At 39.1% G+C, this 59,393-nt stretch overlaps 8 protein-coding genes across 13 annotated transcripts; 6 read left to right on the top strand and 2 right to left on the bottom strand.

Moving 5' to 3' along the window:
- The first annotated feature begins 2,865 nt into the window (after positions 1-2,865).
- LOC136676123 (vitamin K-dependent protein C-like) lies at positions 2,866-8,276 on the top strand. Of its 2 annotated transcripts, XM_066652985.1 has the most exons (10): positions 3,938-3,956; positions 4,175-4,209; positions 4,440-4,522; positions 5,002-5,159; positions 5,232-5,256; positions 5,341-5,451; positions 5,990-6,130; positions 6,303-6,424; positions 6,561-6,678; positions 6,879-8,276. In XM_066652985.1, exons 3-10 carry the CDS (start codon positions 4,450-4,452, stop codon positions 7,436-7,438), a joined length of 1,308 nt encoding a protein of 435 aa, XP_066509082.1. In that variant the 5' UTR covers positions 3,938-3,956; positions 4,175-4,209; positions 4,440-4,449; the 3' UTR covers positions 7,439-8,276. The 2 variants fall into 2 exon arrangements, with proteins under 2 accessions (XP_066509083.1, XP_066509082.1); XM_066652986.1 differs by lacking the exons at positions 3,938-3,956; positions 4,175-4,209 and adding an exon at positions 2,866-3,200.
- A 1,312-nt stretch (positions 8,277-9,588) lies between these two features.
- LOC136676120 (vitamin K-dependent protein C-like) lies at positions 9,589-14,633 on the top strand. Of its 2 annotated transcripts, XM_066652982.1 has the most exons (9): positions 9,590-9,789; positions 10,020-10,102; positions 10,582-10,739; positions 10,812-10,836; positions 10,921-11,031; positions 11,570-11,710; positions 11,888-12,009; positions 13,756-13,873; positions 14,074-14,633. In XM_066652982.1, exons 2-9 carry the CDS (start codon positions 10,030-10,032, stop codon positions 14,631-14,633), a joined length of 1,308 nt encoding a protein of 435 aa, XP_066509079.1. In that variant the 5' UTR covers positions 9,590-9,789; positions 10,020-10,029. The 2 variants fall into 2 exon arrangements, with proteins under 2 accessions (XP_066509078.1, XP_066509079.1); XM_066652981.1 differs by having other exon boundaries at positions 9,589-10,102.
- Positions 14,634-16,210: 1,577 nt separating this feature from the next.
- LOC136676121 (vitamin K-dependent protein C-like) lies at positions 16,211-21,449 on the top strand. Of its 2 annotated transcripts, none has more exons than XM_066652984.1 (9): positions 16,211-16,345; positions 17,592-17,674; positions 18,155-18,312; positions 18,385-18,409; positions 18,494-18,604; positions 19,143-19,283; positions 19,456-19,577; positions 19,714-19,831; positions 20,032-21,449. In XM_066652984.1, the coding sequence occupies exons 2-9, from the start codon at positions 17,602-17,604 to the stop codon at positions 20,589-20,591; spliced, it is 1,308 nt and encodes a 435-aa protein (XP_066509081.1). In that variant the 5' UTR covers positions 16,211-16,345; positions 17,592-17,601; the 3' UTR covers positions 20,592-21,449. The 2 variants fall into 2 exon arrangements, with proteins under 2 accessions (XP_066509081.1, XP_066509080.1); XM_066652983.1 differs by lacking the exon at positions 16,211-16,345 and adding an exon at positions 16,377-17,361.
- Positions 21,450-22,523: 1,074 nt separating this feature from the next.
- On the top strand, positions 22,524-26,191 carry LOC136675695 (vitamin K-dependent protein C-like). Its single transcript, XM_066652402.1, has 8 exons — positions 22,524-22,664; positions 23,116-23,201; positions 23,501-23,658; positions 23,756-23,780; positions 24,089-24,226; positions 24,420-24,541; positions 24,784-24,901; positions 25,229-26,191. Exons 2-8 carry the CDS (start codon positions 23,129-23,131, stop codon positions 25,786-25,788), a joined length of 1,194 nt encoding a protein of 397 aa, XP_066508499.1. The 5' UTR covers positions 22,524-22,664; positions 23,116-23,128; the 3' UTR covers positions 25,789-26,191.
- Positions 26,192-26,251: 60 nt separating this feature from the next.
- Positions 26,252-28,555, bottom strand: LOC136675696 (dual specificity phosphatase 28-like). The gene is made up of 3 exons (XM_066652403.1): positions 28,028-28,555; positions 27,647-27,735; positions 26,252-27,098 (listed from the first exon to the last, which is right to left on the bottom strand). Exons 1-3 carry the CDS (start codon positions 28,370-28,372, stop codon positions 27,026-27,028), a joined length of 507 nt encoding a protein of 168 aa, XP_066508500.1. The 5' UTR covers positions 28,373-28,555; the 3' UTR covers positions 26,252-27,025.
- A 1,334-nt stretch (positions 28,556-29,889) lies between these two features.
- On the top strand, positions 29,890-51,611 carry LOC136675421 (pre-mRNA 3' end processing protein WDR33-like). Of its 2 annotated transcripts, XM_066651963.1 has the most exons (23): positions 29,890-30,059; positions 36,047-36,269; positions 36,354-36,422; positions 36,521-36,625; positions 37,156-37,251; positions 37,349-37,500; positions 39,243-39,340; positions 42,560-42,686; positions 42,875-43,029; positions 43,464-43,542; positions 43,656-43,766; positions 45,292-45,386; positions 45,470-45,556; positions 45,962-46,101; positions 46,272-46,421; positions 46,502-47,233; positions 47,615-47,678; positions 48,154-48,424; positions 48,550-48,615; positions 48,841-48,995; positions 49,089-49,190; positions 49,555-49,749; positions 50,094-51,611. In XM_066651963.1, the coding sequence occupies exons 2-23, from the start codon at positions 36,066-36,068 to the stop codon at positions 50,255-50,257; spliced, it is 3,417 nt and encodes a 1,138-aa protein (XP_066508060.1). In that variant the 5' UTR covers positions 29,890-30,059; positions 36,047-36,065; the 3' UTR covers positions 50,258-51,611. The 2 variants fall into 2 exon arrangements, with proteins under 2 accessions (XP_066508060.1, XP_066508059.1); XM_066651962.1 differs by lacking the exon at positions 49,089-49,190.
- Positions 51,612-51,688: 77 nt separating this feature from the next.
- On the bottom strand, positions 51,689-53,600 carry LOC136675423 (vesicle transport protein SFT2C-like). Its single transcript, XM_066651967.1, has one exon. The coding sequence runs from the start codon at positions 53,598-53,600 to the stop codon at positions 52,938-52,940; it is 663 nt and encodes a 220-aa protein (XP_066508064.1). The 3' UTR covers positions 51,689-52,937.
- On the top strand, positions 53,559-55,770 carry LOC136675422 (dual specificity protein phosphatase 18-like). 2 transcript variants are annotated; one of them, XM_066651964.1, is made up of 3 exons: positions 53,559-53,649; positions 54,558-54,660; positions 55,040-55,770. In XM_066651964.1, the coding sequence occupies exons 2-3, from the start codon at positions 54,575-54,577 to the stop codon at positions 55,626-55,628; spliced, it is 675 nt and encodes a 224-aa protein (XP_066508061.1). In that variant the 5' UTR covers positions 53,559-53,649; positions 54,558-54,574; the 3' UTR covers positions 55,629-55,770. The 2 variants fall into 2 exon arrangements, with proteins under 2 accessions (XP_066508061.1, XP_066508062.1); XM_066651965.1 differs by lacking the exon at positions 53,559-53,649 and adding an exon at positions 53,799-53,852.
- The last annotated feature ends 3,623 nt before the right edge of the window (positions 55,771-59,393 follow it).

Below are 59,393 nucleotides of genomic sequence, written 5' to 3' on the forward strand. Positions count from 1 at the left end.
TGAGAATATTAGACAACAAACTCTAGCCACAGGATCAAATCCATCCTGGCTGCCACCTGATGTGAATGAAATAAAACATAATATAACTGTAAAAGAAAGACTTGAAACCTTTTGCCCACTCCCACAATTAGAACTAGAGAAGATTATCACCTCCGCAAACTGTACAACTTGCACACTTGATACAATTCCCACAAAGTTGCTCAAAGAAGTACTACCAGCTATTATTGATCCTCTTTTAACTATAGTAAACTCATCCCTTAGTCTGGGCCATGTACCCAAAGCTTTTAAACTAGCAGTTATTAAACCTATGATCAAGAAACCAAATCTTGATGCTAGTACACTGTCTAATTACAGGCCTATTTCTAATTTGCCATTTCTGTCTAAGATCTTAGAAAAAGCTGTGGCCCAACAACTTAGTTCATATCTACATAAGAATCATATATATGAAAAATACCAATCTGGATTCAGGCAACATCATAGTACAGAGACAGCTCTAGTCAAGATAACAAATGATCTTCTTCTTGCCTCTGATCAAGGCCACGTATCCCTGTTGGTGCTTCTTGACCTAAGCGCAGCCTTCGATACAATAGACCACAATATTCTCATAGAAAGGTTAGAAAACATGGTTGGAATCACAGGGACAGCCCTATTATGGTTTAAATCTTACTTAACGGAACGTTATCAATTCGTAAAAGTAAACAATCTAAATTCAAATTATTCTAAAGTAAGATTTGGAATTCCACAAGGCTCTATTTTAGGACCATTATTATTTACATTATACATGTTACCGCTAGGCACAGTTATAAGAAACCATGACATTAACTTTCACTGTTACGCAGACGACACACAATTGTATATTTCAGCCAAGCCCGATGACAAACACAGATTAAAGAAAATAGAGGACTGTGTAAAAGACGTGAAAGGCTGGATGTTGCGTAATTTCCTCCTCCTAAACAGCAACAAAACAGAGGTCCTGCTTTTGGGTCCAAAAGTGACAAGAAATAAATTATCAGACTTAATTTTAAATCTAGCTAACTTTCCAGTTAAACCTGGTTCAGCAGCAAAAAATCTTGGTGTCATAATTGACCCGGATTTATCATTTGATCAACACATAGGTAGTATCACTAGGACAGCTTTTTTACATCTTCGCAATATTGCTAAGATTAGAAATGCCTTATCCCTTCAGGACGCAGAAACATTAGTACATGCCTTTATTACTTCAAGGCTTGACTACTGTAACGCACTACTGTCAGGATGCACCAGCAGCAATTTAAGAAAACTTCAACTAGTTCAAAATGCTGCAGCTAGGGTCCTCACTAAAACTAGAAAATTTGAACATATCAGCCCAGTTTTATCATCACTTCATTGGCTGCCTGTTAAATTCCGCATTGACTACAAAATTTTGTTATTAACATATAAAGCTCTACATGGGCTTGCTCCTGAATATCTTCAAGATACAATTTCCTATTATGAGCCTCCACGTTCACTCAGATCACAGAATACTGGATTTTTAAATGTTCCCAGAATTCAGAAGGCCTCAGCTGGGGGAAGAGCCTTTTCTTATAAAGCCCCCCAACTCTGGAATGATCTTCCAGAAAATGTTCGGGACTCAGACACAGTCGCAATCTTCAAATGTAGGCTAAAAACTCATTTGTTTAGTTTATCATTTGGTAGCTAATGCTCCCCCATAGATAAAGGCGGCAGATCCGGGGGGTCCATGGACACAGGGAATTATAGTAAACTGAGACGCTGGTGCTGTCGTCCCGCCGCTTCTCGCGATCACTCAGGTTTGTTGACGGTGGAGCGGAGGGATGCCAGTGTTTCAGGATGCTCCCGTGTCTGTGTGTCCTCCTGGTTCTCTCCTTTTAGTTAATGCTGTAATAGTCAGATCTGCCGGAGTCATTAGCCACACTCTGGAAATTTTCATATTTTCTACTTTACAAACACAAAACAGTTCAAAACTAATTCCATCCCTTTACATCTTTCCGAGTAAACGACTGCCCACCTGTCTGTCTGGACACTGATGGATGACTGTCGAGATCCTCCTCCATGCTTCAGACCAGCTGCCCACGCTCCAGCAACCACCAAGTGCCTTGAAGCTGTCCCTACACTGAAGTTCTCATGGACTACTAACTATCATCACCAGTAGATTGACCAGAGGAGGATGGGTCACCCCTTGTGAGCCTTGGTTCCTCCCAAGGTTTCTTCCTCAGCTGGGGGAGTTTTTCCTTGCCACTGTCGCCCCTGGCTTGCTCACTTGAGGGTTTTACATTTGTCTTTACATTTCATGTCAAATCTTGTCTTACTGGAATTCTGTGAAGCTGCTTTGTGACAACATCAGTTGTGAAAAGCGCTATATAAATAAATTTGATTTGATTTGATGTGTGAGAGTGACTGGGTGAGTGTGTGAGATTCTCCACAGATGTGTGAGAGTGACTGGGTGAGTGTGTGAGATTGTCCACAATGTAAGTGTGTGAGACTGGGTGAGTCTGTAATAACCTGTGATGGACTGGCAGTCCAGCATGATTTCCTGCCTTGCACCCAATGATTCAGAGTAGATTTCGGACCCACTTGGACCATGAATAAATAATTAATATGACGAACAAAACTAAATTCTACTCAAGATGTCAATCATTCAAGGCCTTTTATGAGAGAGGAAATCCGTCTTTAGAAATGTTGTATGTACATCTATAGAATCATAATGAATACTGTGATTAAAAAAACAAAGAAGAGCTTAAGGAGAAAATATCTTATTTCTGCGGAGTTAAACAGCCCAACAGAGGTGTCCATTTCACTCAGACACATTGTGTTACAGAATGTAAACATTACCCTTTACTTTGACTATGAACCCTACTATCACTAAGTCTAACCCTAGTGAAGAACGCAGATAGGAGCTCAGGCAAGTTTTGGGAAATATATATGAAACATAAAATTTGTCAAGGTAAATATCAGAGTTAACCCATTTAATCCCAAATGTTTTCCAGACATATAAATAACCAATTTATATGTGATTATTAACCTTAGGGCGGCATGCTGGCTCAGCAGGTAGTGTCGCTGTCACACAGCTCCAGGAACCTGGGGTTGGTGGTTTGAGTCCCGCTCCGGGTGACTGTCTGTGAGGAGTGTGGTGTGTTCTCCCTGTGTCTGCATGGGATTCCTCCAGGTGCTCGTTTCCTCCCACAGTCCAAAAACACATGTTGGTAGGTGGATTGGCGACTTAAAAGTGTTCATAGGTGTAAGTGTGTGAGTGTGTGTTGTCCTGTGAAGGACTGGCATCCCCTTCTTGGTGTGTTCCCACCTTGCACCCATTGATTCTGGATAGGCTCAGGACCCACCGCGACCCTGAACTGGATAAGCGGTTTCAAAAACAGTTGTCCCCTATTTATGTTAAAATACTCTATTAACCTATTTGTTTTTTTGTTTGTTTTTTTGAGGGCTTCGATGCAGTCATCCTCTTCTTGTGGTGCAACAGTTCTGGTCATGTGACAGTTTACTCTGAACATGTGACATGGCACATATTTCACTGAGATACTTTCTTATTTATATATCTGTGCTGGAATATTAAGAAAATATAGAAAATATATCGAATGAATGAACATATTTTTCAGGAACATATTTAGAGCTACAAAAAATAATAATAATAAAATTTACGGTCACTGTTGTGACAGATGGGATTTCATTCCCTTGATCTGTATGTGTGTTCTAAAGAGCATATTCTATCTAAAGCAGTTTGTATTGTTTTAGACCAGGCATTATATTTTTAGAGAGAAATGTTCTGATCTTGAAGTCTGGCTGTTTTTGGTTATTTGCATTTGTCCATTAATTTGGGCTGACCAGAGGTTGGAGGCTTGGAACAGACTGTGGACTGTCAGTAAACAGATGATAGTTAGTCATTAACACAATTTAAACACCACATCAAGCATTCCTGCTCCCTCTATATTTTTCAGCATACGTAAGTAAGTAAAATGGTTATTTGGTTTTGGATCATATTAATTTAGCAGTTCTGTGTATTCTCTAACCAGTGTATGGTTTTGTGAATGAAAAAGTTCAGATCTTGTTAAGGTTACTTCTGTAGTGTTGACGACTGGGGATTAAAGACAAGACAGGACTACACTTAGTCAACTTACTTAAGTGATGGTGATGCCTGTGTTTCTTTATGTATCTATAATCTAAGGAGGAATCAGACTGTATTAATCTGTTCTTTATCTGGTAAGAGGAATCTGCCTTTACTTTTTAAAACTAGATGCAGTAATTAATTTATAGAGCGTTGTGTGATTGTTGTTTCATACATGTTCTACTATGGACAATATATGCGTATAGTATGGGATTAAATTGCAGTAATTTACTATGATAGTAATAATGTTGTTTAGGTTAACTGTTACACTATGTAACCACTATATCTTTGGTAACATAAGGATTTCGATCTCGTTCTGTCTAAGGTTTGTGACAATGGCGAGGAGATACTTCCTCTGCTTTATTTTGCTGAATGTCCTCTGGGATTCTACAGCTCTCAGCACATCAAGTAGGCTGGCAAATTTTGATATTTCATATTAAATCAATGGCATATTTAATGAGTTCAATCCTTGGTTAATCTAACTGAAATAAATGTGTGGCAAAATTGTTCAAGACTAACCAAGAAACTATTGATCTGTTTGTTGGAAGGTGAAAAAAGATTCTCATGACTCTCTACATTTGTCAGAATAAGTGATATTTAAAACAAATAGTAAATCAATCTGATTATTAATTATTTTACTAAATAAATAAATATTTAACATTAATATATAAACATGGACTAATAACAAATGAAAAATAAAAAATAAGAATTTAAACAAATAAATGAATAAACAGAGGAATTGCTTTGTGGACTGTTTTATTATAAATAGAGGATATTAAACAATGTTAGTTCAGACTTAAAAGTGCTTTTGAACAAACATTTGCATGTATAGCCCTTTGTTGAATTCTCTCACTCTCTCTTTTTGTCCTGTCTCTTTTATGTATTAGTTTTCTACAGTAGCCCAAATGCTCATATGCTCCTGCGCACCAAAAGAGCTAACAGTTTCCTGGAAGAACTCAAGCCTCCGTCACTGGAGCGAGAGTGTGTGGAGGAGCGCTGTGATTTCGAGGAGGCCAGAGAGATCTTCCAGACCAGAGAGACCACGGTCAGTCACTGATATCACTTGAACATCTTATGCTAATGGTCAAATACCTGACTCTGTTTGTTTTCATTACAGCTGGAGTTCTGGACTCAGTATGTAGGTGAGTATGTATCTTCTCTCTGTTTTTAAAGCTATACTGTGGCACCATACTCAAAACACTACAGTCTAGTGTTATGTATGTCAGATGGCAACCAGTGCATCCCAAACCCCTGCCAGAATGGGCCTTGTGTGGATCAGTACCAGTCCTATGTTTGCAACTGCAACCCTGGCTTTGAAGGAAAACACTGTCAAATACGTGAGTCCACATTTACAGTTTCATCAGAGACTATAAGAGATGTGAAAGGCAAATGTCATTTCAGGTCAAGGTGAGTGGTCTTTATAGTCATTCCCCAGTATGTTAAAAACATGTAAACAAGCCTGGTGCTAGAAATGGAGTTACAGTGTGTTCAGATATGTGGAAAAGCAAATTTAGTTACAACCCAGATATCATTGTCAGATGGTGAAATGACACTGACAGAATGATTTTGGGTGGAAAGGTTTTATCAGAAAAAACTACAAGCCATATAAGTGCACTTTGCAGGTTTGTCATTAAGAACTGTATCTCATCTGTAGCATCACATGCATCATTGGAAAGGGACAACTCTAACCCCCCCACACTGGCCTGTTATTATTTAGATAGTGGGCCATTCCCAGCACAGTTGTGACACTGACGTTTTAATGGCAGAGTAGTGTGTAGTCCACTGGTACTTTTCCAAAGTGTTAAAAGTGTGTGAAGGTGGATTACAGTGAAAGCTGGATGGCATTCTGAGAGTCATGTGTTGCCTGTCCCACAGAAATCACAGCCTTTAACTGCTCAGTTAACAATGGGGACTGTGACCATAACTGCCACGAGAGGAAGGAAAAAAATGGACGTTTCTGCAGCTGCGTCCAAGGATACCAACTCCACGAAAACTACAAAGAGTGTACTCCAAAAAGTGAGGATATGTGCTCATACCTTCTCTCATTTTAGCTGAATATAAATGAACAACTGAGTGCTAATATGAGTGTGAATGCCGAATCATTTCAAAATCACAGAAGGCTTTATGTGAATACAGATTAAATATAACTTCTGTATTCAATGATTCATGGTTTCTCTCTGCATTCCAGATCAAGATTCCTGTGGGCAGATTTTGATCGCCAAGTCAGTTTACAGTACGAAGTCCAAGTCAGTTATAACACCATGGCTCATGGGTGGTGAGGTTGGCAGAAAGGGAGACAGTCCCTGGCAGGTAGAGTAATTGTATAGACTAGTGCATCATTACATGATTAGGACATGCATGATAATGACCTGTATTGTGAGAAAAAAAACTGCATTTGTAACATTAGGTCATTATGGTACCACTGATCTGTGTATGTGCTCTCTAGGCTCTTATATTGAATGCCAAAGGAAAGTTTCACTGTGGGGGTGTCTTGATTGATGAAAGCTGGGTCCTCACTGCTGCCCACTGTCTTGAGACAAGTCTTCGGTTCAGTGTCAGACTAGGTTTGTTCTTCTTTTGTTCTAAATCAGATGGTTTTTAATGTTGCCGTTACATGATATTGAAGGGTGACCACTCACAGGTGCAAATAGCTGTTCAGGCTAATATTGTGCCCCTGTGAAACAGACACTGAATACACCAAACCTGAACTGTCACCCTCTAGTGCCTGACATAGACATTGATGTTAACATTTCTGTCTCTTTAGGTGACTATTTGCGATTTGTGAATGAAGGAAGTGAAGTGACCATCCCTGTGTCCAAGATTATCCCTCATCCAAAGTACAACCCTTTGACAGTAGACAACGACATAGCTCTCCTTCGTCTAGCCACTCCAGTGAAATTCAACCAATACATCCTGCCTGCGTGCCTACCAAGCCGCAGCCTTGCAGAGCGTGTGCTTCACCTCAACGGGACCCAAACGGTGGTGACCGGCTGGGGCAAACAAAACGAGACAGCGTCCCACTACAGCCGGGCTCTTGGCTACATCACCGTTCCCTTGGTGGATCATGCAGAGTGTGCCCGCCACATGGTCAATAACTTGACCCAGAATGTGCTTTGCGCTGGAATTATAGGCAAGGTTAGGGATGCCTGTGAGGGAGACAGTGGTGGTCCCATGATGACCCTGTACCACAACACATGGTTCCTCATAGGCCTAGTGTCCTGGGGCGAAGGATGTGGCCGTACGGACAAACTGGGCATCTACACCAAAGTCGCCAACTATCTGGAATGGATTGACAACACCCGGAAAGATGTGACAGTCCCTTGATCAATTACTGGGATTACAACTCTACTGTGCACTCACCATGTTCACTTGTTGGGCTTCTTGTTTACTATGTCAGGGTGGTAACACGGCTGCACAACACTGTGTATGTTAATCATTTTTCAGCCTTAGCAATACTGAAATCACAGAAGGATGCAATATGTATACATTCCCTCCAGCGCATCACAATTTTTTTTTACTGTGTGCTATTGCAAATCATTGTCCCAGATGAGTGTCTGTGTTCAGTGGGAATCAAGCTATTCTTGCAATGCAGTCCTACAAATGTAGGTTATTACATTAATTCATGTAATTCAGTATACACTGAATCACTAAATATTGCAATTGTGACTGAGGAAACACTCAGTCACTGAGGAAAGTGTGAGAGTGACTGGGTGAGTGTGTGAGATTCTCCACAGACGTGTGAGAGTGACTGGGTGAGTGTGTGAGATTCTCCACAGACATGTGAGAGTGACTGGGTGAGTGTGTGAGATTCTCCACAGATGTGTGAGAGTGACTTGGTGAGTGTGTGAGATTCTCCACAGACATGTGAGAGTGACTGGGTGAGTGTGTGACATTCTCCACAGACGTGTGAGAGTGACTGGGTGAGTGTGTGAGATTGTTCACAATGTAAGTGTGTGAGACTGGGTGAGTCTGTAATGCCCTGTGATGAACTGGCAGTCCAACATGTTTTCCTGCCTTGCACACAATGATTCAGAGTAGGTTTCGGACCCACTTGGACCCTGACCATAATGAAAGCCTTACAGAAGATGAATATATGAATAAATAATTAATATGACGAACAAAACTAAATTCTACTCAAGATGTCAATCATTCAAGGCCTTTTATGAGAGAGGAAATCTCTCTTTAGAAATGTTGTATGTACATCTATAGAATCATAATGAATACTGTGATTAAAAAAACAAAGAAGAGCTTAAGGAGAAATTATCTTATTTCTGCGGAGTTAAACAGCCCAACAGAGGTGTCCATTTCACTCAGACACATTGTGTTGCAGAATGTAAACATTACCCTTTACTTTTGACTATGAACCTATCACTATCACTAAGTCTAACCCTAGTGAAGAACGCAGATAGGAGCTCAGGCAAGTTTTGGGAAATATATATGAAACATAAAATTTGTCAAGGTAAATATCAGAGTTAACCCATTTAATCCCAAATGTTTTCCAGACATATAAATAACCAATTTATATGTGATTATTAACCTTAGGGCGGCATGCTGGCTCAGCAGGTAGTGTCGCTGTCACACAGCTCCAGGAACCTGGGGTTGGTGGTTTGAGTCCCGCTCCGGGTGACTGTCTGTGAGGAGTGTGGTGTGTTCTCCCTGTGTCTGCATGGGATTCCTCCAGGTGCTCGTTTCCTCCCACAGTCCAAAAACACATGTTGGTAGGTGGATTGGCGACTTAAAAGTGTTCATAGGTGTAAGTGTGTGAGTGTGTGTTGTCCTGTGAAGGACTGGCATCCCCTTCTTGGTGTGTTCCCACCTTGCACCCATTGATTCTGGATAGGCTCAGGACCCACCGCGACCCTGAACTGGATAAGCGGTTTCAAAAACAGTTGTCCCCTATTTATGTTAAAATACTCTATTAACCTATTTGTTTTTTTGTTTGTTTTTTTGAGGGCTTCGATGCAGTCATCCTCTTCTTGTGGTGCAACAGTTCTGGTCATGTGACAGTTTACTCTGAACATGTGACATGGCACATATTTCACTGAGATACTTTCTTATTTATATATCTGTGCTGGAATATTAAGAAAATATAGAAAATATATCGAATGAATGAACATATTTTTCAGGAACATATTTAGAGCTACAAAAAATAATAATAATAAAATTTACGGTCACTGTTGTGACAGATGGGATTTCATTCCCTTGATCTGTATGTGTGTTCTAAAGAGCATATTCTATCTAAAGCAGTTTGTATTGTTTTAGACCAGGCATTATATTTTTAGAGAGAAATGTTCTGATCTTGAAGTCTGGCTGTTTTTGGTTATTTGCATTTGTCCATTAATTTGGGCTGACCAGAGGTTGGAGGCTTGGAACAGACTGTGGACTGTCAGTAAACAGATGATAGTTAGTCATTAACACAATTTAAACACCACATCAAGCATTCCTGCTCCCTCTATATTTTTCAGCATACGTAAGTAAGTAAAATGGTTATTTGGTTTTGTGAATGAAAAAGTTCAGATCTTGTTAAGGTTACTTCTGTAGTGTTGACGACTGGGGATTAAAGACAAGACAGGACTACACTTAGTCAACTTACTTAAGTGATGGTGATGCCTGTGTTTCTTTATGTATCTATAATCTAAGGAGGAATCAGACTGTATTAATCTGTTCTTTATCTGGTAAGAGGAATCTGCCTTTACTTTTTAAAACTAGATGCAGTAATTAATTTATAGAGCGTTGTGTGATTGTTGTTTCATACATGTTCTACTATGGACAATATATGCGTATAGTATGGGATTAAATTGCAGTAATTTACTATGATAGTAATAATGTTGTTTAGGTTAACTGTTACACTATGTAACCACTATATCTTTGGTAACATAAGGATTTCGATCTCGTTCTGTCTAAGGTTTGTGACAATGGCGAGGAGATACTTCCTCTGCTTTATTTTGCTGAGTGTCCTCTGGGATTCTACAGCTCTCAGCACATCAAGTAGGCTGGCAAATTTTGATATTTCATATTAAATCAATGGCATATTTAATGAGTTCAATCCTTGGTTAATCTAACTGAAATAAATGTGTGGCAAAATTGTTCAAGACTAACCAAGAAACTATTGATCTGTTTGTTGGAAGGTGAAAAAAGATTCTCATGACTCTCTACATTTGTCAGAATAAGTGATATTTAAAACAAATAGTAAATCAATCTGATTATTAATTATTTTACTAAATAAATAAATATTTAACATTAATATATAAACATGGACTAATAACAAATGAAAAAAAAAAAATAAGAATTTAAACAAATAAATGAATAAACAGAGGAATTGCTTTGTGGACTGTTTTATTATAAATAGAGGATATTAAACAATGTTAGTTCAGACTTAAAAGTGCTTTTGAACAAACATTTGCATGTATAGCCCTTTGTTGAATTCTCTCTCTCTCTCTTTTTGTCCTGTCTCTTTTATGTATTAGTTTTCTACAGTAGCCCAAATGCTCATATGCTCCTGCGCACCAAAAGAGCTAACAGTTTCCTGGAAGAACTCAAGCCTCCGTCACTGGAGCGAGAGTGTGTGGAGGAGCGCTGTGATTTCGAGGAGGCCAGAGAGATCTTCCAGACCAGAGAGACCACGGTCAGTCACTGATATCACTTGAACATCTTATGCTAATGGTCAAATACCTGACTCTGTTTGTTTTCATTACAGCTGGAGTTCTGGACTCAGTATGTAGGTGAGTATGTATCTTCTCTCTGTTTTTAAAGCTATACTGTGGCACCATACTCAAAACACTACAGTCTAGTGTTATGTATGTCAGATGGCAACCAGTGCATCCCAAACCCCTGCCAGAATGGGCCTTGTGTGGATCAGTACCAGTCCTATGTTTGCAACTGCAACCCTGGCTTTGAAGGAAAACACTGTCAAATACGTGAGTCCACATTTACAGTTTCATCAGAGACTATAAGGGATGTGAAAGGCAAATGTCATTTCAGGTCAAGGTGAGTGGTCTTTATAGTCATTCCCCAGTATGTTAAAAACATGTAAACAAGCCTGGTGCTAGAAATGGAGTTACAGTGTGTTCAGATATGTGGAAAAGCAAATTTAGTTACAACCCAGATATCATTGTCAGATGGTGAAATGACACTGACAGAATGATTTTGGGTGGAAAGGTTTTATCAGAAAAAACTACAAGCCATATAAGTGCACTTTGCAGGTTTGTCATTAAGAACTGTATCTCATCTGTAGCATCACATGCATCATTGAAAAGGGACAACTCTAACCCCCCCACACTGGCCTGTTATTATTTAGATAGTGGGCCATTCCCAGCACAGTTGTGACACTGACGTTTTAATGGCAGAGTAGTGTGTAGTCCACTGGTACTTTTCCAAAGTGTTAAAAGTGTGTGAAGGTGGATTACAGTGAAAGCTGGATGGCATTCTGAGAGTCATGTGTTGCCTGTCCCACAGAAATCACATCCTTTAACTGCTCAGTTAACAATGGGGACTGTGACCATAACTGCCACGAGAGGAAGGAAAAAAATGGACGTTTCTGCAGCTGCGTCCAAGGATACCAACTCCACGAAAACTACAAAGAGTGTACTCCAAAAAGTGAGGATATGTGCTCATACCTTCTCTCATTTTAGCTGAATATAAATGAACAACTGAGTGCTAGTATGAGTGTGAATGTCAAATCATTTCAAAATCACAGAAGGCTTTCCTTTATGTGAATACAGAATATACACAACTTCTGTATTCAATGATTCATGGTTTCTCTCTGCATTCCAGATCAAGATTCCTGTGGGCAGATTTTGATCGCCAAGTCAATTTACAGTACGAAGCCCAAGTCAGTTATAACACCATGGCTCATGGTTGGTAAGGTTGGCAGAAAGGGAAACAGTCCCTGGCAGGTAGAGTAATTGTATAGACTAGTGCATCATTACATGATTAGGACATGCATGATAATGACCTGTATTGTGAGAAAAAAAACTGCATTTGTAATATTAGGTCATGATGGTACAATCCGGATTCCAAAAAAGTTGGGACACTAAACAAATTGTGAATAAAAACTGAATGCAATGATGTGGAGGTGCCAACATCTAATATTATATTCACAAATCACAGATCAAAAGTTTTAACTGAGAGAATGTATCATTTTAATATGATAATATGTATACATATTAAATATGTTGTTTCAAAATTTCATGGCATCAATAAATCCCAAAAAAGTTGGGACAAGGCCATTTTTTACCACTGTGTGGCATCCCCCCTTCTTCTTTCAACACTCAACAGACGTCTGGGAACAGAGGAGACCATTTTCTCAAGTTTAGAAATAGGAATGCTCTCCCATTCATGTCTAATACAGGCCTCTAACTGTTCAATCGTCTTGGGCCTTCTTTGTTGCACTTTCCTCTTTATGATGCGCCAAATGTTCTCTATAGGTGACAGATCTGGACTGCAGGCTGCCATTTCAGTCCCTGGATCCTTCTCCTACGTAGCCATGATGTTGTGATTGTTCCAGAATGTGGTCTGGCATTATCTTGTTGAAAAATGCAGGGTGTTCCCTGAAAGAGATGACGTCTAGATGGGAGCATATGTTGTTCTAGAACCTGAACATAGTTCTCTGCATTAATGGTGCCTTTCCAAACATGCAAGCTGCCCATGCCACAAGCACTCATGCAACCCCACACCATCAGTGATGGAGGCTTCTGAACGGAGCGTTGATAACAACTTGGGTTATCCTTGTCCTCTCTGGTCCGGATGACATGGCGTGCCAGTGTTCCATAAAGAACTTCAAATGGTGACTCATCTGACCACAGAACAGTCTTCCATTTTGTCACACTCCATTTTAAAAGATGCCTGGTTCAGTGCAAATGTCTAAGCTTGTGGAGCTTGCTTAGAAATGGCTTCCTCTTTGCCCTGTAAAGTTACAGCTGGCAACGGCGGACGGCACAGTGGATTGTGTTCACTGACAATGCTTTCTGGAAGTATTCCTGAACCCATTCTGTTATTTCCTTGACAGTGGCATTCCTGTTTGAGGTGCAGTGACGTTTAACGGCTGGAGATCACGAGCATCCAGTAGAGTTTTACGGCCTTGACCCTTACGCACAGCAATTGTTCCAGATTCTCTGAATCTTTTGATGATGTTATGCACGGTTGATGATGATAACTTAAAAGTCTTTGCTATTTTACGCTGGGTAACACCATTCTGGTATTGCTGCACTTTCTTTCTTTCTTTCTGCGCAACAATGGTGGAATTGGTGATCCTCTTACCATCTTGGCTTCAGAGAGACACTGACACTGTAAGAAGCTCTTTTTATACCCAATCATGTTGTCAATTGACCTAATTAGTGTTAACTGGCCTTCCAGCTGTTCATTATATGCTCAATTTCCTTTTTCCAGCCACTTATTTCTACTTGTCCCAACTTTTTGGGATTTGTTGACACTGTGAAATTTTGAATCAACATATTTTTCCTTTAAAATGTTACATTTACTCAGATTAAACTTTTGATCTGTCATCTATGTTCTATTAGGAATAAAATATTGACATTTGCCATCTCCACATCATTGCATTCAGTTTTTATTCACAATTTGTTTAGTGTCCCAACTTTTTAGGAATCCGGTTTGTACCACTGATCTGTGTATGTGCTCTCTAGGCTCTTATATTGAATGCCAAAGGAAAGTTTCACTGTGGGGGCGTCTTGATTGATGAAAGCTGGGTCCTCACTGCTGCCCACTGTCTTGAGACAAGTCTTCGGTTCAGTGTCAGACTAGGTTTGTTCTTCTTTTGTTCTAAATCAGATGGTCTTTAATGTTGCCGTTACATGATATTGAAGGGTGACCACTCAAAGGTGCAAATAGCTGTCCAGGCTAATATTGTGCCCCTACGAAACAGACACTGAATACACCAAACCTGAACTGTCACCCTCTAGTGCCTGACATAGACATTGATGTTAACATTTCTGTCTCTTTAGGTGACTATTTGCGATTTGTGAATGAAGGAAGTGAAGTGACCATCCCTGTGTCCAAGATTATCCCTCATCCAAAGTACAACCCTTTGACAGTAGACAACGACATAGCTCTCCTTCGTCTAGCCACTCCAGTGAAATTCAACCAATACATCCTGCCTGCGTGCCTACCAAGCCGCAGCCTTGCAGAGCGTGTGCTTCACCTCAACGGGACCCAAACGGTGGTGACCGGCTGGGGAAAACAAGACGAGACAGCGCTCCACTACAGCTCGGCTCTTGGCTACATGAACATTCCCTTGGTGGATCATGCAGAGTGTGCCCGCCACATGGTCAATAATTTGACCCAGAATGTGCTTTGCGCTGGAATTATAGGGAGGGTCAGGGATGCCTGTGAGGGAGACAGTGGTGGTCCCATGATGACCCTGTACCACAACACATGGTTCCTCATAGGCCTAGTGTCCTGGGGCGAAGGATGTGGCCGTACGGACAAACTGGGCATCTACACCAAAGTCGCCAACTATCTGGAATGGATTGACAACACCCGGAAAGATGTGACAGTCCCTTGATCAATTACTGGGATTACAGCTCTACTGTGTGCTCACCATGTTCACTTGTTGGGCTTCTTGTTTACTATGTTAGGGTGGTAACAGGGCTGCACAACACTGTGTATGTTAATCATTTTTCAGCCTTAGCAATACTGAAATCACAGAAGGATGCAGTATGTATACATTCCCTCCAGCGCATCACAATTATTTTTTACTGTGTGCTATTGCCCCAGATTGTCCCAGATGAGTGTCTGTGTTCAGTGGGAATCAAGCTATTCTTGCAATGCAGTCCTACAAATGTAGGTTATTATACTAATTCATATAATTCAGTATACACTGAATCACTTAATATTGCAATTGTGACTGAGGAAACACTCAGTCACTGAGGAAAGCGTGAGAGTGACTGGGTGAGTGCGTGAGATTCTCCACAGATGTGTGAGAGTGACTGGGTGAGTGTGTGAGATTCTCCACAGATGTGTGAGGGTGACTGGGTGAATGTGTGAGAATCTCCACAGATGTGTGAGAGTGACTGGGTGAGTGTGTGAGATTCTCCACAGACGTGTGAGAGTGACTGGTGAGTGTGTGAGATTCTCCACAGATGTGTGAGAGTGACTGGGTGAGTGTGTGAGATTCTCCACAGATGTGTGAGAGTGACAGGGTGAGTGTGTGAGATTGTCCACAGATGTGTGAGAGTGACAGAGTGAGTGTGTGAGATTCTCCACAGACGTGTGAGAGTGACAGGGTGAGTGTGTGAGATTGTCCACAGATGTGTGAGAGTGACAGAGTGAGTGTGTGAGATTCTCCACAGACGTGTGAGAGTGACTGGGTGAGTGTGTGAGATTGTCCACAGATGTGTGAGAGTGACAGAGTGAGTGTGTGAGATTCTCCACAGACGTGTGAGAGTGACTGGGTGAGTGTGTGACACTCTCCACAGACGTGTGAGAGTGACTGGGTGAGTGTGTGAGATTGTCCACAATGTAAGTGTGTGAGACTGGGTGAGTCTGTAATGCCCTGTGATGAACTGGCAGTCCAACATGTTTTCCTGCCTTGCACACAATGATTCAGAGTAGGTTTCGGACCCACTTGGACCCTGACCATAATGAAAGCCTTACAGAAGATGAATATATGAATAAATAATTAATATGACGAACAAAGCTAAATTCTACTCAAGATGTCAATCATTCAAGGCCTTTTATGAGAGAGGAAATCTCTCTTTAGAAATGTTGTATGTACATCTATAGAATCATAATGAATACTGTGATTAAAAAAACAAAGAAGAGCTTAAGGAGAAAATATCTTATTTCTGCGGAGTTAAACAGCCCAACAGAGGTGTCCATTTCACTCAGACACATTGTGTTACAGAATGTAAACATTACCCTTTACTTTTGACTATGAACCCTACTATCACTAAGTCTAACCCTAGTGAAGAACGCAGATAGGAGCTCAGGCAAGTTTTGGGAAATATATATGAAACATAAAATTTGTCAAGGTAAATATCAGAGTTAACCCATTTAATCCCAAATGTTTTCCAGACATATAAATAACCAATTTATATGTGATTATTAACCTTAGGGCGGCATGCTGGCTCAGCAGGTAGTGTCACTGTCACACAGCTCCAGGAACCTGGGGTTGGTGGTTTGAGTCCCGCTCCGGGTGACTGTCTCCTTCTCCCTGTGTCTGCATGGGATTCCTCCAGGTGCTCGTTTCCTCCCACAGTCCAAAAACACATGTTGGTAGGTGGATTGGCGACTTAAAAGTGTTCATAGGTGTAAGTGTGTGAGTGTGTGTGTTGTCCTGTGAAGGACTGGCATCCCCTTCTTGGTGTGTTCCCACCTTGCACCCATTGATTCTGGATAGGCTCAGGACCCACCGCGACCCTGAACTGGATAAGCGGTTTCAAAAACAGTTGTCCTCTATTTACGTTAAAATACTCTATTAACCTATTTGTTTTTTTGTTGTTGTTGTTTTTTTGAGGGCTTCGATGCAGTCATCCTCTTCTTGTGGTGCAACAGTTCTGGTCATGTGACAGTTTACTCTGAACATGTGACATGGCACATATTTCACTGAGATACTTTCTTATTTATATATCTGTGCTGGAATATTAAGAAAATATAGAAAATATATCGAATGAATGAACATATTTTTCAGGAACATATTTAGAGCTACAAAAAATAATAATAATAAAATTTACGGTCACTGTTGTGACAGATGGGATTTCATTCCCTTGATCTGTATGTGTGTTCTAAAGAGCATATTCTATCTAAAGCAGTTTGTATTGTTTTAGACCAGGCATTATATTTTTAGAGAGAAATGTTCTGATCTTGAAGTCTGGCTGTTTTTGGTTATTTGCATTTGTCCATTAATTTGGGCTGACCAGAGGTTGGAGGCTTGGAACAGACTGTGGACTGTCAGTAAACAGATGATAGTTAGTCATTAACACAATTTAAACACCACATCAAGCATTCCTGCTCCCTTTATATTTTTCAGCATACGTAAGTAAGTAAAATGGTTATTTGGTTTTGGATCATATTAATTTAGCAGTTCTGTGTATTCTCTAACCAGTGTATGGTTTTGTGAATGAAAAAGTTCAGATCTTGTTAAGGTTACTTCTGTAGTGTTGACGACTGGGGATTAAAGACAAGACAGGACTACACTTAGTCAACTTACTTAAGTGATGGTGATGCCTGTGTTTCTTTATGTATCTATAATCTAAGGAGGAATCAGACTGTATTAATCTGTTCTTTATCTGGTAAGAGGAATCTGCCTTTACTTTTTAAAACTAGATGCAGTAATTAATTTATAGAGCGTTGTGTGATTGTTGTTTCATACATGTTCTACTATGGACAATATATGCGTATAGTATGGGATTAAATTGCAGTAATTTACTATGATAGTAATAATGTTGTTTAGGTTAACTGTTACACTATGTAACCACTATATCTTTGGTAACATAAGGATTTCGATCTCGTTCTGTCTAAGGTTTGTGACAATGGCGAGGAGATACTTCCTCTGCTTTATTTTGCTGAATGTCCTCTGGGATTCTACAGCTCTCAGCACATCAAGTAGGCTGGCAAATTTTGATATTTCATATTAAATCAATGGCATATTTAATGAGTTCAATCCTTGGTTAATCTAACTGAAATAAATGTGTGGCAAAATTGTTCAAGACTAACCAAGAAACTATTGATCTGTTTGTTGGAAGGTGAAAAAAGATTCTCATGACTCTCTACATTTGTCAGAATAAGTGATATTTAAAACAAATAGTAAATCAATCTGATTATTAAATTATTTTACTAAATAAATAAATATTTAACATTAATATATAAACATGGACTAATAACAAATGAAAAATAAAAAATAAGAATTTAAACAAATAAATGAATAAACAGAGGAATTGCTTTGTGGACTGTTTTATTATAAATAGAGGATATTAAACAATGTTAGTTCAGACTTAAAAGTGCTTTTGAACAAACATTTGCATGTATAGCCCTTTGTTGAATTCTCTCTCTCTCTCTTTTTGTCCTGTCTCTTTTATGTATTAGTTTTCTACAGTAGCCCAAATGCTCATATGCTCCTGCGCACCAAAAGAGCTAACAGTTTCCTGGAAGAACTCAAGCCTCCGTCACTGGAGCGAGAGTGTGTGGAGGAGCGCTGTGATTTCGAGGAGGCCAGAGAGATCTTCCAGACCAGAGAGACCACGGTCAGTCACTGATATCACTTGAACATCTTATGCTAATGGTCAAATACCTGACTCTGTTTGTTTTCATTACAGCTGGAGTTCTGGACTCAGTATGTAGGTGAGTATGTATCTTCTCTCTGTTTTTAAAGCTATACTGTGGCACCATACTCAAAACACTACAGTCTAGTGTTATGTATGTCAGATGGCAACCAGTGCATCCCAAACCCCTGCCAGAATGGGCCTTGTGTGGATCAGTACCAGTCCTATGTTTGCAACTGCAACCCTGGCTTTGAAGGAAAACACTGTCAAATACGTGAGTCCACATTTACAGTTTCATCAGAGACTATAAGAGATGTGAAAGGCAAATGTCATTTCAGGTCAAGGTGAGTGGTCTTTATAGTCATTCCCCAGTATGTTAAAAATATGTAAACAAGCCTGGTGCTAGAAATGGAGTTACAGTGTGTTCAGATATGTGGAAAAGCAAATTTAGTTACAACCCAGATATCATTGTCAGATGGTGAAATGACACTGACAGAATGATTTTGGGTGGAAAGGTTTTATCAGAAAAAACTACAAGCCATTTAAGTGCACTTTGCAGGTTTGTCATTAAGAACTGTATCTCATCTGTAGCATCACATGCATCATTGAAAAGGGACAACTCTAACCCCCCCACACTGGCCTGTTATTATTTAGATAGTGGGCCATTCCCAGCACAGTTGTGACGCTGACGTTTTAATGGCAGAGTAGTGTGTAGTCCACTGGTACTTTTCCAAAGTGTTAAAAGTGTGTGAAGGTGGATTACAGTGAAAGCTGGATGGCATTCTGAGAGTCATGTGTTGCCTGTCCCACAGAAATCACAGCCTTTAACTGCTCAGTTAACAATGGGGACTGTGACCATAGCTGCCATGAGAGAAAGGAAAAAAACGGACGTTTCTGCAGCTGCGTCCAAGGATACCAACTCCACGAAAACTACAAAGAGTGTACTCCAAAAAGTGAGGATATGTGCTCATACCTTCTCTCATTTTAGCTGAATATAAATGAACAACTGAGTGCTAATATGAGTGTGAATGCCGAATCATTTCAAAATCACAGAAGGCTTTATGTGAATACAGATTAAATATAACTTCTGTATTCAATGATTCATGGTTTCTCTCTGCATTCCAGATCAAGATTCCTGTGGGCAGATTTTGATCGCCAAGTCAGTTTACAGTACGAAGTCCAAGTCAGTTATAACACCATGGCTCATGGGTGGTGAGGTTGGCAGAAAGGGAGACAGTCCCTGGCAGGTAGAGTAATTGTATAGACTAGTGCATCATTACATGATTAGGACATGCATGATAATGACCTGTATTGTGAGAAAAAAAACTGCATTTGTAACATTAGGTCATTATGGTACCACTGATCTGTGTATGTGCTCTCTAGGCTCTTATATTGAATGCCAAAGGAAAGTTTCACTGTGGGGGTGTCTTGATTGATGAAAGCTGGGTCCTCACTGCTGCCCACTGTCTTGAGACAAGTCTTCGGTTCAGTGTCAGACTAGGTTTGTTCTTCTTTTGTTCTAAATCAGATGGTTTTTAATGTTGCCGTTACATGATATTGAAGGGTGACCACTCACAGGTGCAAATAGCTGTTCAGGCTAATATTGTGCCCCTGTGAAACAGACACTGAATACACCAAACCTGAACTGTCACCCTCTAGTGCCTGACGTAGACATTGATGTTAACATTTCTGTCTCTTTAGGTGACTATTTGCGATTTGTGAATGAAGGAAGTGAAGTGACCATCCCTGTGTCCAAGATTATCCCTCATCCAAAGTACAACCCTTTGACAGTAGACAACGACATAGCTCTCCTTCGTCTAGCCACTCCAGTGAAATTCAACCAATACATCCTGCCTGCGTGCCTACCAAGCCGCAGCCTTGCAGAGCGTGTGCTTCACCTCAACGGGACCCAAACGGTGGTGACCGGCTGGGGCAAACAAAACGAGACAGCGTCCCACTACAGCCGGGCTCTTGGCTACATCACCGTTCCCTTGGTGGATCATGCAGAGTGTGCCCGCCACATGGTCAATAACTTGACCCAGAATGTGCTTTGCGCTGGAATTATAGGCAAGGTTAGGGATGCCTGTGAGGGAGACAGTGGTGGTCCCATGATGACCCTGTACCACAACACATGGTTCCTCATAGGCCTAGTGTCCTGGGGCGAAGGATGTGGCCGTACGGACAAACTGGGCATCTACACCAAAGTCGCCAACTATCTGGAATGGATTGACAACACCCGGAAAGATGTGACAGTCCCTTGATCAATTACTGGGATTACACCTCTACTGTGCACTCACCATGTTCACTTGTTGGGCTTCTTGTTTACTATGTCAGGGTGGTAACACGGCTGCACAACACTGTGTATGTTAATCATTTTTCAGCCTTAGCAATACTGAAATCACAGAAGGATGCAATATGTATACATTCCCTCCAGCGCATCACAATTATTTTTTACTCTGTGCTATTGCAAATCATTGTCCCAGATGAGTGTCTGTGTTCAGTGGGAATCAAGCTATTCTTGCAATGCAGTCCTACAAATGTAGGTTATTATACTAATTCATGTAATTGTGTGTTCACTGAATCACTAAATATTGCAATTGTGACTGAGGAAACACTCTTTGTAATGTACTCTTCTGGAGGAACAGGGCAGTGTATGCAGCAAGGGGATGACTTGGAACTTGAGGTGCCCTCACATAATGGCAAAGCCATTTTTTTTAGGAGTTAATAAATGCTTCCTTATGTTTAATCAAGTGTGCTGTGGATTTAATGAATACATACGATTAAGGAGAACATCTGGAAACAAACTTTGATCTTCATACTTAACACATCTGCTACTTTTCAGAAATAAAAAGGAACTTTTTTTGTATATATTATATATCCACATTTTAAAACTATACAAAACAGACATATATCACCACTGATCCCCCCCTTCCACCTTGTGACATAATAAACAATTTGCTTAGGTACCTTATTTCTAAAGGGACTGTTCTTTTAATTAAATTAAGTTTGCAAACTTTAAAATCAAATCTCTTTACCTGATGGGGTATAGCATTGTTGATCACAATTCCTGAATAAAACCTTTTTTAAATGCCCTTCTGTTTGTATTGCACTTTGCTTATTTGTAAAAAATATGGCTTAACAGCATCATGTATTTAATTACTCAGCATTTTTAAGAATGAGACAGTGTGAAAATTCAGTTATATTTTGCATTCATGAACATGCTTATAAATATGCTACAACTTAAACATTAAAAATATTTAATGATTCAATAACCACATAAATCATGTTGGCCATGGATTTCTCCTTCTCAAGCTGAATCATAAATAAAACATGAGGACATTGGAACATGTAATATAGTGTAGTATGCGTTAAACTTTAGTTGTTTTTAGTGATTTGCACTGTGGGGCTATTTTGCACTGACCAGATGGTATCAACAGACTGTGGACTATCAGTAAACAGATATTAGTTAGTCATTAACACAATTTAAACACCACATTAACCATTACTGCTCTTTTTTAGATTCAAAGACCCTCATGGAACTGGCTTGTAATACACTCACTCACACATGTATATATACTCACTCATTTTTAAAAGCTGCACCACAAAGGGGCGCTATTTTTCATATACTCACTCGCTTTTAGGGACTGTTCTACAACAAGGTGCTGCTGTGCTTTGCACCAGCGACACATTTTGTCCTGGAACATCTTTTGTTACTTTGTTTAAATTTGAATGATTACTTTGTATCTTACTTTTTTTTCCACTCTATAGCTAGGTTTTCTTTTACCACAATGTGTGATAAAGCTCGGATGGTGAAAGCTAGCACAAGTTGTAAGTAGCACCTCCTATTGAGGTGAAGTTCCACCTCATCTTTGATAACTGTACCTAACACATCATTAATATACAGTTCAACATGCTTGGACTAGAACTTTAAAATATAATAAATATATAGAAACATAGATGGGAAAAAAAACACAGTAAAATCTATGACCTTCTATTTTCTAAATATTTTGCCTTAAATTATAAATACTTTTATTAACAACTTAAATATCACTGCACTATTAAAATCAAAACCCAAAGATTGCTGGTGAAACTGCCCCCCCCCACACACCCACACACACACACCCACACACACACACATACATACATACACACACACATATTTGATTTGGACAGCAGTGTTGGTCAGAGCTTGGTCTAACTGCTAAGGCTTACTCTTGCAATGTTTATCATAGGGATTCAGGACAAAACAGAGAGAGCTAGGCATTAATGCCTTTTTCCATAAAATTCTCACTTTAAGAAGGAATCACAGCAAACTTGTCAGATCTGCTAATCTGGTAAGATATGTCTGTTTTTACATAGTAAAATGGGACAGAGGTGAGATATAGATTTAGAGAACATACCAGAATAAATCAATGAGAAATTAGAACAACTGAAGTGCCTTGTGTTTTTATACACATTCTAAATAATACATGAATTGTATCATTGACAGCACAAGACATAAAGATATTTCTGTACAGAAGGTGTTTAAAAACACAAATGTTAGAACACAGTCAAATAAACAAAATATAATTTGAGTAATTAGTTAATGTCCAGTATTAAGTTTACCTACTCCGTTTTTCATCCTTCATCGTGAGAAGTCAAACCAAATCTGTGTTCTTATAAACTACACATTGATCACTCTACTGAGCAACTCCTTCCTGTTGTTTTTTTAATGCAATTTTTTAATTAAATATAAAACCCTCTATGTTTATCAAATCTATGTTTATCATACTTATATTTCAACAGTGTGTATGAGACCATGGCAAGAACACCCTTCCTCTTCTGCCTTTTTTTGATTTTCCTCTGTATTTCCATGGTTCTCACTATGTCAGGTAAGATGCCCATATTTAATAAAGAAAAATAAATCTAAAGTGAATTAAAACCTTAATTTCACTTCAATATAACAGAAATAAAAATGTTTTAATGCATGGTTTGGGAATTGTTGACAAACAAACAAAGTAACCAAGTAAGTATTTTTTGGGAACATTACAGAATTCCAGTGTCTTTGAATATTTGATCATGACAAACTCCAAACAAATCCTGGACTATTGATGTTAACTAAATGAGATACATAAGGTGGAGCTTTAAGTTAAGTATCCGTCTCTTTTTAGCCCTGTCTTTTATGTATCAGTTTTCTACAGCAGCACAAAGGCTAACATGCTCCTGCGCACCAGAAGAGCTAACAGCCTCCTGGAAGAACTCAAGCCTGCGTCAATGGAGCGAGAGTGTGTGGAGGAACTGTGTAACTTTGAGGAGGCCAGAGAGATCTTTGAAAACAGAGAGGCAACGGTCAGTCATAAATATGTGTAACTATAAAGTGTAAACTAAAACTGACCAAATGTGCCTGGAAATATATGAACTAATAATCAGTTCTTTTCTCTTACAGTTGGAGTTTTGGGAGCAGTACGTAGGTATGATTTGTTTTTGCTAGAAGGTACAACAGACCTAAAGTCCACCTTGAACCCAGCTAGCCCATGTTTAATGGGCTTCACACAGACAAAATATGTTAAATAATTTATTGCTTTTTTTAGTTAATTTCATATTTATTTATAACTGTAACTTTTTTCCTGATTTGAACGAGTGAAGAAGTAGTTATATTCTTTTGTCTGGAGTTGGTCAGTGATTCTGCTCACTGTTGGTTGAAAGTGATAGTAGAACAGCAAGAAACAAAGGGTTGGTAGTACTGTCTTCTAATGGTCATGTGTGACCTGGCCCTCAGAAAGCATCACCTTTAACTGCTCAATGAAAAATGGTGACTGTGACCATAACTGCCATGACAGGAAGGCCAAAGACGGACGTTTCTGCAGCTGTGTCGAAGGTTACCAGCTCCAGCAAAACAAGAAGTGTATCCCCACGGGTGAATATTCCTTCTGACTGTAATAGACTACAAGAATTAAAATAACAGTAGATATGGATAAATATTAGATTTCTGGAGACAACCCATGTAGTATTTATTCCTGTTTGGTAACAAATTAGTTAAAATAGCTGGATATGAGTGATATGAATGCCAAATGTAATAAAAAAGCATAGTAATTATTTCTAATTTCCAGATGAAAACTCATGTGGCCAGATTTTGATCGCCAAGTCTTCTCACAGTACTAAGCCAAAGGAAATTATAATGCCATGGCTTGTCGGTGGTGAAGTTGGCCAAAAAGGAGAAAGTCCCTGGCAGGTATTAATTTAATATTTTAAACATAGAAGGAACATCAAGATCAAGAATCATGATTTTGAAATTGATTTCCAATAATTACTTTGCTGGTCAAAAAATACCCCAAACGTAATATTAGATATCAGACTTTACTTTGCATTTGCTCCTGTTAACAATCCACTTCAAGCCTTTGGATATTTATTCCCACATTCAAGATACTTGAGGAGTCTTTTCTGATATTTCAGAATATATTTTGTGCTCTCTAGGCACTTCTATTGAATGCCAGACGGACTTTTCACTGCGGTGGAGTTTTGATTGATGAAAACTGGGTCCTCACTGCTGCCCATTGTCTCCAGGCAAGCATACGCTTCAGTGTCAGACTAGGTATGTCTTCCTTTTCCCGCTAAATCAGGCAGATAGCAAACACACGATGAAGCATTATTGTGTATGCAACTTTTTTTCTTATTTGGGAACATTTATTTTATATTTTAGAATGAACAGATAGGTTACAGGGAATGTGATAATGAGTAATACGTCTCATAAATACAGGTAGAATTTAACCAGTTAGGCTTTCTGTAATGTTGTTAGCTGTTCCAGTAGCTGTTGTAGTCAAATTTACAAGGAGTGTCAAAATGCAGCTTTTGACAAAAGAAACCACTAGCTTTGATGATCCAGGACCTGTAAGTGACACTTCATTTTGCATTTCTTTAGGTGAATATTTGAGGTTTATGAAAGAGGACAGTGAAGTGACCATCCGTGTATCAAACATCATCCCCCACCCAGAGTACAACTCAGTAACGTATGACAACGACATAGGCCTTCTGCGTTTAGCCACTCCAGTGAAATTCACCCAATACATCCTTCCGGCGTGCCTTCCAAGCCGCAGGCTTGCAGAGCATGTGCTTCACCTCAATGGAACAGAAATGGTGGTGACCGGCTGGGGCAAACAAAACGAGACAGATACTCAATACAGCTCTGAACTCGGCTACATCAAGGTCCCTTTGGTTGATCGCGAAGTGTGTGCCCGACATACTGTTAAAAACCTGACTGAAAACATGCTTTGCGCTGGGATAATAGGGGATGTCAAAGATGCCTGCCAGGGTGACAGTGGTGGTCCCATGATGACCCTGTACCACAACACATGGTTCCTCACAGGCATAGTGTCCTGGGGCGAGGGCTGTGGCCGCACAGACAAACTGGGCATCTACACCAAAGTCTCCAATTATCTGGAGTGGATAGACAACACCCGGAAGGAAGTGACAGGCCCTTGATTTATCACCAGAATTTCAATTCTTTTTGACACGACCAACAGATAAACAGTGGCCACTTTTCTTCATTTCAGATCTGAAAAAATCCACAGGTGTTTGTGCCTATCCGTCCACTGCGAGAAGATAACTGAGTGTGATGGGTCTGAAAGTAAGTTAACTCTTAAGGACCTTATTTTGGAAGTAGGGAAATATATTCCTGCAGATATATTTGGAAAAAAGAATTGAGGTCTCCTAAAAATGGAATCTATAATTAAGGCAAATATGGATACAGTAAAAATCTGTGCTTTATTATAGACACTGTTTACTGTGATTACCTCACAAAACCAATTTTGCTAACTGCCTATTTGTTTGCATTTTGTCATTGGTTAGAAAACATGGCATGGAGGAATCATATATTTAATAAAGCTGGTTAAAAAAAATATTACAGAATGTGATAAACAGTGTATTTATTGATCCAGATAATAACAAACAGGCACACAACAGTGTTATCGGGCTACAGTATATGGCTATTTTAAATCTGGATTGCATACATTAAGCCCTGTTATGAGAAAGCTTTGTTATATCATAAATATGCAGTAGCTCTGAAATTTGTCTTTGCAGTTATGAAACAAAACAAGTATTGACCTTAAAAATCAATTCAATAAGTTAAAAGAGGTACAGCATATCTGCTAACAAGACAAAAGCCCTTTCAGCACAATAAGCCCTTAGAAATCAAGAGTTACAACAGCTGTATTGATATTATGGCCTTTAACAGACACTCTTGTCCAGAGCAAATATAATACTTGATATACTACTTATATGTAATTACATAAATACTTGCATTCATATTCAAAATGTATTCTATATCAGCAGGTCTTTTAGAGGCCACAAATAACAGAAATATAAGAATGTTAAGAGTCTTCTTCTTTCTGTGCACACAATAACAAGAATAACAATAAATTAAAGAATGAAATATCTCCTTTTCTACTTTCAAACACAAACATGGGAGTGAAAGTCCAGAATCTATACTTTCTACACAAACGTTCTGCTAGTTTCACTGATCCACAACAAACAAAATAACAGAATTATTATTAATAATAATAATAATAATAATAATAATAAAGTAGGAAAACGATACCTAAGTGTTACGATAGTTCCTGAGTTTGGAAAGAGATCTTGCTTGAGAACTGAATATCATCATGTTTTAAATCTGCTTTTAGTGAAAAAAATGAAAAAAAATATATTTACTTTATATATTTTATTATAACACATGTCCTCTTTGTGAAAATAGTCGCTGTAGAGAAAACTGTAGGCATTTGTGTTTCTGTTGTGTTCTGAAAAGTGGAACAAAAGCACTATCAGTGACAAATCAATCTACTTTTACAGAAATCCGAACTCTGTAGTGTTTAAAGGTTCATTAGGCATAACAAATTACTGGCTTTCTTCCTATAGACCTGACTTGAGGGCCAATATATAAGGCAGTATGTAAGTAACACAGTTCAACAATGAGTTGTTTAATCCTTTTCTAAGGTGGAAACCTGAGTCGCTGTATTTAACCCCTTAAACTACAGGTTAAATAATCAGTTATTAATCTTAACTTATTATTCATAAATAACTCTAAAGCTACTAAATATATATGGCTGGATTTAATCACTAAGTAAAAAGGGACTATATCAGTAGAAGTGTTTATTTAATTCTAGCCCAAATTATGCTTTAAAATATTCAAATGATTCATGTGTGATCACACTTGTCTCCTCATTCTGATATTTAGAGGATCTGCAACTTTGCATGTTGTTCATAAACTACTACTATATACTGCAAATACTGTTTGAGGACTTGGTGACGTTAATTTGGAGAGATGTTGGAGCTGCTGCTTGCTGACCTTCTAACCTGCAGCTCCTGTTCATATCGCTCCAGTTGGGCCCAAAAGCCCGGATTGGGTTCCACCACCGACCGGGCACTTTTCACTACCTGAGTATATAAGTGGAAACAGTCATGAGATTAAAAAAGGTGCTGCTTATTAAATGTCAAAAACAATACAAGTCTAAACATCAAGTGTCATATGATAATGCAATATGCAGTTGCATTTTAGTATGCACACAAGAAGGATAGGAGCCATTAAAAAGAATTTGATTAATTTCATTAATTACATTTTAATTAGAGATAGTCTGCAAAAAACACTATCTGCTTTTGTTCATGCTTATAATAATATAAATTACCCGCGAGCCCATAGGAAATTAAATATCAATTGCTGGTGGTTTACCTCGAATGCATCTGTTAAAGAGAAGCCTTGGTGCTTCATTAAGAAGGCCACACAGACTGTGGCTGACCGACTGCGGCCATTTTTGCAGTAAACCACCGTCCGGCCTCCTCTGCCTGCTTCACTGTGGATGGCATCAGCACAGCGGTCGAAATACTTATAGAGGTCCTCGTTGGGGTCATCGTAGACGGGCACTCGGAAAGTGCTGACCCTGGAGGAGGGGAAGGGCTGCTGTTTGGAGACGTTGATGCAGAGTGTGACTGCCTCCTTCTGGATGAGCTCATCGCTGCATGCTGAGCGGGCGTTGCTGATCAGCAGGGATTCTGTAACCTTACACAGCTGAAGCATGGAGCTCAGTTTGTGTGAGGAACAAAGAGAGAAACTACAGCCCAGTCTAACTCCTACATGACTTACATAAAATCCTCACATGGCCATGGTACCCTCAGTTCACCTTCAGCCTTAAATCTGCAGGAAGTCTTACAAACACAGTAAAACCGTATCCTAGTGTACGAGCTGGCATGAGAAAGGCAATGCAGAGGTCAGTCTGATTCCACAGAGTGCTGCTATATTTACAGCAGAAGCCTGAGGTTTCCACCAGGTCCTAAAGCCTCTCAACCAGATCTTCAAGTAATTAGAATCTTTCTGGGAATATTGAATATATACATGCATATTCATCCAATGTCTACTTATTATGCCTGTATAGTATTACTCACCAAACACAGATCATAATTCACAAACCACTATCACACCTTATATACACGTTTTTGAACAGCTTTTCTCATCCTGAAGTCTTTAGGCAGCTGCATTCCATCCATCCATTATCTGTAACCGCTTATCCAATTTAGGGTCGCGGGGGGTCCAGAGCCTACCTGGAATCATTGGGCGCAAGGCGGGAATACACCCTGGAGGGGACGCCAGTCCTTCACAGGGCAACACAGACACACACACATTCACTCACACACTCACACCTATGGACACTTTCGAGTCGCCAATCCACCTGCAACGTGTGTTTTTGGACTGTGGGAGGAAACCGGAGCACCCGGAGGAAACCCACGCGGACACGGGGAGAACACACCAACTCCTCACAGACAGTCACCCGGAGCGGGAATCGAACCCACAACCTCCAGGCCCCTGGAGCTGTGTGACTGCGACACTACCTGGCAGCTGCATTAGTTTATCTAATATTTTCATTTGATAAGAATCTCTGACAAGATTGGTGCTGTAGTGCAAGTATTGTATGATGTCCCTGTTACACAGTTCTGGGGCCTCTCCTCACCTCAGTGTAGATTTAGATGTGTTCACCCAGTATCCTCTGTGTTGGTGTTCTGAAAATGTTCTCAAATATCACTCCTCTGACCTTAGGCCCCTGCTCACCTCACCACTCACTATTCTGAATGTGCATAATTTCTGGTAGTCTCCAGAACCACTTTCTGTTTTCAACTCAAAATCACACTGTGTGAACAGACTTGCTGTGCTCCCCTAGAAACAATGTAGGTAAAATCTCAAAGTCTGTGATTTGGATCCCTATTTTTTTATGTTGTTTTGGCAGTTAACAGTGAAAAAAATAGTTAAATATTAAAATAATATGTTGCATTAAAAACAATGATTTATACAAATTGTAATAAATAAAAAAACCCTATAGTTAATTTTAACTTGATAAAAGCATTTCGTTTGGAAATATTTTGTTTATCATTTTTATTTTTATTATTTTACCACTAGTATCCCGTCTTCCCTTCTCTCATCCCGTCTTCTTTCTTTCGCTCTCTCTCTCTTTCTCTCTCCATATATATATTGTTTGTTTTTTATTGAGAAACTGCGTCTTTATAAACAGACGGTCTGTTACGCGCGGCAGGTCTTGGCGACGCAGTGACGTCACGGTAGTGAAGCGGAGAGAGAAGATGGAGGCCGCGTGCTCCGCTGCTGTTTAATGTTGTTTTGTTTTGTTTTTCGAAAAAGAATTGAAACCATCTCGTAGAGGGAAGAGTCGTTTAAACCTAGCTAATTTAGACTCAGTCAGCACTGGATGTATTTTTGGGTGAGTTTCTCTCGAGAATTGACGAGAAAGTTAATAAAAGGAGGACGAAAGCGACATGTTGACGGGCCGCCATTTAACGATAAAGAGGGAAACACGTCTCCACTATAAACACGAAGGTCTTATTTTACACACACTGTGTTCTGAGCCTAAGAATAAACCTTTATCTACTGGTGTAACGCTCACGGGAATAAAATAAGGGGTACTTCTTGGGGAAGGTTTGCTAAGCTAAGCTCAGCTCGTTGCCGTGTGTTTTAGTGCACACCGTGTGAGCTGGTGGAGAGCTAAAAGGCTAAAGCTAGAGTTAAATAAACATCAGAGTTTTTAGGGGTAGTTTTGAGTTGTTCAGTCTCTTAGGGCTACGTTTTCATCTTGAACTCCATTTCCCGTAAAACTATTTGGTCAGTCACAGTATTGTGAAGATTTCCACATAAATGTGACCCAAGTACACAACGCCTTACTATCTAATAGTGATACTTCCTATGTCAAAATAACAAATTATTTTGTCTTTTTAGCGTCTTACTTTCATAGTGTCCCATGAGTAAGACTTAAAATGTCGGTCTAGTTCTACTATTTTAATAACGATATGAAATCTTATGAAAAATTACACTCAAATTTGACAGTATCCCAAAATTCTGAATTATTCAGTAATAACGAAACCCTGTCCTTTCCAGGTAACATTAAATAATTAAAGTCCTTAAATTCTATGTATAAGGTTTTACTTATTGTAAGGGGATTATAATTGTTAACCATAGTATTAGAATGTACCTCTCACACAATGCCACAAACTTAAGACAAATGACTGTCAGGTGGTGGGATATTTTGGGCTACAAAATGGAGAAAATCTGGAAGGTGTTGGAATCATAAAAGGGCAAGCACAGAGATCTGATCCCCTTGGGCAAGGGAATAATTTTGTTGGTTAGAGGGGTGGGTCAGGGCATCTCCAAAAAAGCTGGATGTGTGGCATGTTTCCATATGCAGTTGTTGCAATAAATGCAGTGAAAAAGAGTGCAGGTGCACTTGTACATTTAGTTTCAACGAAGAACAACCTGTGTAAAGGTTATAGGTACAGTGGTCTCTAAGGCACATTGAAGTATGTGGGGGGAGAGATGCCTCACACTACTGGTTCGATGCCACTGTAGCAAGTACCAGATACTGGTGCCAATTACAGGCAGCCTCGGAGATCTTGTGTAGCCTGTATCTCGACAGGTGAGAGCTGATTTGGTCACACGATGTGTCTACACAATATTAGGCAGGTGGTATAAATATTGTGGCTGATCATTGTATATTACAGGAAGGGGAACTAATTCAATCAGTTTACCATACCTTACTTGATTTGGAGTCTTGTAACCAGAAAATGCCTGACAGTCATCAGGAAAAAGTGTTAATCAAATATGCTTTATATTAATTGGAAACGAGGTTTGAAAAGAAAAAAAAAATGCTGATTATAGTACAATTTATTTAGTTATTTGTTTAATTAAACATTAATCTGTTGTAGTTTAAAACCCTCCAAATCAAGGTTACAGAAAGGTGAGATGTTTTTGTATTTTTGCTGAGTTTGAAAGATTCCTGTACCTTTTTGCTATTTCAATACCCTATTTACACACATTTGAAACTTTGAATGATTGCCTACAACGTTGATGTTCAATATGATTCACTCAATACACTATATGACAATATGTAGGTTTGTCAGTTTCAATAAAGTACTGTTTAGGTTTTTCATGTGCTTCATGATAAATTAAAGATGCACATTCTTTGAACAAGATGGTTTTCTGTATATTGAATATTAGATGTACATTTTTAAAGCATTTTTTTTACATAAAATATAACATAATTGTAATTGTTCATATTTCAAACATTCTCGTACACTTTTGTCATTTTTATTGCACCTGTTGCATAACATAAAAAAAAACTTTGTTGTACACCTAATAGATTTCAACAAATAAACTTTAAATGAAGTCATATTTTTATATTTCACAATACTTAAAACGCTCTATCGAAGGTTTTGACTTGAAGGTGTTATTTTTACACATCAGTGCTTTGCATTTATTTGCTTTATTTAGTTGTAAATGTAAACTGTATATCTCTGATAGATGTCTTGGTCTATTTTTCCTCCTTGCTCTAATTTACCACAGAATAAAAAAAAAAATTAAAAAGTGTGTGTATGTGTGTATATATATATATATATATATATATATATATATATATGTATATATATATATATATATATATATATATGCACACATACACACACACTTTTTTTTATTTATTTTTTTATTCTGTGGTAAATTAGAGCAAGGAGGAAAAATAGACTATATATATATATATATATATATATATATATATATATATATATATATATATATATATATATATATATATACGCACATACTTAATACACATATTAATATGAGATGAAATGACATCCTATTGACAGCAGTGTTTTCACAATCCAAAAAGCATTCCCAGGGGTGTATAGGTACAGCCATACACATTTATAGTGGCAGGAACGTTTGTGAAAAATACATCGTTGTACTAAGTATGTTATTTTCTTTGAACATAGGAATGTGTTTTTATTATTGCTGATTGTGGCTAGAAATGAACGTTGATGAATATTGTTGCAAAGCATCAGAATTTGGGGAAAAAAAAGTTACTAAATGTTTTTAAAATAATTGTATGTGTCATATGTGCCACTTATGATGAGAATTGTGTGATATATATACATATATATATATATATATATATATATATATATATATATATATATATATATATATATATCTCATAAACTATAAACACACATATATATGCACATGCAATTCTCATACTGGGTACCGTTCTCCAGGGTTGAAAGAAATTCACTACAAATTGTTGATCCTGATGCTGCACTATTTTGCTTATAAAGTTCATGCTGTGTAATTATGGGATTGTTTCCAGCATGCAATTCTGCCATGTTATCACCTACACACACAACGTAACTGATTCAGGTTTGTTCACTGTAGAGCTTTTTATGAGCTCAGCTGTGAGAACAGGAAAATGAGACTTGAATGCAGGAAACCACCAGAACAGGTTCAGAACTATTATTTTGCATTAAAACCTTTCTTTGTAGACAAGTAACTTTACACCAAGTGGAACGAGATATTTTGTATGCGATATGATTTTAAGTCATTTTGGACAAATCTATTGGCCCAGTTGTTGTAAAGTGTTCCCATAAATTAAATAGCAGCAAATAACTTGTAATAAATAAATCCTCAAAAAAAGGAGATACACAAATTTGTACCCACAGTTAGCTCTACTACTTCAGTAACTTCCTGTGAGTCAAACTCGAGTCTTGCATAGTCTTGGGGAAGATGCATGGTTTTAACTTGTGGGGATTTTTATGTGATGCCTTGGAAGCAAAAATAATTTCAGTGTTGAAGATTGAGAGTGACATGTTTTCAAACCAAACTTGTGTAAGATAGTTTAAGATTTCAGACGTTTTTTTATATTCCAGAGTCTACCAGAATAAACGGACTGAATTTAAACGGTGTTCCAAAGAATGTTTTTAAAGACCTGATCTAGGAGCTTTTCAGCACTTCTGAAATTTGGGACATCATGAAATGTTTAGATGCTGCTGTGCTAGACCCATGAATAAAAATAAAGGTGTTACTTTGATTTTTGATGTGCTCTTTCAGTAATGCTAATGTGGGAATGACTGGTGATGTGTAATGGAGAATATCAGAATAGTGCTTTGAATAATTACTGGGTGTTGTTATTGTTGCAAACATCACTGGGTTGCCCATATCTTGTCCATAAATAAATACTTAAAGGTATCTCAAACTGTATCTAGGTCTTTATTGAGGTCCCACAAATCTGTTTGTCGACAGTCTGTAAGTGACTATTGTGATCTATAAATCAACAACATTTCGCATGTTGCTGAACACTTTGAAAAATAACCCTAGCAGTATTCAGCTAAACAGTGAAGTTTTGGCAATTTTTATAGTTCACACACACACACACACACACACACACACACACATTATATGGCTAGATGGTTGAGAAAAATATCAATTACAATTTTCAGACCAGTGTAAATTACGACTTATGCTTTTTACATAAACAATAGGACCTGAATGTCATCCTGGTGATTTACTATTCGTAACTTACACAGATGTTTTTGCTCTGATTGGCCTAACATTTATCAGCTAAATGTTCTTGTTCTCAATAATCTCTTGCTATTTGAAAATTTTGATTCTGTATTAAAATATTTATTTAAACTCCTTCAGCACTATATTAATCACACGTTTACACTAAGCTTCTCTTATTTAGGAAAATGTATAAACTCAAATGAATTCTTCCCAGATTTATGAACTTGTGCCACAGGAATTTGCAAAAACAAAAGTGCTCATGTTGATTTTTGATTTTTTTTTTTTTTTTGCACAGGCAGTATCAGATTAAGCTATTGTTTAGAACTGAATATATGCTTTTTTTTTTAACATTTTACAAAGCTGGTTTTCTAGTCTAGAAGATTTTGTGGTAAAGCTGCAAAAGTTGTTGGGATATTGTTAGGATGTTTTGATAAGAATTTATCTTTAGATTATAAAAACTTATATAAAAAACTTGATTGTATATAAAATTGAATCTCCTGAGTGTAACTTACTTTAGCTTCAGGCAATGATCAGATATATGGGCATTAAAGGTATTGGACAGTTTTGCTACATTGTGGCAAACAACTTAATTTATTTATTTATTTATTTAATTATTTTTTGCTTGTTTTAAATTGCACGGGTTTGCTGCGTCACCTGAGGTTGGATTTTGATACTGTGATGCATGTTGTCTTGCTCAGGTCTTACTTTCTTTATCCAGATTTTAAAGGTTGTGTAACTTCAGATTCAGTTGCCGTGTATGTGCTGTTATTACTAGTTGCTCATTGAAGGATAATCAGAACATTTCTGGAATGACTTCATGCCATATTTATCATGCATGATGTTGTTTCTTCTATTTCTCTATTTTCAATATTTATAATAGGCCTAAAAGTGCAAATGACAACTAATTTTTGTTTTGTCTTTTACTGATTAAAGTCAGTTGTTCCTCACTATGGAAATAACTTAAAATACACTTCACAACTGCCATTTTGATACTTTTGTGTTATTAAAATGCACTTGTCATATTTCAAAGCATATTTTTATTCTAAAGGATTTATTTTTAATTTAGTATATCCAATATTTTTATATGTCCAACAGAACCCATTAAAACAGTACCATGTTATCTTTCCTATCTCAGGTCAGATGCTTCTGTCTTCCCCATCAAAGCTATTTTTTGTTTATTGCTATGGTTTTGTGTTTTTACACTATTTTCCTGTCTTATTTTAACTGTTTTCACTAAATTTCTGCAGAGTATGAATTTTAGAAAGGCTGTTTTTCTCATCAAAGAATGGTTGTTGCTGTGTGACATGGGGGAAAATGTACTGGGCTAATTGGTTTATTTTTCTTTCATGAAATTGCGTCGTCTTTTTAATTATTCTTGTTTTTCTTTTATTGTATTTTGATATTACTGGCTTACAGCCAAAGTATATCTATCTGTTTTCTTGGAGTTAGTAATTTGACCGTTTTTAGGATGATCAAATTTTATATGTCCTTCAGATATAATGCCAGTGCTTTGTTATAATGCCAATGCAGAGTTGAATAATTTCTGCAAGAGCAATGAAAAGGTCATAGTGTGCTTGTGATTTCTTAAGGGGCTGAAATATCAGTAGTTCTCATATAAGTAGATATTGTTCTCTTGAAGATGCCGACCATAACATTTGTGTACTGATAGTACACCAGTTTCAAAACAATTTGTCCTCTTGCTTGGAGACTTTCAAAGACTGGTCAAAATATAGCGCAAGTTTTGTGATATCTAAAATGTTGCACTTCAACCAATTTTTTTTCCTCTTCCTTTGGACTGCTGATGTGCATGTAAAACATTTTACAATTTGCTTACATCAGCTGATTTTATAAATCTGTCCACAGTTGTCTGAGACTGGTCACCATGGCGACGGACATCGGCTCTCCGCCCCGGTTTTTCCACATGCCTCGGTTCCAGCACCAGGCGCCGCGACAGCTTTTCTACAAGCGTCCAGACTTTGCCCAGCAGCAGGCAATGCAGCAGCTCACCTTTGATGGCAAACGCATGAGAAAAGCAGTTACCCGCAAAACTATTGACTACAACCCCTCCGTCATCAGATATCTGGAGGTACTGGCAAAAGTGCAGCATGTTATCTCTTAGTTTTGTAGCTGGGAGCAAGTTATTTAGTACTTGTTATTTTTTGTCCCACAGAATCGTCTATGGCAACGTGACCACAGAGATTTCCGGGCCATCCAACCAGACGCTGGTTGCTTCAATGATGTGAGTGCTTGATCTGCTTTTGTGATTGTGCACAAAATTGTTTTAAGTATGAGTTAATATCCTTGTTTATTCCTTACGTATTCTCTGTGTATTTTCAGCTCGTTCCCCCTGTTGGTATGCTCAGTAACCCTATGAATGCAGTCACCACAAAGTTTGTGAGAACGTCCACCAACAAAGTTAAATGCCCCGTGTTTGTTGTGCGGGTAAGTTTTCTTTATGTCTTTGTGGGGGATGTTTTAGTAGTTCTTAGACTGGAAGATTGGTCTAGCTCTGAAAACACTTCTCAAATTTAAATGGCAGTTGTATGTTTGCAAGCACTCGCTTGCCTGACACATAATTTCAGTATTGACAGAATTGTCCTTGGAATACCTTCCCTGAAATTGTTGCCAATAGTTTTTGTTGGCAAAGTTACAGTAAAAATATAAGCTGGGGCATCCTTTGACAGTATGACTGAAATTCATTTCAAGAGTGAAATTCTGAATATCGATATTATAGTGATTCACAAAAGGATCTTTAAAACATTTAAGTTTAAATGTGATCAACCCTGGTTCATTATAGATTTTTGCAGATCAGGTTTTTTTCTTTGCTTAAGCGTGTTCGCTTGTTTGTACCCTTCTACTATTTGCTGCAACAATAAAGACAATTTGTTTTTGTTTTTTACTTTGTTAGTAAACTAATAAGCAAAACTCTTGTCTTACCATTTTTTTCTGTTATTCCTTTTTTTTAAATATAGTGGACTCCTGAAGGAAGGCGACTTGTAACAGGTGCCTCCAGTGGGGAATTTACTTTGTGGAATGGCCTTACGTTCAACTTTGAGACCATTTTACAGGTAAAGATCATACTGATTGTTATTCTGTTAGCTAATGTGATGTAATTACCATCTCTTGAATATGGTCATACTTACTCTACCCCATTTGTGCTTCTAGGCTCATGACAGTCCAGTCAGAGCAATGACTTGGTCTCATAACGACATGTGGATGTTGACTGCTGACCATGGAGGCTATGTGAAGTATTGGCAGTCCAACATGAACAACGTCAAGATGTTCCAGGCTCACAAGGAGGCGATTAGAGAGGCCAGGTCTATACCCAATCTACCATTTTCTGTAGTTAACCCAAGCCGGTTATTGCCCCTGCACTTTCAGGGAATTGTCTGTAGGGGGCTCCCCTCAGTGTTTTCAGTTCTTATCTACTTCTCCCTGTGCTGCTCAATGTTGATGTCCTTAATTATTGACACATGTATGTGTGTGCTGTTGCAACACTGCATTGACTTGTCACTTGTGGCTCATAAGTTATGTATCCTGGATTTTTCTATACCTAATTTGCTGCTATTGTACAGAAAAGGTCTATTTTTCCTTATTTTTTTAAATAAAGTATTTACATTTTATCTTTATTCTAAGGTCATTATAAATCAAGTGTAGATGCGAAGACTGACAGAGAGAGACACAGGGACTAAGTGCTTTTAGTAGGGTTTCTTGGACCCTGCGTATTAACAAGGATTGACACTGGTGGCCCACTTTCACTCATACAGTTCATTTCACACTGGTGTATTAATGGGGAAGCTGTTCTACACCCTGGCCAGCAGAATCTGCCATGCTCAAAATGACCTTTTGCAGATCTTTTGAATAAAGATTAATGGCTTTAAATAAAGATTGCAGAAATAAAGTTCAAAATAATTTTAAATAATACAACTGTTATCAGGGTAAAAAGAGCGTGTGGCTCTCTCCTATCTTTGAACACTCACATCACTGGGACATCCAGGGTGACCACTTGCTGCCATTACTCATATAGATGGGGGGAGTCACAACTGATCAAATAAAGTCTTTCTCTAGCCTACACATTTGTATCCAAAAGGATATGCCCACTTACACACACACAAACACACACAAGGTCTGAGGTGAAAAACTGTGGCAAAAGGGGGGATAACCCTATTTTTTATTATTTATTTGTATTTATTTTTATTTATTTATTTTTAGGCTTAAAAATAGATTTAGCGTTGTATGACGTTGTGGCAAATAGTGTTAAATATATAATCAAAAGCTATGTTTATGTTGGGCTGTTGTGAGGTAGATCTAGTGGGGATGAAGTGTATTTACATGTAATGGTTATTTCAGGCAAAGACAATTTTAATAGATGTATTTAGCTAATGCAAATTCACTTGGTAATAATTCATTAATTCAATAATTCCATGAGGAAAGTCCATTAATGTGCTACTTTTAAAGAAAGAGTTATGTTAACAAACAATGAGTGATAGTGAATAGCTGCCATTTTAAGATTTGGAAATTTCCAGGCTCATTGGTAGCTGATAGCTTTGTTGTGCTATTTTGGCAGGTTTGGTCATGCCGCTCCTTTCAAAAGGTGTGGAAAGGCACCCTGGACTTAACTTTTTGGTTCCTCTGTTTCTTAGATCTTTATGTATGGCTCTGTATTGTGTTTGGTAGCAGAGAAATGAAGTTTGCTTGTGTTTTGAGAGAAGCAGTGATATTAATGCTAAAGACCAGGGGTCAATTTTCTGGACATGGTAAAGTTAAATCCTGAATGAATGGATGTACCAGAGAGAAATTTCCATGAATAGTGTTTTGTTTTTTTTTTGTTTGTTTTTTTTTTCCTTAATTTGGATCCTCAATCAGCCTTGTGTCACCTTTTGGAAGCAACTCGGGTCAGAATTATCACTTGATATTTTGTGACACAACCCTTAGGGGAGACCATTGAGTCAGAAAGAAGACGCACTCAAAGCCTCTCCCAGAGTTTTGAGGGTGACTCAACCTTAAAGAGCTGCTTTTTTATCCTTCATTGTTGATTCTTTCCCTGCTGTGTCTTCAGTTTCTCTCCTACGGATAATAAATTTGCCACTTGCTCTGATGATGGAACTGTACGCATCTGGGACTTTCTGCGCTGCCACGAGGAAAGAATCCTAAGAGGTATGTTTGTGATGGACTTGTATACACAATCAGTTTGTGCCTAAAAAAAGAAAATACACAAATAAATGACGTGTGGGTTGATGCATCAGTACATCTCATGGCCTTCCAGTACTCCTTTGCTGAAATTTTTCATCATGATGGATGATTTTTCATCATTTCTTCCTGTTTTTTTCCCCACTGGTTTCCGTTTGTGCTGGCAAAAAAAAAAAAGCCTGGTTTCAGTCTTATTTTCACCATTTGTCATTTTGGACATGTGGGTGATTTCTCTGAAGGAGTTTTCTGTGCGTTTTCGTTGTGATCAACTTTTATTTATAAATTTATTTTGTTTTTGTCTCGAATCGTCTAATATTAAAACACATACTACACTAAACCAAAATGATCACTACCTTTAACTAGAACAAAATAAACATTCTCAGTATATTTGATTGCTCAGAGCCTTCTCTCAAGCCTAATTTTGGCCATGAATTTAATAGCAATTTTTAAAACTCTGTTTTACAGAATTATTTAATACATGCCTTGTGTGTTTTAGTACTAAAAATATATATTAGTGCTGGTTGGCCCAAAACATAAATTTAGCAAAAGACATCCCAAAGGCTGAATTATGGGCTGAAGTCTGATGTTTTGTCAAGTTTGTGTTGGTGATTTTTATTTCTTTATTTAACTTCTAATCTGACCATATCATCAATGACTGGCAGATTAGCAGAAGTATGTAAAGGATGGTTAATATTTTTACTGTGCTGTATTGATTTTAAAATCAAAACGTTATTTATGACCATTTTATTTTTAAAATGGAAGCGCACACTGTAGGTAAATTAATGGCCTCAATTTATTTTCAGTGGAACTTTCAGCCTGTAGCTCACTATTTTCAGAACAACTACATGCAAATATGAGGTTTCCAAAGCAGGCAAGATTTACTAATGTCAAGAAAGAATTAAAAGCATCTTTTATTTTTATATAAATATATATGAAACTTTTAATTCTTTCTTGACATAAGTAAATTGGTGAATAAGTAAAATGGTGAAAGCTTAAATAAATAGAATTTAAATAAATAAAATTAGAATAAGTAGGCTAAATATCCAATCTCTGCCTTAGATAACAATCACATTTAGCTGCGTAAATAATTAACCTTTAAACTTGGAAAAAATGCTGTACTCTGAAATTATTGTGTACGTAAACAAAGGATTCAAATATGTAAATTATTTCTGTGATAAAACAGAGGGACAAGACATAAGGATACAGTAGAAGCACCCTTCGGTTCAGTGATAAAGCCCATAAATTACATGACTGATTATGTTTGTAGAAAATATTTCCAAGATCAAGATCTCTTAATGCTGCAAATATTGCATAGATGTAAGTTTACACTTTCGCATTCTAACAGTACATACAAGTCTGTAAATGTGCAGTTAATCCCCACCTCTATTCTCCACCCACGCCTCCAGCTCGAAAGCCCCAACTCGCAAATCATTGGGACTGATTTCTTTGGTGTGTGTGATGTCAGAAACCCTGTCTTATCAGAATTCATGTTTTTGAGACTGTTCTTGGAAGGTGGAAATGCTCAGCTGTGGCACAGACTGCTTATTGCACCTGTGATCATTCTTCAAGTGCTTTGACCACACCGCGCTAACAGGGTTAAATACAGGATTTTCACTGTATTTATTAAAAATGCAAATTGAGTATCAACACATACCAGTAAAATTCAAATAAAATGCTGTCATAATTTGGTGATGTGCAAGCAATTCTGAAATCTGATATTGCATCGTTTTGCATTTGTGACTTCCATGTAGGCCTATACCTCTACAGAGCTGTTAGAAGCTTTAGAACGCTAATATTGTATCCTTTATTGTCCTCTGGAAAGAAATTTATTAAGTCTTTATGGTAAATTAATGTTTATTGGGGCACAAAAATATAACTTTTGGATTAAAATAAACTCTTCTGCTATCTGCCTGCAGTTAAACATGACCACAGCCATGCTCTTGTATTCAGCTTCAATTAAAACTGCAATGAGAAATACAGAAGGAATAATAGACGGCTCTTTTTTATACAGTAAATTGAAGCATTTAAATATCATGGGATAACTGTTTACTTTAGAAGCTTGAAATATTTAAAGTGTTTTCTACTTTGTTTATTACAAAACAAACAGCCGACCAAACAAACAGCATTTGTTGGTACTGAGCTTATGTGTTTGGAAGATCTAGAAGTTTCTCTGTCAATTCTTTTAAGACAGTAACCTATTTAGTTTTTTTTATTAATCTACTGCAATTAATCTTGAATAAAGTCAATTGTAAGTGCTATTTTTTTAATTGACAGATTTAGACAGATTTAAAAAAAATAAAAAAATAAAAGTAATTATTGGGAAAAAATATATATATTTTTTTATTTATGCCCATTATTTTAGTTGTTGTTCTTGAGTGTCTTTTTCATCTCTGTCCCTCTGGATTCTTCCTTCACTCACTCATTCAAAAACACACACACATTCACACACACATTTTTATGGGGGGGGGGACCATTTCATTACCTGAACAAATTTCCATGTTTTTCGAATATGAGATCTTATATGAAATATTATTGTTTTATTTTCTAACCAATTAACATTTAAAAATCCCCCTTTCCTTTTATACGGTAAACTAATTGTAGCAGTTCATTAATGTAATGACATACGTATTAGTAAGTTATAAATAAACTAATTTAGATTAATGTAGATATCAGGGGGAACGTTAATACATACTGTAACTAGTCTTAAACTCTAATACTCTTATAAATCAACACTGATGCACAGCTTTTATTACTCAGATGTTCCTTAGACTGAAGACTGAAACCACAAGAGCAACTTGATAATTACACTTGGAAAAAGATCTTACTTGTGTGTAGGGGATATTTTGGTGAGGTATTCAGTTCTGTGCACAGCAGTGTTGCCTCGCATGAATTTCAGCCCTTTAATAGCCTAATAATTCAGTGTTACACTGATGTTTGAAGGGAAAGTGCATAGGCCAATCTCTGAAAACAACAACCGGATTAGATCCAGAGTTTTGTACTTGGGCAAGATGCCAACTTCAGAATGATTATACTTCTTTGGTCAATTTTAATGTATGGGGTTTTTTTGTGTGTGTGTGTGTCGTAGAAGAAATGCAAGGGCTTGTGTCATTTTATATCTGTGTGTAAGCTTGTGAGATATACAAATAATCTAACTTTCTCTGACTCTGTTCTCCCCCTGGTGTCCAGGCCACGGAGCCGATGTGAAGTGTGTTGACTGGCACCCAACCAAAGGCCTGGTGGTGTCCGGCAGCAAAGACAGCCAGCAGCCAATCAAGTTCTGGGACCCAAAGACTGGCCAGAGTCTGGCAACACTGTAAGTTTGAGACTGAGAATGGGGAGAGAAAAAAACATTGTCATTAACATTTACACTGAATGTGTTGGACACCTTCAAATTAGTGATTCTAGCTACTTTAAAGTGCACCTGTTATTTACATATTTATTTGTGCACATACCAGTTGGTGAGGGTAAAAACTGCAGAGTCTCTGTTCTTGTGTGTTTCAGACATGCCCATAAAAACACAGTGATGGAAGTGAAGTGGAATCTCAATGGTAACTGGCTGCTGACGGCATCACGTGACCACTTATGCAAATTATTTGACATCCGCAACCTGAAGGAAGAGCTACAGGTTTTCAGAGGCCATAAGAAAGAAGCTACAGGTAAACATTCAAAAAGAGCACTACTCAACCTAAGCCCTTTCTCTATATGTAGAACATGGTCAAATTTGTACACAATCCACTGACTTGAATCTTAGAAGTGCCTACATATCTGTCATTTGGGGGTTTATATTAACCATGTTTGAGAAAATGTACAGGGTCAAACACTACGCATGCAGAGGGAAGAGATAGGGTCAAAAGTTACTACAAGCAAAATAATATCCTTAACTTGGAATAAGACCTTGTACCATAAATTTCCGTTCAAATTAATTTTAAACAGTTTCTGTTAGTCAGTTTATCATGAAATATAGACTGTTGAGGGTAACTGCCAGTTTAAAAACATTTGGGACATGATTAAAAACAGCCAAATTATACAAGGTTTTTACAATGTGGATTTCTGTGTGTTTTCTAAAACTCTTCATGCTGTTTTCTTCTAGCTGTCGCTTGGCACCCTGTCCATGAAGGCCTTTTTGCTAGCGGAGGCTCTGATGGTTCACTACTTTTCTGGCATACAGGGTACGTGACTATTATACTTACTATCACCTAACATCCAATACAACAGTAATTTTATAAAAAGCATGTAAATTTTAATACCTTGTTAAAATTTATAATAACATTTATGTTCACAGGGTAGAGAAGGAGGTGGGTGGTATGGAGATGGCCCATGAAGGCATGATCTGGAGCTTAGCTTGGCACCCTCTTGGACATATCTTGTGCTCTGGGTCCAATGACCACACTAGGTGTGTATATAAGAGAGTTTGTGTGTGCTTATACAAAATGCAGAATCCATAAAGCTAAAGGGTTGAGTTGTGGGGACCATGTAAATTTTGCGTTGCTGTGTTTTAAAGGAGCAATATGTAATACTGACACCAAGCGTTTAAAATCGGGACTAAAATAATTCAGTTCAAAAACAGTGGAGAGACCTGTCTGCCTTCACCCCCTCCTCCTCGGAAGTGAAGCTCGAACTGGTTGCCAGTTTGAGGAAAACTGAACGAACAAGCAAGAGACGAGGCTAAGAAGTAATAGCTAAGAAGAATGTGTCATAATCAACATGTTTACACAGAAATGTGTTCATCATTTCACTAAAACATCTACCTATGCAAAAATGAACATGCGGCCGCCGTTTCCCTGCATTTTTTCAGGTCAAATGGACCTGAAATATTTTCCTTTGCACCAAAAATGACATGTAGGAGCAGATCTTCTTATCCACAATTTTCGTAGACAAACATTTCGTTCCACCTTACATGTGTCAGTTTACGTGTTCTAATGGTGTTACTCGCCAGGTTCTTGAATTCTCTGTTCCACCTTAAGATCCGAAGCTAGCGCTACTTCTATAAACAAAACTCGTTTTGTTATTTCGTATTTCCCATTTTATCCATTTAAACACACGACCAAGTGTACATCATGTCACTAAAACATCTACCTACTAGAGAAACGCTTATTGTTGCTGTGTACTGTGTACTACCAAGCTTGACTTCAGTGTTCCACCTTAAATACGTGAGGATTTTCACACACAGTTTGTAGTCCTTAATTTGTTTGAACACATACAGCACAGAGAAACGCGAATCTGCAACAATTTCTTTAAAACAATGTTATTTACACTTTATAATCATGTTGTTATTCACCTTTCTTCGTATAAGACACAAAACATAGTCCTAACGCCTTTCAAACGTCGCTGTGCCTCACTTTCTTTGTATTAAAAAAAAAACTATTGCCTTTACTCTTTGTAATCTATTTTGCTGTTACCTGTTTAGGAGAAAATTAGCCAGCTCTGGCTCTGTTCTGTAGCATTGCTGCTTGTAAACTTTCAATTTTCAAACACAAGGCCAATATTTCCTCTCATTTTACTCCATCTCTGATCAAGGAGATTTTTAGAAGGGCAATGGGACATTTTGGTCTGGTAAAATATAACGTTAATTCTGTTCACTTGGTCATTTCATGACTGCAAGACACTGTTTGTAGAACTGGCCACATGGTGGGCTGTAAAATGATTGGACAGAGGGTGGGATCACAGGTAGGACCTCAGAGGGTGGGATCATGAGTTCCGCACCTCACAGCTTTAGCAATGCTAAAGTAAATAGTGTTTTAGCTTTGACCCTTTCCTTAATCTATGATTACACACCCTAGACATTTTATGTAAATGGTCAGTAAATATCCTACAGATTTTGTTGAGATGTGCGTAAAAGAGTGCAGGAAATCATAGCACAATAAAAAACCTACTTGGAGCCATATCAGTCGAATAAAGCTGTGTGTTCCCTCCTTCAGCAAATTTTGGACAAGAAATCGACCAGGCGACAAGATGCGAGACAGATACAATCTGAATCTGCTGCCAGGAATGTCAGAGGATGGTGTAGAGTACGGTGAGTGTTAATACACAAATGGGGCTTTGGAACGAAAGTTTGTGTAGAGTAACCCATGAATAACATAATTTTATTGTTTTTAGATGACTTGGAACCCAACAGTCTCGCAGCCATTCCTGGTATGGGCATCCCAGAACAGCTGAAAGCAGCCATGGAGCAGGAACAAACAAGTGAGGATCCCAAATACCATCAGGAATCCATGGTTTTGAGACATTTCTTTTAAGTAATATTCTTAAGCATGGCAGTGGTTGATGGTATCTCTGTCTCAGGTGTATGTCTGAAACAGTGAGTAGTATTAAACAATCTGAATATCGGTCACAGACATGCATTTCAGTCTTCCTGATGTCAGCAGAAGAGACAGATTAAGATTAATTCATGGCACTCAATTGAAAGTGCACAGCCATAATTTTCCTTTGATGAGAGGACTTAAAAATGGGTTTTGTGTTGCAATAGTAGGTAAAACTGTTGGCCTCCACAAGTCATATTAGGGTTCAGTTCCCTCACATATCTCCTTTGGTAAGAACAGTTAGTAGTGTTTACTAAATGCCTTAAGTGTAAATGTATGTAATCAACAGCTAAAGAGGCAGTGCCAGAGGCAGAGATGAGCATCCCAGGGCTTGACTGGGGAATGGATGAGGTCATGCAAAAAGACCAGAAGAAGCCACCAACTAAGAAAGTTCCTTATGCAAAACCTATTCCTGCTCAATTCCAGCAGGTAAGAAACACTGAGGAGAGACATTCACACTGATGACTTTTAGCTGCGTAAATGCCACAGTCACAGTGTGTCTGTTTGTTGTATATAAGCTTTGTTAAACGTGTGCTTTCTTGGCTGTTGATGCGATTTGTAAACACTTTTCCTGTCTGTTCTTCTGGTTTGCTCTTAAGGCCTGGGCAGAGAACAAGGTGCCAGCTATGGCTCCTGGTGAGATGCCCAAGGAGAGGAAAGACGAGAAGGTAGACGGCAAGAAGAAGACCCAGGCTGAGATAGAGCAAGAGATGGCTGCACTGCAGTACACTAACCCCTTACTGCTGGAGGTCAGCACAAAAAAAACTTTATAAAAAAGATTACAGTTTTTATTTATTTATTAATTTTATTTTATTTTTTTTTTCTTCAGCAACTGAAGATCGAGCGCATGGCTCAGCTCCAGGACCAAAGCATGGCACCTCCTGCAGGTCAGCCAGGAGCTATGCCCCCGTTTGCAGGTCAAGGTGGTCCCATGCAACCTCCACAAGGCTTCCCTCAGCAGATGCCACAGCAGATGACTCCCCACAACATGCCTCCAATGGGTCCTGGTCCCTTCATGCCTCAAGGACAGATAGGTCCCCCTGGGCCTGCAGGGCCCCCATCTCATCAGGGTGGTCCTCCACAGGGAATGATGGGCCCCCCAGACCTTCAAGGACCCCCACGCCATCCAGGCCCCCACAGAAACATGGGTCCCCAGGGGCCACATGGCATGGCAGCAGGTCCCAGGGGAATGCAAGGGCCACCAGGACCTGGGGGTCCTGCGGGTGGCATGATGGGACCACCACAACGGGGCCAAGGGCTGCCGCAAAGTGGCATGATGCATCAGGACATGCGGGGGCCCACTTCCCACGGCAACATGATGGGCCCTCAGGGGTCAATTCAGGGACCTGGAGGTATGATGGGACCTCCAAACAGAACTCATAGCAATATGCCAGGCATGGGCAACATGCATGGAATGGGTCCTCCTGGAGGAATGCATGGGCCTCCAAACAACATGCAAGGGCCCCCGGGTAATATGCAGGGGCCCCGTCCACCATACATGCAGCAGGGCAATGCACCACCGCCGCACATGGCTGATGGAAACAGAGGACAGTTCAACCAGGTGAGGGGAACTGTTTGTTTTGAAAGAGTTAAAGGAGCAGTTGGACATTATCTTCAGCGATTCATCTTCATGTTACAAATAACCTGGGTGTTTGGGTTTGTCGGAGAATTTATAAGATTTGTTACAAACATGGGCACCCCCTATTTGTGGGACTCATTGTATTGAGCATAAACTGGTTTATTCAAGAACAAGATTATTCATCTTATGAGCTGTGATTTATAGAAAAATTATAAAAAAAAAAAAAATAAATAAATAAAGTCTGTCATAGATACATATTGTTTGCTGCTGTTTGGTGGCAGAAATGAATGCTATTTCAAATTGTAAATTTATTAGAAGCCATATAGAAAATTAAAGTGATGTGGCTTTGTGTATGCCTTCTAGGGACAGAACTCTGGACCCCAGTCGATGATGCATGGAATGGGCCAACAAGGTCCAGGAGGCAAAGGTATAATTGAGTGACCACACCCGTGTGTGTGTGTGTGTGTGTGTGTGTGAAGTCTATAGAATGTAGGGCTGGTAAAATGGCCAACAACTTTCTAAAAATATTTTTCAATTATTATTTATAGTAATTAGATTCACTAATGTTTAGCAGTGTTTTAATTACATTTTGAAGCATTATAATTCCTATTACACATTATTAAACATAATTGGATAGCTGTATTATGAGTATAGTTATTAAAATTAGCACTTAAATACTAAATTCTAGTTATTGCTATTGTATGTAATAAAGTAATAGCTGTATAGATGAACTCTGCACATTGCAGGATGTTATCAATATTAAATATAGCATTTATTATAATTTCATCTCAACATCCTAATTGAACAGTTTAAGTTGATTGGGGCATTAAATAAAATTTTAATGATTAAGTTTGATCTGTAACTGATTTTAAACATGCTCCCATTTCTGTTTTGTTGTAAAGATGGCCCTCGAGGACCACCAAATCACCACATGGGGCCTCTCTCTGACCGGCAGGGCCCTGGAGGTCCAGGAGGTCCGGGCCAAGGCTCAGATGCGGGGGGTCAGTTTTGGGGTGAGGAGGGGGGCTTTCAGGAAGGCTGGAGGAGAGGACCTGGTGGTCCAGGTCAGGACTATCACGGGGACCCCAGGGGGCACAGAGGAGGATCAGGAGGACAGTGGGACAATCAAGAGCGGTTCTCTTCTCACGACGCGGAATATGGTGGACATGACAGGTGCATGTTACTATGTGTTTCAAAAATATTAAAGTTTTAAGGCCATTCTAGTCTCAGCACTGTGTTGTTCAGTTAAAAAAAATTAAAAAGTCGAATCCCAAATCTGACATGGTTTATCCTTGCAGATATGACGGGTACGATGGTCCAGGGGAGGAGTTTGACAAAAGGCAGAGGCGACCACCAGAAGACTCGTAAGTACATTTTGCTGATGCGTTCATTCAGAATCATTAGAAGCAACAGTGGTACAACAAACCCTGGTAATCTGCATGAAATAAAAAGCATGGTTTGATGATAAATAAAAAATATGCAAAAGATTGGCGACCCCCGTCTGCAACAAACACATTTCTGCATTTTTAGCACAAAATTACTCATTGTAAACCGAGGTTCAAGACTAACAATGGTCATGTGATCTACAGTTACAGGAGAGGCGGTCCCAGTGGCCGCGGGAGTAGAGGAAGCTACCAGGAAGAGTATGGAGGAGACGAGAGCTTTGATTCTCAGGAAGAGATGGGCCAAGGCTGGGGAAATGGTGGAGGAGGACGAGGGAGGCGTGGAGGACCACCACGAGGAGGTCAGACTCACTCACATCATCCAAGCAGTCACATAGCAAGCCACCATCCATTCAGTGTGAGGTGTCATGTTTGAAACATGTCATCTGTCTTAGGTGGTGTAGGAAGAAACGGCCTTCTGCCAACCCCCGATGATTATGGCCCTCACTACGAAGGAGGAAGAAACCAGGAGGGTTGGGAGGGAGGGCGAGACTCAGGTAGAAACACAGTGAAAAGTCAGGGATGGGTTGGTGGGTGGGGATTTATTTTTTCATAGTGCAGTCAGATAGAATGCTCCCACCACCACCACAAGAGACAAAGCCCATGTTCGTCTACTAAGGCTGCGTGGTTCATCAGTGGGCAACCATGTTTGCCAATAAATGGGAATATGATAGATATTATTAGTCATCCAGTATTGGAAATTGGAAAAAACCCTGAGCCTAAGAATGTTAAATAGGTGTATTCCTCTCCGTAACCATGGATATAACGGCAGCTTGTAGCTGGCTGCTGTTGCTGTTTTTTTTCCAGGTTGCAAAATCAAAAAAATTTTTTTACTGACACTGGGTCACATTGTGTTGACAGGTCATGATGGATATCGGGACGGTCAGCGAAATGACCACAGCATGCATGACAGTCAGTCTCCAGCCAGTAGGGAGCGTTCTTCATCTTTACAGGGCATGGATATGGCCTCGCTGCCACCTCGAAAACGACCCTGGCATGATGGACCTGGCACTGGAGACATGGACTCACCTGGAGGACCTGAAGACAGAGTAGCAGGTCAGTCCCCTCAAGCCAACCTCTCTTTGTTTCTATATAGCGTGTTTTTTTTTTCTAATTACAGATTCTAAAATTTTGCTTAAAAAGAAGAACACAAACCCAACATTAATACATATTTTGCTTAATTTACATGTACAAATGTATCTTAGACTTTGTTTACACATTTGGCTCTTTGGGTACATTTAGGGCTTGTGCACCTTGCTTTAAAACATGGATATTTGCTGGATATTTATACCTTTCTCTAAGTTGCACCTGCAAGTAACCAAATATAACCCCTCTATATTCTGAATGTGCTATGGCATTTTTAATAGTAAGTAATGCTTTTGCCCTCCCTCTTTCCACAGGTCGGCCACCTAGAGAGGATGGTTATGGCCCGCCATCAAGGGGTGGCCGAGGTGGGTGGGGTCGTGGTGGTCCCCCTAATGCTGGAGGTCCTGGTGGGAACTCCGGTCCAAACTCCAGACGAGGCGGTGGCCGCGGTGCACTGAGAGGGGGACGAGGGCGGTAGAAGTCACAACACACTATTATGGCCCCAGGGCAGTAGGGGGCACTAGGGATAACAACATGGACAGAGACCAAAAACAGCCACTTCAGCAGCTCTGGTTTTCAGTGGGTTTAGGTGAATATCTCTGCACCATTGTGTGCAACTCATTCATGGCAGGTTTGGTTCTTCTTGTCCAATGTGATTGTGGCTCAACCTCTTCATGCTGATTGGATGCATAGATGGTAACTGAAACATTTCATTGGTTGAGGCCTGCAAGCTATGACCTGAAGTCTTTCAGTCGTTTCTGCTCAAGACGATTGAATGAATTTGATATTAGACGCTTTGTGCATCATTGATGAACAAAACCATAGACTGGGTTATACCTTAACTCTTCCTGCATGGTGCATCTTCTGTTTGGGGACATGAAATTCTCTCTCCACTGACTATCCCTCCAATGCACCATTTAGCAGATACAGATGCTATCTTCTGCTGGACTTTGGCTCCGCCTACCAAAGTTTTGAGGAGCACTTAAAGTGCACTGCAAATGACCCTCAACTAAACTCAGTCACTGGCTTGGAAAGTGGGAAATACATGAAGACTGGACTTTTTAACACTTTCGGTTCAAGTGCTCAGCTCCACTTGTTTAATTTCATTTTATGTAAAATAATGAAGAAAATTCTGTAACATTGCCGGGTGATCCATGAGTCACGAGGATGCTGACTTTGTGTACATTTTGTCAAAAAAATTGTCATTGTTTTGTCCGTTTTTGTATGAGACTACAATAGAAGTTGTGCAAAATTTATAAGAAATCTTTGGTTTTGTCTTTTCTTTGGTTTCACACACATTGAACACAGCACAGTCTGAACACGAGTTCACATTACTGCATTGGGAATATCTGAGGATATTGATACAAAAAATATTCATGTTAAACTGCTTAAACCAAATTGGAGCCAAATCCCACTTGGCTGAAAGTCAAGCAACATGGGGCTAGATTTAGTTCCATAAATAGACTAAAACTATTAGGAGTGACCATCCCTATGCAAGAAACTGCTGTTTTATATTGACAACAAAGTTATGACTTGCATAAACATGTATGCTCATATCACCATGCACATATTCTACCTCCATTCCATAAGTGAACAAAGCTCTGAGGTCTTAACATCTGTGACACCACAGCAGTGTTCACCCCTTCTAAACAGCCCTGAGCCACTCGCTGTTAACCCCAACCCGAGCACACAGCGGCGGCAGGGAGCTGCTCGTGTGTTTCGTTCCATTTAACCTTGTCTTTATGCTCTCGTATAAACGCAGATCCAGTGCTGTGTTTGGAGGGGGCGGAGCAAGAATAAGAACTGCTTGTTTTATCCCATGTTTTCTGACTTAAACATCCCACACAAAACTGACTGGTTGGTGGGACTCATCCTCAAATCATGTATCTCTAAAACAGGTACTTTATAGACCAAGATAAACTCAATGGAAGTTAATGTAAAATTTTTATTCCAAGTAATGTTGTAGCATTGTGACGTTGGTCCTTTCATCACGAAATTTGCAGTGTGAAAGACAGCTGCTGTGCTCAAATGTGATGTGTATTTAAAAAAAAAAAAGTGAATTCCCTGAACAATTATTTTATTATTCTAATGTCCCATTTGGAGAAGGAAAAAAAAACACCTTTACGGCACAGATTCAGATGTTGATTTTTTTACCTGTTCATCTGTAATGCACAGTGTTATCACCAGAAAATCTAGATATATTTTAATAGAAGTTACTGAACGGACCTGCCCATTGGCTTCTGTGATCAGACAAGTTTCTTTCAGGTTTTCTTGACAGAAATATCAGGATGATTCAAATACATTACATTTTTATTTACAATGATAAAAATTGTGTGCTTCTTGAATTGTACCACAGTTTGGTTGGTTTAAGTGAACACTGGTCATTCTCAGAGGAATGTCTAAAGGTTTAGTTTGGTCCATTGCCATTTTTTCCACAGTGAAGAACAATCTGAATTTACAACATTAATCCAGATTAGCACATCCTCCTCATTTAGAGTTCCAGAATTAAAAATATAGCACGCAAATTCAAAAATGTGGATTTTGTTTCAAGCTAATCAATCCAGTAAAATAATGTAAGGCCTTTCCTATCAAACAGTCCTAATTTGTCCTAAATTATATGTCATAGGAACCTCTTAAAAAAAGTTTACCAGATGTGGGTTTTCTGTTAGCCACATAACTTAAGCCCAAACTCCTATCTAATAAGAAATAAGTCTTATGCAAAATTCATTGGCAAGGTGTATACTTCCAGACTAGAGCCCAGTTAATCAAAATCCATTTCTAATGGACAGTCCCCACAAAGGACAAGACTGTCCAGTTTTCATGGCAGATCATGACTTACAAAACCTCAAAAGGTGTTTCAGAAGTGAATTTTCTCAGCAAGACAACTTAAGCCCAAAGTCAAGCTCGACACAGTCCTTCCTCTTTGCTTAGGTTAGTCGTCACATTGAAAATCTGCTTTGTAAAATTAATCAGGTATTTCAGAGTTTTCAGATTATCTCCGACATATAACTCGAGCCCAAACTCAAGCTTGTGTAATGAGAGAAGATGTAAAGGCCATTTTAGGACAACATTGACTTATGTTGTCCAACTTTACTGGCAATCCCTGTTTTATTAAATACTCCCCACAATCAGTCTTATCCAGTCTCTCAGATTTTGCCTCAAATTGGCATGGTTTTGCCAGTCACGGTTCTTTTGATTGCCGAGGCGGCCATTCCTCCAACAAACCGCATCCCAGCGCTTCCTCCTGGCAACAACGCCAAGACCTGCCCGGCCACCGCTCCAATCTGGACCAGGGCTCCCAGCGCGGTGAGCGCGGTGCTGTGAAGGCCCAGTGCCGCATACAGAGTCCCGGCCAGTGCACACAGATACACTACGCCTCCGAGGCTCGGGTTCCGGAGCAATTTACTCGGTCCCCGGAGAACCGCAGCGCCTAGGAGCGCGAATAAAGAGCCCAGGGACCAGAGCAGGGCGAACTTCCGAGCCTTCAGCAACAACAACGGGGCGTACAGAGCCGACAGTCCGAAACACAGAGCCGAAAACAAGGCGCAAACCCCGAAAGCCACCAGCCGCTGAGAGCGACTCATGGCCGGTAGACAGGGGTCCGGTTCCGGCGCCCATGGCCAGGAAAATCCGCTGCTCTGCGTGGGGCCTGCTGACGCTCCGGAGAACGGACTGGACCATTTGCCGAACCAGCTCCCGGGCACCGGCGCAGGGTCCTCCTCCATATTTAAGGTCGTACTGGAGCTGGACTGAGAGATGGTCTTAGCGCCACTTTTAGACTGCGCTAAATATTCCTGTAACTGTCTGTTTAACTCCGCCATGACTGCGCTCCGCTTGTTTGTAGTTGTTGGAACTACTGGAAGAAGGAAGGTCAGTTCCAATCCTAAAAACACTCCCAACTCCCTAAACCCTAGACACTGTGCCCTATACCCTATGCCCTACTCGACATATGCAAATCAAAGTTTTCATTTAAACCCTCTGAAATGAGAAAGGAGGTGGATTTTTTCTACGACAGATGAACATAATCTAGTCCTCACTCGATAGAAGGCTATCAAATTACCTAATAGCATCTGGTACTTCTACAATTTGTGTCAGTCAATTAATCAATCAATAATAAATAAAATCTTGTGTTTACATAGCAGGGGAAATGTTGGGATATATAAAGACCCCCACCCTACCCTATGACGATATTCTTTTTTAACAGTCTAAACCTGTCCATGTTTTGCTGTTTATGTGCTAGAAGACATGAGTAAAATAATAGAGGTCAAAGCCAGAGCATTTCTTCTTTGAACTCCTAAAGAGTATTCCAACACAGTCTCAACTGGGTGTATTCAGACATCCAGGGTTTCTTACACCACAAACCTAAGTGACCAATCCCTTTAACTTCCAAGGCTGTGCTTTCAAGATGCAGGCAAATGGTTCAGGTGTATGTGGCCAAAGGGACAGTATTTGCATATATAGATCCAAATTTATTAAGGTAAAATTGTAGATTTACATCTAAATCACTTTAAGGCAGGGCCTTTTTATTTTAAACGGATGTTAAATCTATTGTTTCTTATGAAGAGATATAAGTTTTTGGGGCTTAACTGATTACTGGATGGGGACTTCCGCTGGTTAGGACACACTCTGTGGCTGTGTTTAATTGAGACATCGAGTCATTCATAGCAGGTCATGTGTGTAAACTAAGAGATATGAATGATGCAGTGTGTCAGTGATATTCCTATAGGACTGTTCTCAGCTGCTAGTCTAAAATTAACCACCCTCTCCATTGGTCATAGACCCCTAAAGCCTTTTTATGGCTTCAGTGTGCCAACAAGGGGGGAGAAACACAAGAGAGAGAGAGAGAGAGAGAGAGAGAGAGAAACCGCACCAAGGGACCAGGTCAGTGGAGTTTACATTAATTATTACACAGACATAAATATAAAGCCTGTAGTTAAGGATAAGTCATTAATTAAAAATGTATATTACATTTATTTAAACAAAAACACCAAACACAGAACATAAATCTGACACTTGACACTTCGTGTGCTCTTCTCTATGCCATTTGTGACTGAAAACTAACACTTAATAGATAATAAGCAGTGATTAAATCCCATTTTCAATCTCAGTCTTGGAATAAACTGATTCTTGTGGCAATCCACATTTAAAAACCTGATTTGTTCTAGAATTGACCTTAATTTGCGTTTAGAATGTGTCATCATTTGTGTATTAGTTTATTGTGTACAATATCTCAGTTTATTTATGCCATTATTTTCTCCAGCTCCATGTCTATGTCTCAGATCACCCCGACTCTTTTCCTGGGTGGAGCAGATGCTCCACTGAACCAGGCACTGGTGACCCGTAAGGGAATCACTCTCATCGTTAACGCCACACTCTCACATCTTTGTCCCTCATACCCTGGCGTGGAGTGCATTCGAGTGGCTGTGTCTGACCTTCCCAGCGCCCGGCTGAGCGAGCACTTTGACCGAGTCGCTTCACGTATCCATAGCAACCGAGCGGGCGGCACCCTGGTCCACTGCGCTGCCGGAATGAGCCGCTCACCCGCACTCATCATGGCCTACCTTATGAAGTACAGAGGAGTGACCCTCCAGCAGGCCCACAGCTGGGTCCAGAGAAGTCGACCCTACATCCGCCTCAACGCCGGCTTCTGGGAACAGCTTCTGGACTACGAGAGGAAACTGTATGGAAAAAACACTGTAAAAGTGGCCATACCACTGGAGCCGCTGCCACTACCACAGGTCAAAGCTCCCAAAACACCCAAACTGACCCCCAGACTCAGCCTTAGGGAATGTCCCCCGTCCCCAAGACTGAGCCGCATTAGACGCTTCACTTTATCTAAAATCATCTGATAACGGACATGTTTTTGTGAGAATCTGTAATGGCCGACAATTCAGCTATACACTGTTACACATTTTTAAATCTAACGTTCAAATTGTGTATGTGCACTGTAGTAAATAGGGCACAGTGTGGGACACAGCACTGGATGTGGACTAAGTGGGTTGCCTGATGTTTTGAGAATATACCTCAATTTCTTATTTTTTTTGTTTGTTTGTTTGTTTCAGAAACTCTTAATGAACCAATAGAAATTTTCCAAAATTACTTTAAATATTTTCACCTCCTACACCCAAATTTAAGGATATTTTACTTTTTTCTTGTGAAGTTTTATCATGACACTGACAATATGTTTCCTTTCAACAGTGATTTTTAACACTAGGTGTGTTTTTCTGGCAGGAATTCCAGGTCCAAATAAAAAACTTATTTCATATTTCACCATGAACTGAATTATTCCATAACATTATTCAGTCAATCCGTCTGAGAAGCAAAAAATGCACAACCATGGTGTTTATCTCACCTGCTTGGCTGTATATTGAAAGACCTGGGCCACAAGTTGATGGGATTTGTTCCTTAGGTTTGTGATGTAAAAATATCTGGTTGTCTGGATCTGTGTTTCTGTGTTTGTCTTTGGCACGCTAAAGGTTCAAAGTGGCAATGCTCAGCCAGAGTGTCGACCACTTATTTCACTCATGATATGTCTGCTACAGCATAAACCGCATCACTCTCACACACACACACACACACACACACACACACACACACACACACACACACACACACACACACACACACACACACATGTCAAGGTTAAACAATTGATTTTCACTGGAGGGAGTGAAAATAATTTAAAAATTATAAAATAATTAAATAATTTAAAGCTGATATCTTTTATAAATCCAGTTTTCAGAAGTCCAGTTTATGGCCAACAGGGGGCGCTGTGGGAACATAAAGAACAAAGGCTGAGGCAGACAGTTGAGATGAATGAATGGAAAGTCTGGATTTAGCCAATCTGCCGAGATAAGAACTGCTCTGAAATATCTCTGGCAGGACCCACATGCCCCTAATAATAACCTCCTTTCATGTCTGACTCGAGAGTCTCTCACCAAATACATTAAGTCCTTCGGTACAGAAACTGCTCGGACAGTTTACAAACTACCCTCAGCTTGTCTCTGTAACTCAGCTCTGCCAAAATCTCCCCATGTATTTGTGAGAGGGGATTATATTCCCAGTGATGTACTTCACATTCCTGTTATTAGACACACATGAGTCTAAGGTCATTTTCCCCACTGACAAGAGTGAGCCAGAGAGATATAAAGCCGTATGGGATTGATGGAGCTCCAGCCGACACTTTTAGGATGAGTGGGGTGAGTGGAGGCTTTTATCCTAAACAGAAATACCCTACCTCTTTAATGATGGTGAGGCAAATCCTCACAACAATCTTTACAATTCAAAAAACATAACCCTGTTTTTATTCGACCAGAAATTAACAACGTAGTATATGGAGTATTACAAGCATGATGATTTTATTAAATACAAATTACAGACGTTTTATTGTGGCAAACACGTCATGGAAATGGCTCTCAATGGGGATATGCTCCACTAGGGGGTGCCCTCCATTGCTAAGCATTCTTTTTTTTTAATTATTAGGTGTCTTTAGGCCTGAGTGTTCTCCACTGATATTCTTTTTAATAACCAGCCATAATCATACAGAGCTGGGTTGTTTCTTGTTGTCAGTTGTGTATTTCCAATTATTTTGAAATTGCTCTGAATGAGACTTTTACAACTGAATCTCTCCACTGTAAGTTATCGCTGCTGGTAAAGCAAGTCTGTGTTCCAGTGTCCAGTGCAGAAAGCTGAGAAATATGTCAAAGCATTTGTTTGGAAAAGGTGCAGTCTGCTGAGGTCACTCTTTTGGCCTGCAGTGATTGCAAGGTCAAGAAAACATCGTTTGTCATTTTTACGTAGCAGTTGTTTTTAAGTATTGCTTAAATTTTTACCTTGCCACAACAATTAAATAATTTTGGAATCTGTTTTCAATGTTTTAGTTTAGGGAGAAGAGAAAAAAGTGTTTTTTCCTTGGTGAGTGAGTAGAGATATGGTGAGAGAGAGTGAGTGAGAGAGAGAGAGAGAGAGAGAGAGAGAGTGAGTGAGTGTTGTAATACCTTGGACAGAAAGCCTCTAATTTATACTGAAAAATAAATATAATTTATTTTAGTCTGAATGTCTGCCGTCTTGTGCAATTAACAGGAAACAAGCTGGCAAAAGATGTGCATGTGTGAGAGAGAGGGAGAGACTGTGTGTGTGTGTGTGTGTGTGTGTGTGTGTGTGTGTGTGTGTGTGTGTGTGTGTGTGTGTTTAATGAGGGTGTGTTTTCAGTGAGCCCATCATGAGCTAAATAGCCGTGTCATTATGAAGCGATCATTTATCTTTCTTCACATTATTTGACAGCAAACAGTTCTTGTTGGGGAATGCAGTCATGCCACAAAATGCACTGTTAGGAATCTCCCTGGAAGCAGTAGCACAGTTAGTGTGTGTTTGTTTTTGTATATTTTTGGAATATAAATATCTTGAATATATCAGGAAACTAATTTGTTCCTTTAATTACTTGTCCAAACTGCTATTATATATTATTAAGTTATTCCCTTTCAAAAAGATATCTTAGATCACGTATAAAATCCTCCTGCCCAGAAGAGCACAGGCAAAAGACCCTACGTAAAAACTGAAGATATAATGATAATGGGGCAAGACCTGGTGTTGCACCAAAAACATTCTCCATTAGGTACACACTTTTTAAAGTTTTTTTCTTTGAAAACAACAGCTTAATGTTATGATCTGAAATGATATGGAGCTGTCAAGAAACCTGTAGTGATAAAAGGACACAAAAGAAGACAACAGATGCTACTGGTCTTCCTTAGAACAATGGACTGGCTGCAGCATCACTGAATGTTATCTGTAAGCACGTGGGTTCAGAGACTACCTGGAGTCATTGGGTGCAAGGTGGGAACACACCCTGGAGGGGGCGCCAGTCCTTCAAAGGGCAACACACACTCACACCTATGCACAGTCTAGAGTCACCAATCCACCAATCCGTGTGTTTTTGGACTGTGGGAGGAAACCAGAGCACCCAGAGGAAACCCACGTGGACACAGAGAGAACACATCAACTCCTCACAGACAGTCACCCGGAGCAGGAATCGAACCCACAACCTCAGGTCCCTGGAGCTGTGTGTGACTGCGACACCTACCTGCTGCACCACCGTGCTGCCATCACTGAATGTGTCTGTAATTATTTGGCTCTGTCCACACCTGGCCTTTTTCTTCAGCAAGTACAAGTATTAAGTTTGAATGAGGTACAAAGTGTTTTGGATACACACTGAGATACTCTGAACAGGAGATAAGAGTAAAGGTGAGGATACTATCTCTGCAAGGTGAGCACATTCATTTATTCATTCATTCATTGTCTGTAACCGCTTATACAGTTCAGGGTAATGGTGGGTCCGGAGCCTACCCAGAATCATTGGGCGCAAGGCAGAACGCACCCTAGAGGGGGCGCCAGTAGGTGAAAACATTTAATAGTGAAATACTTGATTGATTTTCTGATTCTGAAAAACTACTTTAAATTAAATACTTTACTTAAAATGACTTGTATTTTAATGTACGAGTACATTGCTGGTCCCTAAAAGTCCAGACCACGTAAACGTCCATTCAGGAGATATTCTTGCCTTGCACATCTGTATGTTTTCACTATAAAAATGAAATGGGATTTATGAAAACTAATCA

This window comes from Hoplias malabaricus, chromosome X1, assembly GCF_029633855.1.
Source record: "Hoplias malabaricus isolate fHopMal1 chromosome X1, fHopMal1.hap1, whole genome shotgun sequence".
In the NCBI taxonomy this organism is placed as follows: domain Eukaryota; kingdom Metazoa; phylum Chordata; class Actinopteri; order Characiformes; family Erythrinidae; genus Hoplias; species Hoplias malabaricus.

Excerpts from the sequence above, each read along its gene's own strand:
- LOC136676123 (XM_066652986.1), top strand. The coding sequence starts at position 4,450 with ATGGCGAGGAGATACTTCCTCTGCTTTATTTTGCTGAATGTCCTCTGG. Across the intron at positions 4,523-5,001 it reads TACAGCTCTCAGCACATCAA|TTTTCTACAGTAGCCCAAAT; the intron begins GTAGGCTGGCAA and ends TTTATGTATTAG. Across the intron at positions 5,257-5,340 it reads GTTCTGGACTCAGTATGTAG|ATGGCAACCAGTGCATCCCA; the intron begins GTGAGTATGTAT and ends TATGTATGTCAG.
- LOC136676120 (XM_066652981.1), top strand. The coding sequence starts at position 9,928 with ATGATAGTAATAATGTTGTTTAGGTTAACTGTTACACTATGTAACCAC. Across the intron at positions 10,740-10,811 it reads TCCAGACCAGAGAGACCACG|CTGGAGTTCTGGACTCAGTA; the intron begins GTCAGTCACTGA and ends TTTTCATTACAG. Across the intron at positions 11,711-11,887 it reads CAAAGAGTGTACTCCAAAAA|ATCAAGATTCCTGTGGGCAG; the intron begins GTGAGGATATGT and ends TCTGCATTCCAG.
- LOC136676121 (XM_066652984.1), top strand. The coding sequence starts at position 17,602 with ATGGCGAGGAGATACTTCCTCTGCTTTATTTTGCTGAATGTCCTCTGG. Across the intron at positions 19,284-19,455 it reads CAAAGAGTGTACTCCAAAAA|ATCAAGATTCCTGTGGGCAG; the intron begins GTGAGGATATGT and ends TCTGCATTCCAG. Across the intron at positions 19,578-19,713 it reads AGGGAGACAGTCCCTGGCAG|GCTCTTATATTGAATGCCAA; the intron begins GTAGAGTAATTG and ends TGTGCTCTCTAG.
- LOC136675695 (XM_066652402.1), top strand. The coding sequence starts at position 23,129 with ATGGCAAGAACACCCTTCCTCTTCTGCCTTTTTTTGATTTTCCTCTGT. Across the intron at positions 24,542-24,783 it reads AAGGAGAAAGTCCCTGGCAG|GCACTTCTATTGAATGCCAG; the intron begins GTATTAATTTAA and ends TGTGCTCTCTAG. Across the intron at positions 24,902-25,228 it reads ACGCTTCAGTGTCAGACTAG|GTGAATATTTGAGGTTTATG; the intron begins GTATGTCTTCCT and ends GCATTTCTTTAG.
- LOC136675696 (XM_066652403.1), bottom strand. The coding sequence starts at position 28,372 with ATGCTTCAGCTGTGTAAGGTTACAGAATCCCTGCTGATCAGCAACGCC. Across the intron at positions 27,736-28,027 it reads CTTTAACAGATGCATTCGAG|GTAGTGAAAAGTGCCCGGTC; the intron begins GTAAACCACCAG and ends TTATATACTCAG. Across the intron at positions 27,099-27,646 it reads CAGGAGCTGCAGGTTAGAAG|AACACAACAGAAACACAAAT; the intron begins GTCAGCAAGCAG and ends TCCACTTTTCAG.
- LOC136675421 (XM_066651963.1), top strand. The coding sequence starts at position 36,066 with ATGGCGACGGACATCGGCTCTCCGCCCCGGTTTTTCCACATGCCTCGG. Across the intron at positions 39,341-42,559 it reads CGAGGAAAGAATCCTAAGAG|GCCACGGAGCCGATGTGAAG; the intron begins GTATGTTTGTGA and ends CCTGGTGTCCAG. Across the intron at positions 43,030-43,463 it reads CCATAAGAAAGAAGCTACAG|CTGTCGCTTGGCACCCTGTC; the intron begins GTAAACATTCAA and ends GTTTTCTTCTAG.
- LOC136675423 (XM_066651967.1), bottom strand. The coding sequence starts at position 53,600 with ATGGCGGAGTTAAACAGACAGTTACAGGAATATTTAGCGCAGTCTAAA.
- LOC136675422 (XM_066651964.1), top strand. The coding sequence starts at position 54,575 with ATGGCTTCAGTGTGCCAACAAGGGGGGAGAAACACAAGAGAGAGAGAG. Across the intron at positions 54,661-55,039 it reads AAACCGCACCAAGGGACCAG|CTCCATGTCTATGTCTCAGA; the intron begins GTCAGTGGAGTT and ends TATTTTCTCCAG.